We start from the raw sequence: 72,089 nt of genomic DNA, 5'->3' as shown, positions 1-72,089 counted from the left end.
TTTAACATTTCAACAGCTATTTCATTCGCTTATGTGTTCCTTTAAGCTAGCTGTAGGTCTCAATTGTTTATTACCCCTTTTAACTGGTACAGTCAAATCCTTTCACACCCTGCCTTTTGCCTTTTGTCTTTCTATTCACACTGGACTCTGACTGTTTACAAAGATAAGAATTGTGCCATTTAGCTTTACCAGGATCACATACTGAAAGTAGAAGACTAGAAAAGACAGTCAGTCCCACTGACTCTATCAAAACCCTAAATTAGCTAAAATGATGTTTGTATAATTGCTGTAATGTTGAAATAATTAGTCAAAGTTGGCTTACTTTGCGAGCATGTTCATGTTAGCTCACGATTCAAACATCAGAGGTGGGGATGGAACATTTACATGGTTGACCCTTTTACATACTGTCATGCCACATGAAGCAGTGAAAGACAAATTCATAGTGTTGCATTGTGAAAAGAAGACACTGACAGCACACAGACAGACAGACAGACAGCTCACCCTCTCCGCTTACAGGGAGGGGGTGACACTGAAACTTTACCTTCAGGCTTTTGCAATGAAATAGTTTTTAAATCTCAACCCTATTCCCCCACAAAAAAAGTTTGTACTAAAAACAGAGTACAATTATTTTCAAATGTCATAAACCATTTTTTTATGTACAATAGAAATAGAAAGAAAATGTAAACGTTGAAAATGAGCCATTTTACTATTTCATTAAAAATACGAGCTCATCTTGAAATATATGGCAGCAACACATTTTTATAAAGTTCAAATTTTTTAAAGAAGTAAGTAGTACTTTAGTACTAAAGTAGCACCTTCGAGAGGCTGTGTCTTTCAGAGGGAAAGATTGCTTCCCATTGGCTGTGCCAGCCACAAATAGAGGTCAAAGCTTCATAATGCAAAGAGGACACGGTATGTGAACATGGTCCAGAGACAAAACTGTCTTCTGTGGGCCAAAGCTCATCCAAAATGGAGTCAAAGTGTAAAACTGTGGTAAAACAATCATTCTAATCAATAATCTAATTGTTAGACTGTGGAGATGGCCTTGTGAGCACTGAGAACAGCATCCCCCAGGTTTCATCATTTTTTAACTCAGATTATCCAAATGATCTACGACCTCGAAACAGCCCTGTAGCCTCCATCCTACAATCAACTTTAGCTATAAAGTGTATCATTATACTGACCCACTATTAAAGGTTTTTTCTTCCAAACGGTTCTATGATGTAATATTCAGAAAATGTTTACAATGTTAAAGGTGGGGTAGGGGTTCTTTTTCTGGAGCATTTTTTTACATATTGCTTGAAATACTCTTCACACCCCCATTGCAACCAATTAATTAAAAGTTTTGAGACAAGTATGAAAAGATTTAGTGGCCTCTAGAACGTACAATCTAGGAAAAACACTATCCAATCATACTGAACGGACCGTTAACGATGATTGGATTCTGATGCCGTCTATCAAACTGCAATCTGCTCCTCCCTCCCCCTCCTTCCCCCTGTGCGCGTACTCTGCTCCGTGAACGAATTACGTGTCCAGAAGCTTGGCAGGAAGCTAAACTAGAGCCAGCTTGGCTAGCACCTAGCATTATTAAATGTATAGTTAGCATATACTAAATACGGCAACGATCGATGCTTGCTGTCAGAACAGCGCTCGTGCACCTTCGTGCTCGTGAGTGTTCATGTACTCTAGAGGCGTGGCTTCGGGGGGAAAGTGAAGAAAAGGGTTGGGACTTTTGACCTGTGTATTTTCAAAATGCAGCTTTGCTGGACTCAAAATCCAGGATCTCCTACCCTACCTTTAATTAAAGATCAAAATGATAGGAATTTGCAATGGATTTTTATTTTTATCCAAAACAAATTAGTTTAAGAATTTTTCTAATCAAATAACAATTTTTTTTTTCAAATGAATGTCCTCCACAATCATTCAATATGCCCCACTGGGAGCTGATAGAAATACCCCCTGTGGTACGTGTTCCCCTGGTTGTAAGTCATTAATCCATCCACCGACTGAGCAAACTGAGGGTGAGTAACCTCACCCTCTGGGAATACTGGCGAAGAGAAAATGACATCAAATCGTTTCATGCCACATGTTCCATGAACTCGACACCGCCAACTGGTTTATTAGACACGGCCATCTTTAATACTTTAATATGGGAGTGGTGTAGTGATACTGTAAGCTGCCACAGGGTAGTGATCACTGTGTGTCAACATAAACAGTAAATCAGCTGTCTGTTCTTTATCTCTGCAACGCCTCAGCAGTGAAAAAGATTGGAGTGAGAGTGACAAACTTCCTGTTGGAATCATATCAGTCTGATTCCGAATTATGCTAATTCAATTAAAAAAAATTGTTCATTTATGATTGCATTTGACTCGCGGTTTTGTGGTCGCAAGTAATGACAAAATGATTCAGATTGTGATGATAAAGCTGTCTAAATTGAACTAAAACTCCTCTTTGGACGGGTTTCAGCTCAAAATGCCACAAGTATTTTACAACCAGAATGGAATAATCTCAAACTCATGGTCATAAATATTTTTTTTTAGCAGGTAGCTAAATTGCTTTCCCAGAGTGACCTTGCCCTGCTTCAGCAAGCAGCTGTTCAGCCTGTCAGGCTTTTTTTCTGCGTGTGCCACAGCAGCAGCTGAGGAGCCATTTTGGGGCCCTGATGCATTCAACAGCTGGTGGTGCCAAGCCCAGGGTGGGCGTAAGAGGGAGACGAGAGAGGCGGGTGGGGGCGTGAGGTCGTCTGTCTACCAAGCCGTGGAAACATGGGACGCAGAGCATGTCGGACGGCAGGCATGCGGCCAAATGGCAAAACAACATTAGTGGGAGGAGGAGCAGCACTTCGCTCGCATCGCTCTTCCCAGATCATGCATAACCCGAAATCACGTTTAAACTGACTCTTTAAGCTGTCCCATCACTCAGACATCTGCGTTATACATTCCATGAGAGCACTCTGCATCTTGCCCGTGTTTTAGGAACAGAACCCCAGAGATGGTTTTGGTTCGCGGGCTCTGTTCCCATTCTGAGCCAACTATGCGTGTACATGTCAACGCAGTGAGACAATGCACCACTTATGGATTTTGCCCACGTGAGCTTCCCTTTGTAAAGAAAAGTAAAAAAAGTGGACGGTATCCCACTTTAGTTACAATCCCAGGGTGCGTTACCATAAAATGAGCCTTCACGTGTCAGGTAATGGAAAACTCTCTGTCGGTTTGAATGTGCACAGACACTGGAGGACATCAGAGAGGGAGCCATTTAGCAGATGACCTTTGTCTTGAAATATCTCAGACCTCTAGATGCACACCACTGCAACTCTCTCACTGTGTAATGGTGATACTCTGCACAGCCAGATGTTCAAAGCACTTTTTTCTTTTGTCCTCTCCTCTTTTGGTGCTGTTTGGAGCGTTGCGGTCTGAACAGAGCGTCAGTTTTATTTAGATAAAGTGGAGAGTGCCACGTGAAGGTGGGGTTTCCTGTCGAACTGCGTCTCTCAAATGTAAATCAGCCAACATCCCTGAACTGACACTCTGGGAAGAATCTTTATGTTTCGCTCAATCACACATCCTGCTGTGTGTGTTAAGAGTGCTCTCGGTCTTTACAAATGAAGCTTCACGTGTACTCTTTGAGTCTTGTGTGTGTGTGTTTTAAGAAGCGTCTGCAGTGATGACATGACAGCTGAACAAATGAAGTAAGAGATAAACAATGTTGGAGTTCGAAACACCAGATGGATGGTGAGTAGTACCCAGACTGTAGCGTGATGAATCAGACAGTGATACAGTATTATGTTTCTTTGCTTTTTTTTTTTCCTTATTTAAAATCCTTATTTAGGAACATGTCAAAGTCTGGAAAAACTGTTTTACAAACTGTGTATCCTGTCTAGAACCAGGCCTCCCAATATAGCCTGTGTTGTCATGATACAAAGAAACGTTTGAAAAATGTCTACACTCCAGACGCACTTACACAGTAATGAAGGGCATGATTTGTCTTTGTTACTGAGGATATTTTGACTTTGTTGCGGGACGTGCACAAATTTTACTGTTAACGATCTTGTTCTTACATATTCCTGTATGCCGCGATACAACGTGCATTTTCCAAAAGTCCATGAAGATTCTTATTCTCGGTGGCTGTGGTGGAGACATTCTGATTCATTCAACTCATTCCCATTGAGCAAAATACTGCCATTTTGTCAAACCTGGTGTAACGAGCAGGCTTGGAGACTCAAGTGCAGAGATCCAACAAAATTTAATAAAGGTCATTCACAGGGAGGCAATCCGCGGGGCAAAAGTACAGGCAGGGGTGGGCAAAGGCAGAGTCAAAGAACAGTCCAAGTCAAATAACCACTGTCAAAGGTATCAAACTGGGCAAGGCAAGAGCAGGGTCAAAAAACACAGGAAAAAGATCAAACACGGGTATACATACACTTTGAGAACCCTAGAGAGCTTGGAACAAAGGAACCTAGACAAATCTGGCAAGGTAGGTCTGGAAAGCAAGGAGTATAAATAGTACTGAGACAATTGCTGTGTTTGAAACCGCATACTACATACTACATACTTGCATACTTGCATACTCATCAATCAGACAGTATGCAGAGCGTTTACCCACAATGCATTTCGCTCCTACCCTGCGCCAAAATCAGCCAGCCTGAAGCTGATTTCGCTTAAGCTCTAAACTCTGTAAACTTTAGCAACATTTGAAACATTTTCAGGCGAGAAAGTAGTCGTTTAGATCCCCAACGTGTTGAAAACCTGCCAAAATACCGGCTATTTACAATTTTGTTCCGACGAATTCGGCGCTACTAAAGCTAGCCGCAGTGAGCAACGCATTTCCGGTTATTTTCACGAAATAAAATACCCGTTGCCTTTTATCATAGGGAAAGCCATTACGATACAAAGGTGCTTTTGTTTTGAAAACAGGAAGTGAACCTACCCTTGTTGTAGCTAGCTTGAAACTGCCGTTTTGACAGGAAATGACGGTCGGCGACGTCAAGTTACGTTGCATCTTGGGTAGTTTGAGTATGAGTAGTAACCTCACGATGCATACCCAACATTTTGTAGTATGCGGTTTCGAACACACCCCATTGATTAGTGATGGCCACCAGGTGTGTCTGAGACTGGTGGGGAAACTTAACAGGAAGTGAAATAAGGATGACACAGAGGTTAACAAAATAAAACAGGAAATGAATTGAGTCCAAAAAATGTCTATAATCTGTGAGCATGACACCTGGTAGTGTGTCTTGACGTTGCCACTGCCCCTAGAAACATCGGAGTCACTGGGAGTAAATGCTAACATGTGAATGAGCAACAAAAGCCACATAAGCAGGTTGGTACTAAACAGGCTGATTGTTACCGAACATAATTCCACTTCTGTGTTTTTTTTGTAGGCCTCAGTGCACTAAAGGTAAATAAATCAAATCAAAATCAAATCAAATTTATTTGTATAGCACATTTCATGTACAAACAGTTCAAAGTGCTTTACATAAAATAAAAGCATTGCAGCAGGGAGTGCAAGAAGCATTAAAAATACATAAAATAATATAAAGAGAAACAAATAAAATCATTTAAATGAATTTAAAATCAGGCAACAGTCTAGATAAGTTAAAAGATATTTCATGCATAGACACATGAGAAAAGAAATGTTTTTAACCTGGATTTAAAAATGTCTACATTTGGTGAAAGTTTAATCTCCACTGGCAGTTTGTTCCACTTATTTGCAGCATAACAGCTAAATGCTGCTTCTCCATGTTTAGTCTGGACTCTGGACTGGACCAGCTGACCTGAGTCCTTGGATCTAAGAGCTCTGCTGGGTTTATATTCTCTGAACATATCACAGATGTATTTTGGGCCTAAACCGTTCTGGGATTTGTAAACCATCAGCAGGCTTTTAAAATCTATTCTATGACTGACTGGAAGCCAGTGTAAAGATTTCAAATCTGGTGTGATGTGTTCAGATCTCTTAGTCCGGGTTAAAACTCTAGCAGCAGCGTTCTGGATGAGCTGCAGATGTTTAATGCTCTTTTTGGGAAGTCCAGTTAAAAGAGCATTACAGTAATCGAGTCTACTGGAGATGAATGCATGGATGAGTTTCTCCTGGTCTTTTTGGGAGAGGAAACCTTTAATTCTGTTGATATTTCTGAGGTGGTAAAAAGCTGCCTTGGTGACAGCTTTGATGTGGCTGCTGAAAGTCAGATCTGAGTCTATCAACACTCCGAGGTTACGAACTTGGTCAGTGATTATAAGGTCCCAAGTCTCAAGATATGTACCAACGCTGACCCTCTTCTCTTTGCTACCAAACAGAATGATCTCAGTTTTGTCTTCATTTAATTGTAGAAAATTCTCTCTCATCCAGGTGTTTACTTCCTCCAGACACTGACACAGTACGTCTGCTGGGCTGCAGTCGTCCGGTGACAGAGACACATAAAGTTGTGTATCGTCTGCATAACTGTTATAATTGATGTTAAAATTCTGCAATATCTGACCCAAAGGGAGCATATACAAGTTAAACAGAAGAGGTCCAAGAATTGACCCCTGGGGGACTCCACAAGTCATGGCCACTCGCTCAGATTCATAGCTGCCAATAGTAACAAAATAACTCCGGCCTTCTAAGTAGGACCTGAACCAGTTAAGGACCGCTCCAGAAAGTCCAACCCAGTTTTCCAGCCTGTGCAACAGGATTCTGTGATCTACAGTATCAAACGCAGCGCTGAGGTCCAACAGAACCAGGACTGAAACATTACCAGAATCAGTATTCAACCTAATGTCGTTTAACACTTTGACCAGAGCTGTTTCAGTGCTGTGATGACGTCTGAAGCCTGATTGAAACTTATCAAGACTTCCACTTTCATTCAGAAAGTCGTTGAGCTGGTTAAATACAACTTTCTCAATAATCTTGGATATAAAAGAGAGATTAGAGACAGGTCTGTAGTTGTTCATCATAGAGGCATCTAGAGTTCTCTTCTTTAGGAGTGGCTTAATGGCAGCTGTCTTTAGTGACTTGGGAAAAATGGCTGATGCCAGTGAGCTGTTAACTATTCGTAGGAGATCACTTTCTACTGAGGTAAAAACAGTTTTTAAAAAGTCGGATGGTATTATGTCCAGAGAACAAGTTGTTGATTTCAGCTGCCGAACTGTTTCCTCTAGGATTTTTAAATCAACATTATTAAATTGTGACATAACGTCAGAGTTATTTCTAGGTTTTAGACACAGATTAGTTTTCTTGTTTGTCTGTGTTGCGTGAATGTTTTGTCTAATTGTTTTGATTTTTTGGCTAAAAAAGTGGGCAAATTCGTTGCATTTCTCAGTGGAGAGGAGGTCTGGGTTTGACTGTTTAGGAGGATTTGTGAGTTTTTCAACCATAGCAAACAGAGTTCGAGAATTGTTGACATTCTTATTAATCATTTCAGATATATGCAGCTGTCTGGCCAATAAGCCAATACTGGAGGTGGGAAAAGATTGAATCACCTTGTCTTAACAGGTGTACCCATGTTTATTAAAATATTGTGGTTATGTCAGGTTTAGGCATCGAAACTTGTGAACTTTAGAGTTTGGAAGACTAGTATGTTTTCAAATACTCAAATGAACTGAGACGCTCTACTCAAAAACCCTTACAGATTGTGATGGGTTCTGACCAAAGCTGCACTCTAATAAGTTTCCGGTCTGACGGCAAGGATTCCTGACATAGCAGCAGCGTGTGAAAAAATTTGAATTGTAACTGGGCTAGAGGGATTTATTAAAACAAAATCAAAAACATTCAGTGGGGCATGAGCCAATTTTTGCTACCAATGGATGAGAGGTAGTATTCCCCCCTGGATAGGTCGTCAATCGCTCATAGGTCACAACTGAAAAAGCAAATAGATAATGACTAGAGTAAAACATGCTGCTTAGGCTTTATTTTGTGGCTAGAGTGACCTTAGCGTGAATGTCCTGATACATTATCACTGCATGCTAATGCCCCGCCTGTAGAATCAGCATGACAACCAATCACGGCAACCATTTTTTCATTCCAGTCAATTACATGAAACCACTTAACTGAAGCACTTTGTCACTTCACTGAGGAGAGATAAAAATCAAAACTATTTTGTTAGGGTTCAAAGGAAGAAAAAAAAGGGGGATTTGGACAAAAATACATACTTTGTACCACACATCAAAACCACCTCAATAGACACAATCTTGACATTTCAAAACATACGTTACATTCAAACGTAATTAAAGGTCTTTACTGTGGGCTTAAACAAATGACTCATGGGGGTGTTTTTGGGTGAAGGACAACCTCCTATAGCTATATACTGTTCCTTATTACAAATCTGCTAGACCAAATATATAATCTGCAACATCTAATCTGATGCCTTCCCTCTTTTCTGCACTGCTTTAATCTCAACGAATGAGAAGGTTTTTGAATGTTTTATTAGCTCCAACGTTTTGCTACAAACACATATTTGTCATAAAGCTGAAAATGGCTTCCAGAAACTTCTGTTTATAGTTGCGTCTGTTTAAGGTGAATGTAGCTCCGGTTTTGGTGCTGTCGCCTCTGTGTTGATCTGACGAGGAAGCAAAAATCCAAGTCTATGTTAAGCTCAACAGCTGTTTTTATATGCCCCCAACATTTACTCCTCAGTTAAAGGGTATTTATTTGAAATTTCTCCAAACAACATTCTGGAAACGAAGTAAGAGTTTGCTATTTGATGGAGCCTTAGCCAGCTTGTGATGTCTTGGACATGTGTTTGGCCGACCAAACACATGTCAGGGAGCCTGTGGTCTCTGCCCCTTTCATAAAATATCGATTCTTCTTCCTGGAACTCAGCAGTGGACTAGGTCAGTGTGACAGCATTATTGCAGACAAGCATTATGGCAAGCACGACAAAAAAGGGATGACCTTTCCCTCAAAGAAAAATAATCTGTGCCATATCAAGACACCCTTGCTCTGATTGTTCAGATTCTCTTCAAGGATTAACTACAATCTTTTGAAAATTGCTCTGTTTTGTTACATATATCTAAATTAAAAAGAAGGAGAGGTCACAAAAACTAAAAAGGGTAGATAAGGAGCCAGTGGATGCTAATCTTTCAGCACACATAATCACCTCTTTCGTCTGTTATATAAAAAGGAAACTACTAAACCTTAAACGATTCACTGTGATTAGCCTGCATTTTCAAGGGGATAAGACGAGCACTGGTGCCGTATCCTTATCTCACACACTATGCAGCTCATCTGGTGCACCCAAGGTGCACCAATGAATATTTCAGCAAGTCAAAATGGGCATTACTCCTGAGTCTGCTGGCACAGACTGCAGCTCTACAGGTGGGGCATTAGTGCCAGGCACATTCAGAGTGCAGGGATAATGTATCAGGACATGAAGCCTCAGGTCACTCTAGTTGTTTGTTCTCTTCTGTGAGGAGAGGCTTATATGTTGATGATATATCTGCAGTTTCAGAGGTCCGAAAAAATATAACGACTCGCCACTGCGAGCAACTTTATCTCTGATAAATGGATGGTGCGGGTGGAGTTTCATCATTTAGAATTTAGACGTGCCGTTAATCGTAGCTTTACGTGTTCATATACTGTGTGTATGTTCCTTCATTTGCCTAAGTAATCACCATGCCATCCGTTCATCCGGCTGCTTAAGTATGATGGAAATATGGCACGGTGAGTTCACTGGCCCTGAGGCTAGATTTCAGGGTATGATTCTAAAGTCAGCTGCTTGTGTGTCATCCCGGCAATAGAGTTCTCACATGGCTCATCAAAAGATAAGCTCCCCTTCCAATTGTTGTGTTGCAGCTAAGACCATTCTTCTCAGTGTTATAAAGCTGAGCACAGGAATAGCCTTTAACCAGTCACTGTATAAATACTCTGATGTAAAGCACACATGAAAGAACTCCCTTCTTCCACCAGCAGCATTTAATGAAAGAGAATGTGCAAAAGGGGAAACGTGACATTTCTCCTTTGTAGAAACCCCTGAAATGTAGGCAAGGTTGACAAGTGGTAACATTGGACTTGGTAAAGTCTGTTGCCAGAATCTTATGAGGATGTGCAACGCACAGCAGCCATTATTTGGACATAAGAGGTGCATTATACCCGGCTACTGGCTCTGATTTTGCGAGAGGCACTTTGACTGCAGCTACAAAGAGGCTATGAGCCCTATTCAGGGTTTCACTCATCCCTTTCACTCTCATCCATGACAATACATCTTATCATTGAGTATCCATCTCCCTTCGTGCCTCTCCTCGGGGACAAAAAGCAGCATCATAAGTGATATACCATGATTCAAGTGTGCTTCTCCCAATTTATTTTCCATAAGACTATGTCAGTCAGGCTCGAAAGTAATAAGCCAGCGCCGCTGGTAAAGACATTTGCAAAGTAAATAAGGTCTCCTTTCTGACACCACAAATGTGTGCCTGCGACTGCCGTCACCATGGTGCTGCCTGTCAGCATCGCTGTCAACGGTGCCGCCACGGCTATGTGGGCTGATGTTAATCACTTCTGTGGGCGTAACAGTTTGTGGCCGGCCAGAGTGGGAACTCCAGAAGCAGGGGTGTGTTAAGCGTGTTGCTCGGCTACTGTACAGGTTACCGAACAGGACAAAGGTGGGGGAGAAAAGGTTGCGTTGGCAAAGTAGAAAAGTTTCTCCCTCGTTTATTTTTGCATCCATTTCTATGTCTTTAGCCATGCTAATAGGTCAGTTCAACACTTTTGTCCAGACTTAAAAATCTGGATGAACTACAAAGACATTTCTAACGGTCATGGTTCCCGATGTATACGACTCCATCTCAAAATAGTTGAGACGCAAGAGGTAAGTGATGTAAAATGCCAATAAATGCATGTATGTATGACAAGTGTGTGAGTGCGCACCCGGAGTGTACATTAGGTGCACGTGTGCATGTGCGTTCTGGCAGGTGCTTTTGGCTTCTTCAGACATGCAGAAACATTCATGGTTCTCAGAGGTTAATCGTTTCCGATTGACTCTGTGTGACTGTGTGGCACACGTGCTCAACTCGAAACATTGTTGGACACATTTTTTTTTTTCAACAAATATTGAGAGGTTTCCCTTTAAAATCAGTCTAGTCACTTTTGCACGTCCAATACTTTGTTTAATGACCAAAAGCCAGCCGGTCTGAGAGTGTTCTCATCAGTTTTAGCTTTTCATCTAGTTCTAATTAATGTAAGAGTGCAAACTTGCTCTCCTCTATTATTCTTGCCAAACAGCGGCACTTTGGCATTTCCGTTCCTCAAAGGACAGCACAGCCATAGAGAGCTCTACAGAGCTGTTAACATGACTGTTGATGGAAAATGGAAGCGTGGCTCGCTTAATGAAAGGGGAGCCTTGAACTAATTCTATTCATCTGAGGAGGTGACAAGGTAGTAGAAGACAAGAGTCCCTTGTATACCACTGAGTGTGGTCTGTTTGTGCTCTGGAGGAATATGAAAGACATTTTTCTTTTCTAAAGCTTTCTGTTTGCTCAGTTTGTTCTGTTTCTTCCACTTGGGGGGAAACAGGCCGGCGCTTGGAAAACATCTGGGGGCTCCACTAGCCAAGATGTGTGTGTGTGTGTACGTGTCAGATGGGGGGTACCTACTGTAGAGTGGGTGCTGGAGAGAATCACCACTGTTTTCTTTCTCAGTAGCATGCCCTGTCCAGGTTTACCTTGTAGCCGTGCCATATCCCCTACCCAGGAAATGGACTTTATTAATACACTTAAGAGCACATCATTGGTGACATATGGTCTGTGTGAGCCGATGTGAAGGTGCATTGTCTGCAACTTTTTTTAATAAGGCTGGAGTGAAAAGGGGAACAAAGACAGAAAGAAAAAATCATTCTCTGGGGGGGTTTCAGCAGAACGGGGGACGACTGGTTTCAGCCCTGTCACAGGGGAGCGGGCTGTTTCAGCTGAGCCTCTGTGGTCCAGGTGTTGCTTTTTAATTGGCAATTCCGCGAGCAATAAAGCATTTCACTTTCTTTCGCTTGTAAAGTGCTTTCATTCCATCTCCAAATGATGTAATTACCCCCGCCGTCCCAGGCGAGCGGTCGGCGTTTGTTGCTCTCCGCGCTGCTCGCTTTCTCAGCAAGAAGCCTGGCGCAAGGATTTCTGAGAGAATGTTTTCATTCAGGAATCCAAACACCATAAAGTGAGGTGGTCGTTTGCATAGTAAACACGCACGCTTTAATTTAATTTCAAGTTCGCCCCACTCTGTGTGTGTCTAACACTAGTGAAAGCAAAAAAAAAAAGATACATTATCGTGTGTGTGTACATAGGTTTGGGGTTCTGTTTGATGTATGAAGGGCGGTGGGGGACATTTGCTCTTTGCTCCTGGATACAAATGGGAACGGATTTTTTTGTTTGTCCAGCATGAATCTTATAGTTTGAAGTCAAAAAACGACAACAGCGTATTTTGGTTTTGATCCCAGCTAAAGATTAAAATCTGACCGACTGATGCAAACGAGTTTGAAAACTTCTTTCTCAGGGCGATTTCTTTTAGGAAAAGTTGCACAGCCCCCCCCCCCATCACAAATATGCAAATGAAGTCATTTAACCCATGCTGTGATATTATCATTTTGAATCTTATGGGAAGGGGAGGGTTTTTAAAAACGTATTTTCCCGTTTAGCTAGTGTGGAATTCCTTTTGAGACACTGAAAGGTCAGAACCAAAGCCAAGTGTCTGCCGGCCAGGCATGCACAGACATGTAACACTAACCTAAAGTCATTGGACTAAAACTGATCTCGTGAGCTCCCTGAGGATTGTGAACCCTCACGAACAAGTTCAGGCTGTCAGCTTGTGGCACAGAGCACGCTCTGAAACATAAACTTCATTTGATCAACAAGGGTGAAAAACATGGAATTCCACTAAAGCCATGTGACCAAAAAGCCCGGCGAGGATGTAAAAACACACAGGAGAAAAATCAAAGTGAAAACATTCTTTTCACATAAGGCCTACCTGGCAGTGATTTTGCATATCAGACTACCCCAGTGCCTGTCAGAATTCCAACAGTGGCAACACTGCCAAAAAAACCCCACAAAAAACAAGCTGTTCGCTATCACTGCTGTTCCCATGGGAACGGGCCCACAGAGGGTGTGCCCGCTTCGACACTCATCTGCACAAACGGTATGCAAGCTAACTCCCTAGCATGCACAAATCAGGAGGGCAGGGGGGAGAGGCGCACAGCCTCTTTCTCCAGGAACCAGGCAGGACCCTGCTATCAGTGCGAGCGATTAGCTGGCCCCGCTTGTGAGAAGTGCCACAAGGGGAAAAAGGATCAAGACACCTGAGATGTTGGGCCTGCAGCGCTCACTTCCTCTTGTTAATAAAGACCACACATTCCCAGTGGCTGGAGCAGCAGGGGTTGGGTGAGGCTGGGGTAAGCGAAGGGTAGAGGAAGGAGAAAAACAAAAATAAAACGCCAGGCAACCTCAGCGAGCCATAGTTCATTTGTTACCCCGGAAAGTCGTTTTGACGATGACATCTGTAAAAGGATCACTTTGGTCTCTGCTTTTCTTTTCTTTTCTTTTTAGTTTTTTTTTTTCATAGCTGGCTTGATATGTCAAGTTATCCATCAGTGGGAATTAGCACCCCTCCTCACACCTCTGCTTCACTACAGGTGGCACAAACACCATATAATTAGCACAGAGTGTACCTGCATGGCTCCATGGAGGTGAATGCAAATGCACCATAGAACAGGTGTCAGTAACTGTTAACAGTTTAGCACTTCCATATGCAGTGGTGTACAAAGTGAGGTCATAACCTAGGAAATTCACATTTTTGCATTTTTTTGAGTTTTTACGTTACAGAAATGCAAAAATATATTCAAAAGTGTTAATGCAAACAATTAAGGCTACGCTAACTCATAGTGTGCATGTGCTCTTTGACTTCCCCGAAAAAATATTTCTGCGGTTTAAGTTGTGGTAAAGCGAACATTTACTGTACAGTATGGCCAAAATGCCATGAGGAATCATGATCATTCATTTGAAATTGAAAACAAACTGAAAGGTTCACCATGTGTCATTCTAACCCGAACAAGGAGTGACTTGAGCTCTTGCAGCGTATGTTTAAATGTCGGAGAACAGCTGGAAAAATAATGGTCCTCGGGCAAATGAAGTGGTCATTGCACTCAAATAACAAAGATGCGAAATATGGTTTGTTGAATAAGAAATGAGCAATTCTGAAAACTTTTCAACTCAGACCAAGCTTTAGCTTCACCATGCAATGATAATGATAAAGCTTAGAAGTAACTATCCCTTAAACCAAGGACTCTCAACACTGTCCTCTGGATGGGCTGCATATGTGAATGTAAAGGTCTGAAACATTGACTCAGACATTCAGACCTTCCAGCCAACTCCCTAGTTAAAGCCTATATCTAGATAGAAGATAAAACTGAGACAACGCATGAATGTAAGTTAATCTTAAGTGAATGTTTACAGTGAGCAAATGTACGTGCAAGTAAGAGTTGGTGCTTAAAAACTTTTTCTCTGCCGAGCTGTACGTCGCTTTCCACTTGGTAGACATTCCACCAATCCAGATGACGAGCTGTAATTAAAACATAGCAACTGCCAGAACGTACTTCGTAATATTCCAAAAACTAACACAAATGGGCTCTGAATCGCTCTTAAAGTTGGCTAAATTCCATTGTGCAATAGTATCAGTTTCAATAAAGCTCTGACCTGTAGAGATGCACGGTCTGAACAAACACTAACGTTAGCTACATTAGCAGTGCCGTGCTAATATGCACCACCATTGACAGGATAATACTCTTAAAAAAAAAAGGGATTGGACAGGGTCTACAGTTCAGATGCTAGGGTGACATGACAGTATAGCAATGAAAATATTCTTAAAGTAGCATCTTTTGTGGCTTTTCTAAAAAAGTGTTGCTGTCTTTTTCTTTTCTATACTGTCTACTTTTTCGAAACTGAAGAGGGCAGATATTTTAATACTGTTTGTAATACATTGAGTACCTCACTCAACCCCTCTTGTATTTACTTAGCCAGCAACAGAACATTTTGAGGATTTTACTAGAAGCAGAATCATTTAAAATTTGGCAGGCAACATGGCAGCACTCTACTTTTTTCTGGCGGCTCACCCTGGAAGATTGTGGCTGATCATGGGGTGAGACTGTACAAATTCTTAGCCTGAAGACTATTGATTATCCGGATCCAACACAGAAACTAGATACATTACTTAGTAGCTTGTAAAGATGGGAGACAGTTTAATTTAAAAATGCTGAACAAATGGCGGTCGACAATAAGTTTTAAAAGCAAATATTTTACACCTCCAGAAAACACTATCAAAATCATCCAGTCGTTGAAATGTTTTATGATAATGTTTTAAATATGTAATATCAGTGGCTTAAGATTAAGATTATAGGTGCTTACCTGTCACGTCTTCTATAGTTACATTGCCACATATATATATATATATATCCAACATTTTTCAATCTTTCAACATTTGTCAGCATCCACCACATTTCTATATCAGACATATTAAAAACAACATTTTTAGAAGATTTTTTCAAATCAAACTTACTATATTTCCTCAAATAGAGGCCAAAGCCTTTATTTACCTAGAATTAACAATACTTTATTTCAATGCCTCAAAAGAAAAATGTGGAACAGCTTACATAAATACTTGAGATTTGCTTCGAGCTCACTGAAAATGTTTACCTTCTGGACCGTGGAAAGAGACTGTGCTGTGTGTCAGAAAGTTAAATAAACAAAGTAGCAAACAGGCTAACAAACTATTAGCTTGGCTAGCTATTACAACACATGGAACACTTTCAGCACCATATCAAAAACAGAATTCCCTCTTGAGTTTAATTGGACAGAAACACTCCTATTCTTTATTGTGAAACACAAGCAAAGATACTGTGCAACAAGTTATTTTATTGAATTGATAAGATAAAAGTGGTCTATTTTTCTTTGTTATGCACATTGCACTTCATGAAAAATGAGTTTTCGTTTTGCTGTGTTGGTCGTTTTGTTCAGACTGTGGAGCGTTTTCAATGTATAATGACCACTAAGAAATATCACCTGATGTTTTTGTTTACTTTGCTGATTTTCTTGACACATACTTTATGTATTAGCTCATCAGGCTATTTCTTTCAATAATAAAGGCAGGCTATGCAGTTGTTTTAGTTATATCACTGTTTTATATTGACCAAATCAATCAATGAGTCAATCGATCAGAATTTCTTTTAATACCTGTAATACTTGTAAGATAAAGGTGTAGCTAAGTCCAGTAGTCTAGTAAATGAAAAAATAATATGACAGATACAAAATTGTCACTGATTTAGAAGAGGCAGGATTTTATTTTGTAAAAAAATATTTGAAACAATTTGACAAAGCTATTTTTTTCTAAGCCAAAATAAGCTAGAAAACTCAATTCCTTTTTTTTTTTAAAAAGGTGATTTTTTACCAATTTTTTTGCCTCACGATTTAAAAGCCTCAATGGAGCAAGGTGGATCACCAAAAGTCTTCAAAGTACTGTGTTGAGACAGCATCTGGGTATTTAAGGGCTCACGCTGGAAACACAGGTTCATAAGTGCGGTTCTGTAGTCTAAGCCGAAGGAATCAGAAGCTTTAAAAATCAATCAAAGGACTTAAACCTTTCTTTTTTCTTTTTTTAACTTTGGGGAGCCAAATCAGCTGCCAATGGCTACTGCCATTAGCATGTTAGAGTTCACATTGCAACTTTTTTCCAAACAAGAAGAGCAGTGGTCCAAGTGTGCTTTGTGCAACGCCTGAAGAAAATGAGTTGGATAACTGATACGAGCAGCGGTATAAGAACCAAACTAGCTTTGGAAAAATCCCTGAGAGTTCAGCCAAGCCATTGAGATCTTACTTATGATGCGTTTGTGACTTAGAAATGCTTAGAAATAATGTGTCTGGGGACATTTTACGACCTCAGGATCTCCTAAAGGCAGAGTTTGAAATACTGTTAAAAATAATTGGGGGGGAGCGAGACCAGTTTGATCCATCAGGGAAGAGTTTGCGGGTATAGAGTTTGGGGTAACATTTCAGAATTCACTGGGTTTTCCTTCACATTTGGTCAAGACAACCAAGGGCAGGGATAGCGCTCATGCTGCACGTTCTGTCTGACTCCATTTTTATGTTATAATAGCTTTTTTATAAATGCTATACAGTATCTGGGTCTACATAACTTTCCTTAAGCTATTCAAGTTTTTTAAGCTCATTAACCCAGAGTCATCTATTACCTTTCTTACTCTTAGTCTTGAGTATTATACTTGTTCTAGGGCATTACCCTAATTACCATTCAATATAATATCACAAATACATACTACAGTTGCCTTATGCAAATGAAACTATTATAATTCCCGTGGCTATGGTGACACTCTTTAATTATTTAATCCAAGTGGAGAATTCTTATCCCTGATCCAAGTCTACTAAAACTGCGGAAACGGCAGCTCAACAAAAGGAAAAAAAGGCTTCTCTCCCTGAGGAATACACCCCACTCTTTAAGTGAGCGGTAAATCTGGCACTTGGGGGTGGTTGTCCGTGTTTGTGTGTGTATTTGAGCGTGTAAATGTAAGTGTCCTCTAGTCCATAGCCTCCAGAGCTGTCAAATGTTGCCTGGCCCTGCAACATCCGTAACCCGTGACCCCTGTAACTCCTGTTTTGTTCTCGGCACTCCAGGCCCCTCAGATATCCCTCCACTTGTACTCCCCCAGATGACAGATACCCCTGTCGTCTCCGTCTCCTCCAAACTGCCCCGGTAGCCTTTGACCCCCTCAGCACCTCTGCCTCTGTGAGCGGCTGCCCTCGCATTCCAGCAAAGGAGCTGAAACCTGAGCCTGCGGTGAGCTCATCGCCTGGGCCGCGGAATCAAGAGTTAAATGATACCAAAAAACAGAGAAAAGTGAGAGAGAAGGGGGAGAGGCAGCCGCTGGAGTAAGACAGGTCTGGAACTGGTTCTGTGCGTCTGCCTCGCTGGGGCTCCTCCGGGGGTTAAGTTACACCGAAGAAAGCCAGGAGTAAGAGGAAGAAGAAACTGCTGGCGTTTTTGAAACTCTCTCTGCTTTTTTTTTTTTCGGTCTGCCTCGTTTTCCCTACTCTGGCTGTTTCTCCACGGCCTAAGCGACTGGTGCCTGCAGCTTCCTCTTGACACGGGACAGCAAGCCCGCCGCCCTCCATCCGCGCTTTCAAGTTAACGAGCCCCGTCGGTCTCGTCCTTGCGTCTGGGAGCCAGGCTGCGATGTGAGCGTAACGCCGTGAGGTCGTGCTCTTCGCTCTCTCAGCGCCTCTGTTCCTCTCTGACCCTGCGGCGACCACCAAGTGTCTTAAGATGGTAAGTGTTCCTCTTCAGATTGAGTGTGTGTGCGCACGGGGGTTTGGAGAGTTTGTGCGTCTTTGTCTCCGTTGAGGAGTAGAATGTATCTGCTCCAAAATGTCACAACTTCCAAAATGTCACAACTTCCAAAATGTCACAACTTGGAATCATTGTGATTCATGTCTCATATTGTGATGAGTAACCATTAAGATAAGTAATCACGGCAAACATAATTACTCCAATCAGCGTCTCTCTCACGCTGAGTTTGGAGGATGACTGGCTGTAAGTTGGGGAAAAAAAGAGGCTTTTTAGCCGAGAGCATCTTTAGCTGAAAGATGAACTTTTAAAACTTTTAAGAGTACCATTAGATAAACCCTTCATGCATGCATTATTCATCTCTGCCGTGTTTCTTTCTAGTTCACTGCCATTTGTTCGGCGTTTTCTCTCCCCGACCTTGTGCTTGTCTTGTCTTGTCAGCCTTTCGGGTGACAAAATCCTTCCGAGGCAGTTTTTTAAAACAGGGATGATGATTGTAAAAGGTGGCCCGCAGGAGACAATAAATAAAAGGTTGCGCACACATTATGATTATTACAATGCTTTTAATAGCACAATAAAAGTGAGCACTTTGAGAACCCCTCTCTCTGGGGTTGTTTGAAAAATTCTGTGTAAATACCAGTTTACGGTCTGAGCTATATGCCACTGGCTCTTCCTTTTCAGGCAAAAAGCCGCTAACAGCAGCTGTGAGTTACAGCTGTACCTTTCATTAATCTGAGGAAAAACAGAAATGTTTGTCTCTGTTTTTTTTTTTTGTTTTTTTTAAGGTTGTGCCATTACTTTAATAGGTGTGAAGTCCTCCGCTGCCTCTCACAGGTAAACACACCAAGCTCCTTGGAAATAATGACATCTCCATGATCAAAAGCTTTGTGGCCAGGAAAAGGTGCCCCCGAACGCACTCAATTTGCAAAGTTGTTTTATTTACGGGTTTCACCAAATCCTGGACCGTCGCTGCCGATGGATGTGATTAATGGGCAACATTACAGCATACAGAGAACAGCTACGCACACCTCTCCATCAATGTATGGCCTCCAACATTTCATTTTCTGAATACATTCACAGTGAATGTTCAGCAATAGTCTGGATTTTGCTGTAGCTTTTTTTTTCCCACCCACACTATTCATTTCAAGAATGTTACTCGACTGATTTCATCGCAGCCACTGAAGAGCAGACGGGTCAAAGGTCAGATCTATACTGAGCTAAGAGAAAATACACAAAGTTCCCAAACACTTCTATCAAAGACCTCGTTTAACACAGTCCCCATCAGATCAGATGAGCTCATCTTCAGGGACTTACAGGGAACTCATTATGGTCCACATAAAGGCAATTTAATTAGTTTCGAAGTAACACGAATTTGTTTTAGCGTATAAAGTATGCCTTCTTTACACATAATAAAAAAAAGGTGAAGGATAAATCATTTTGGTTAGGGTTGAGGTTAACTTCTAAAACATTAAGTGTTGTTTCAGTCATGCATTCCTTGCTTTTTCAGCTGTTTAACACAACTTTCTTGCTGTTTTAAAAGCCCTTTAATCCCTTTTTTTCAAGCTATTTAAAGTGTTAAAATAGTTGTAAATTCAGCTTACTTGAAGCATACTTTCAAGATTTAAGCTAGTACTCTTAGCATTTTTCTTTCACACTTTTAGTAAGTTTCTTATTTAGCAAACTATATTAATAGTTTAACTGATCATTTTTAGGCCATCGATTTTTTTTCTTATCTATTTCAACAGTTTTCCGTTAACCTACATTACCTTAATTATTTCTACAAATTATTTCATAGCCTTCTTCTTGTTAACTTAATAGCATTTAGCTAACTTTTTCTTTTTACTTCATTTCCCCTGATTACTAGGTTTTAGGTGAAATGTTTGGAAATATTAGTTTTTTTCTCACTAAATTTACATTGTTAAGAGTTTTATCAAAATGTAATCTGAAACTTTACTTCTTTGAAAAAAAAGGGCAGTTTTAATGAAGGGTACTTTCTTTGATAAATGGCTCATTTGAAAATGCTCATTGAAAAGTGCCTGAACATTTTAAGGAAAATTACAAAAATTTAATATATTTGCAATAAATAAAAAAAACAACAATTGTAACAAATGTAAAGATCACAACCTACTTTGAATGATATCTTTATCCAAATTGTAGTCACTGCTTTGAAAATAAATAGAGCACTTTGTTTTACAAAGACAGGGGAGCACTTTCAAACCAAAGTAACATCATTTTTAAGCCTACAAATTCCGTGCATCATCGTTTTCGTGTGTGAGTTCGACCAAATATGTAACACATGTGTCAGAGTGAGTGACAGCCCAACAGGCACCCTTTTGAGGCATAGGGTTTTTTTACTTTGCAAAAGTGAGCTGTGTCACCTATAACTGCTTTAGGGGACAGGCAGGTAGTACGAAACTGTTTCATACATTACGACACGAGTGACCACATTCGACAGCTGGAATGTGTTTTTTACGCGACAGAGGGGAAAGAAAAAGGCACAGAATCAAGCCTCTGTTTCAACACTAACCAAACCAAAGAAATCATTTGACATCATTTTGACACAGAGGAAACTCTCGCTGTGTTCCGAGAGTGTCGGAAATGGGTGGGAAATGTTAGGATTGCAAAAACCATTTTTGATATTTTTTCTTTTTTTTTGAAAGAGAATCCCTTTATTTTATTTTTTCTCATACAGACTAGAATTCCTTGAACCCCCCCCCCCCCCAAGCCCGAACCTGTTTTACTGTAGATTCAGGTGACGACAGCAGCCAGCTGAGGGCATGAATCAGGCGTTGTCTGGAGCTGGACGTAGCCCGAGGGCAAAACTCAGATATGCGGGCAAGGGAGCAGAGTGAGAGGGCTAAAGGGAGAGCCTGGGGGGGGGGGCAAAGGGAGATATCTGAGTGTGAGGAAATAAAAAAACTACAAAGAGAGGACACCACAGTATACTTCTGGGGCGAACTGGGAGATCCAGCACACACAAGGAGAAGCTTGTTCTTGCACTGTCTCACTGCTCTCTGGGCATGTAGCAGTAGGACACGACAACAAAGTCGAATACCACAGGCTAATGTGATTACAGGCAAATAGGAGAATGAGGGTTAATTGGAGTTAAGTGTCTGTAAAAAATCCCCCCCAATATATACTTCGGCACGTTGCCCCCATCCTGCCAACGGGGCTCAAATTCCTCCTGCCTCCTTTAAAATAAACAGAACCTTAATCGTTCAGAAGGAATGTTGTGATTGTATATTTTCTGATGATAATACCTGGATACTTGGGAGCAGAGTCATTAGATTAGAGTCAGTTGCTGAGGCATTAGAATAACACGGAGACCAAAGTTAAAAAAAAAAAAAAAAACATTAAGTGGAAATAATGACCTCACATGCGTCTTGGAGGTCGAACCCAGCAAGTGAACATCGGCCATAACAAATCCCACCAAGAGCCATTTTCATCAAACGCTCATCATCTCCCACTTGTGACCGCCGGGGCCCCGTTTATGTGGGACCTGTCATTCAGAGTGACAGACGAGCCTGGCAAAGATATAAACAATGTTTTAAAGAAAAACCTCACTTCTGAATCCAACCTTGACCTTTGAAAGATGACCAGAGCTGAATAAATGTGGAAAGAAACACACAAGTGGCTCCGCTATATTTCATCTTACAGTCGACTCTAAATCAAGTTTTCTTTTTTCTTTTTTTTTGCCAAGTGCTCTGACTTTCACCATGTTACAGTGGATGTGTGTACGCATCAGAGACTCAGATTATGGATAAGGACCTCATAGAACCAAACAAACAAAGCAACCCCACTCTGCAATTTCCTATTGAATATTTTACGTTCTAATTGTGCCCTGATAAGGAACAAAGTTGCTCTTTCTGCGTATTTGTTGTAATCCAAGCTCCTCTGCTCTGAGGCGGTCGAGCGGACCACGGCTCATATTTGTCCATGCTGTGCAGTCTCGAGCCGGCGAACTTCCAGAGTTTCCAACACCAGTTGAACCGTATTCTTCAGCGAAACGGTCTCCCACAATGAGGGGGTAAAGATTTCCAACCTCCTGGAGATGGAGAGCCCAACAAGCTGCTGCGTTGTCCGCCATTTGGTGTGGTTGTGATGTCATTTGATCTTTGCAAGATCTGGGCTTGTCTCATGCTGGATAAACCTTTTGTTTCTACATTGATTTAGAAATTATAACATAAAATAAAACTACAGCAAATGTGCTTCTAATGTACGAATCCCAACTATTCACTATGCCTGCTGAAGTGACTTGAAGTGGCAAGGAAAGGTGTTTTAAATACACAATGCAAACCAATACAATGGACAATATATATATGTATAGATATAGATATATGTTAGGGCTGGGCAACGATTAAAATTTTTAAGCTGATTAATCACAATTAATCGCATTTGTACGCAAAATCTAAAAATTAATTCAAAAGTAGCGTATAGCCTTTAGCATTTAGTTTTATTTTAAATGTGCTGCCATATGAATGAAAGTGCCATAACATTTGTTGTGCAAACACACTTTTAACATCAGCATTTTTATGTAGAAGCCTCGCTCCACTGTCCGTATCGTTGAATGACTTGCTGGAATCAATTGGGTGTTTTGCCTTTAAGTGATATTTTAGACTGGAACTACTACGGGGATAAGACAATTCAACTCGGCAGTGATTACAGATGACAGCAGACAGCAACAGACTTTTACAAAATAAAAGCCTGTGAGCAACAGACTTTTACAATAATAAAAGAAATAATAAAACCTGCGCTAATGCGCGATAAAATATTTATCAACGTTAAATAATCGACGAGTTAACGTGATAATAACGAGTTAACTCGCCCAGCCCTAATTTATATATACATATATATATATTTGTATGTATATGCATATATAGTTCTTCACCTTTCTGTTATTCATTTTTCTTGAAATATTAAATGAAGTTTTTTAAACCTGGTCTAGCCTGATCAGAGTTGTTTGCATTGGAGCAACCAGTATATTTAATTTGCAACTGCATTGCTTCTGGTGCCGCACAGACTTTTGAAGTGATTTATACCTGTTATTGTAGCCGTCAAAGATGCTATAATGGTAATCGGGTCATTTAAACACACCAGAGGTACCATTTCTTGATTTAAAAAGGAAGCGCTCAAATTTTTAATAGGGGCTTTTACAAAAACGGCTAATTCCTCAACGAAAATTCCAAATCCTTATTTTCATAATCGGTTTGAGATGAAAGTTAATTACCCTTTCTGGCTATTTTGCCAGCGCGGTGCTGTCTGTTGACCGAATGGGCTGACACACATGTTTTAAGGTCTGTATGCAGAAGCCTTACTGTTTGCTTTGGAGCCATCTGAAAGTGGCCAAAAAAAGCATTTGTGAATCTCAGCCAGAAGGGCTGCCAGCAGGCATATAGCACACAACACAAAACCCCACTCCTCGATTTTCTGCTCCAACCACACTGAACTTGAAACAGGCTTCGTGCCGCTGAAGCGTCCTCCGCCCCCGTCATTGCCCCTTATCTGACTTTTTTTTATGTTCACACCTGATAAGAAAAAAAACCTCCAGCTTGTCTCTCAAAGTTGATCTTTTGGAGGGGCAAATCTTTCACGATTCGTGTGATTTTCAGGCATTGCAAAGACGTCTGCATTAGCTTCTGTGGCAGTGGCAAACACACCGTGACTCACGGAGCATTTTCCATTCCTGAATCGGAGTGAAAGAGCTGCACATTACATGATGAATCCCCTCGATGCTTTCACGCCAAAGCAGTAGTGGGGGTGCGGGCAGTTATCAGGGAAAGCCAGCGTTTGTATGCTTCTCCTCGGCCGCACTGTTAGAGGGCACTTCTTAGGTATTTGAGAGTTTCTATTTCCTGCTGCATTCTACTCAAATCCAGTATATTCTGAAGGGAATGTGATATTTTTATTTTTTTACTCTTTTACGCTTAATTTATCGACTTGTTATGCCGTTAAAAAAAAGAGTGCTTAGCTGGGGCTCCCTGTCATTTTCTATGATTAGGGCAAACAGAAAATAATAAAAAAAAGAAATAAAAAGGGGACGTTTCTCGTTTCGCTAAAAGGCTGCGAAGTGGGCTCACCTTGCACTGCGCGGGCAAAGTATCGCTCATTTCTCAACTGGTTTCAGTTGCTTTCAGACTGACTTCAGTCTGCTCGAGACGGAGGAATGTTATGCTTGTCAAATGCAGCATTACTCTTAAGAAAACACAATTACATTTATCTCCGGAGAGGGAGAGAGAGAGAGTGCTGTTACATTTTGCGGAAACCGGTCATATAAACGAGGAATTTCTACTTGAAAATTTAGTAGATTCCCTGATAGCGAAGAAAAACTGGGCCGGGGTCAGAAACGAACCTATAACATCTGGCACAAGCATATCTGCCCCGTGTCACAAGGCAGAATGGGACAGTAATGGAAGGAGTCCATATCGCAGATCCACATGCGGCACACTAGCCTTAAACCAAATGTGGTTTTCAAAGTGATTCAGCAATAGGACGTATTCTGGAAACAATATTTGTATTTTTCACCGAAAATACAAGAATGCGGGCTTTTCTGCCATCACAGGCAGTTTGAACCCGCCATCATGTGTTCTGCGTTACACTCTGAGTTCTAAATTTGATTTGAGGACCTATAGGCTAAGTCATTCAAATTTGATTTGAATCAGATTTCCAACCACCTACTACAGTATGGCTTCTCCATAATAATTTCTGCCCTCCACGCTTTGTGAAGTCGCAGCTGCCTCACACGACTAAGTGCCGTGTCTTCGTGTCTTCATCCCTCTTTGTCCTGCGTGCTTTCGGTCTTCCTTTTAACAGTCGACGTGACAACCTTTTGGTTTCTTGTTGCAACACTTGTGACTCAGTGATAAAGGTTATGCAACTCCCTGCCGTGGCTCTTTGTCATTCTGTTTATATATATTGCTTTAAAAGCAGCTGAGGCATTGTCAGTAAAAGAGTCTTGAAGCAGCTTTTTCCAGGCTGAGGCACCTCTTTTTGCTCTGCTTTCACTCAGACGGGCATGTTCACCTCTCCTTAGATATGTGTCTCTTTGTTTGCCTACGCTCCTTTCGCCTGTCTTCGTAAATTGGCTTTTCCTGTCCGTGCGCTTCTTTCACCCTCTTGTTTATCATGTGTCTCAGTGTAGTTCGGACGCTCCTCACTTCTGTCACTCTGCACCATTATTTCCCTACTTTGCATGTTGCTTGCTGGGGTAGCTAACTCGGCTGCCTTCTGAGTAATGCATTCCCCTGTATCTCAAAAAGTACAACAGTAATTGCCCGGGAATTGTTGGTTCCAGGTCCACGTGAAAGCTCAGCCTTCTCATTATGTCACTTGAAGTGTGTTGTAACGTTACACTGTCATATAATAAAATAAATAAATACATTTTGTCCTGTGGCAAGATAGCATTACATGCTCCAGAAATCCAATTATTCAAATAACCTGGTTGTTATTGAAACAATGAGAAATAATCTCTCCCAAGTGGCATCCAGTTTTCAGTTTGTTTTAACAAAATAAGCATTTCTTGACTGAACACAGCCCCTGGCAGGCATCCAGCTCAGGCACATTCCACTTTCACATGACCTTCTCAACAAACCTGGCCTGGAGCAAGAGCAAGAGCTGTCCCGTCCGTCTTTGACCACACTTCACTTTTAAGTGGCCTTGATAATTCCAGGACTGCTCGCCTCTTATCTTGTGTTATATGGACTGATATCCCGATCCAGTTGAACCCCTTTGAATTCAGGTGGTTTTCAGCTTGTCGACAGTAGGTGTGAATAGAGAGTTTTCATGTTTGGAATGTGTCAAATAGTAAGATTTTACAGCATTCTAACTTTTGTTCTCAAAAAGGTGAGATACTCTGTAAATACAGAATGTAATTATTTAGAAACTTCACATATTAATTGGGAAAAGTACAGTCATAGAAATGTTGCAACAATTTAAATTGAAATATTGCCATTTGGGAATCTGAAATCAGTGACACGTGATAGAAATTGCGACCGAGGCAGCAAAGGCATCAACTTTATTTATGTAGCATTTTTCAAGCAGAGATACAACCCACAGTGCTTTGCTATGGGGGGTATGAAGAATTAAAAAAGAGTTGAAAAGAGATTAAAAAAAAGACACTGGCTGTGTACCAAACCGCATACTACATACTATACTTGCAAACTGCATACTTCCATTCTGCATACTGCATACTCATCGATCAGACAGTATGAAGAGTGTTTACCCACAATGCATCTCGCTCCTGCCCGAGCCGAAATCAGCCAGCCTGAAGCTGATTTCGCTTAAGCTCTAAACTTTGTAAACTTTAGCAACATTTGAAACATTTTCAGGTGAGAATGTAGTCGTTTAGATCCACAACGTGTTGAAAATCTGACAAAATACCGGCTATTTACAATTTTGTTCCGACGAATTCTGCGCAACTAAAGCTAGCCGCAGTGAGCAACGCACTTCCGGTTAATTTCACAAAATAAAATACCTGTTGCCTTTTATCATAGGGAAAGCCATTACGATACAATTGGTGCTTTTGTTTTGAAAACAAGAAGTGAACCTACCTTCGTTGTAGCTAGCTCCAAACTGTCGGCAGAGAGTTTCTATTGTATGAGTAGAGAGAAAGCTGGCGGCTTTTTCCGGGTGGTACTGCACTCCAGGGTGGCGCCAACGAAGCAGTGCAGAGCAGTCAGAATGAATGTGGTACTATGTGATCCACCTTAGATGCAGCCATTGCTTTGGATAGAATTTTTTATATATTATATTATATATATTTTATATCTTTTCATTTTAATTTTCCTAAAGGCAGGATAAATTATCCTTTCAAACGGCACTTGGTTTGATTTTTTTAGACTCACTAGATTTTTTTAAAATACACATTTATTGTCATTATTGCATCACGAGTGACGTCACGCATGTGGCATCACTTTACGGCATGGTCAGTCCTAGCGCTGAGCTAGCAGAGAGGTGTTAGCTCAAATAGTTACAGATTTCAGCTCGTGTCAGCTGTACACGTTGGTTTGGCAGTAGTGCTAGCTGTCAGCTGGAGATGGTATTGGGAGATCTCAGATCACATCGGCTGTACACGTTTAAAGGGTGTCATATTTTTTTTTTCAACCCTTATTATTTGGAAATGGCATATTTCAATGTTAGTTGTTGTTGACAGAACTTACAAAATAGTGTCTTGTTAACTGTTGGGGTAAAGACGCCAACCGTTCACAGCATGTTATAAGTTAACGATGGTAACTACCAACGAGTAAAAAACCGTGTATGAAATATACTACACAATATAAAATAATGTGTTTGAATGCTGTTTAGTCATAGCCTGACAGGCCAGACCATTCATTTTTAATTACTTCTTAATTAATTCATTTGGTCTGGTAAAACCTGGCTAGTTTAGTCGTCCGTCCAGAGTTCAAAAAGTGACAACAGAAACAAAGAAATGGAAAATACAACATATTAACTGATCAAACTCCGAAAAATAGTGCTTTATGGGACATAGTATGAATTTGATAATTGCAACATGTATCACTGATCCAAGTAGTTGGATCAGTGAAATATAATACACAATATACAAATATAATACACATCCAAATAACATAACAAAGAACATAAGGAAGAACATTTCAAGAACAAGAACAAACAAAGCCATGGGAATGGTTCTCGTGTAAAGAAAATGCAGTTTGTAGAAAAATTGTTAAAAAGGCATGGGCAAATGATGCTAAATAAAAATAGAAATAAAGAACAGCAGTTGGCAGTTGTAGATTGGTCGGTTGCACGGGAAGCTAATGTTCATTCAGGATCAGTGGACGAGTGCCGTAAAGCAGCCGGTTGTAATCAGCCGTGCGTTCTTCAGATTCCGTTAGCTAGATGCTAGCGGAGACTGACTCGCAAATGCCAGACCTGTAAGGAAACAGAAAGATATAACTCCCAGGTTATTGTACTTTTGATATAAATCCACATCCCAATATTACATCACAGTAATATTTTAAGGTTTCAGCCGCTAGCGGGGACATTTTTTGAGTTATTAGCGCCAACCCTATGGCAAAATCTCATTCTGCACTCGCTCGCTAGCGCCCCCAGACAAAATCAACTGAACTGCAGCCAAATTTTGTATAATGGGGCGAATAGGAAGCGAAACGGCTGTATGTAAAAGGGCTGTGCTGTCGGTTTGACAGGAAATGACGATCGGCGAGATCACGTTACGTTGCATCTTGGGTAGTTTGAGTATGAGTAGTAACCTCATGATGCATACCCAACATTTCGGCAAATCTAGTATGCATCCGGGAACTTCTCGCTTACTCAAACTGGCATACTTACTCAAAAAGTTAGTAGGAGTAGTAGGAGTAGTAGGAGAAGTATGCGGTTTCGAACACAGCCAATGATGCCACAAACAAATGGTTAGGCTTCTACAACTGTATACCATTAGCTTTCCGTTAGCAACACTAGCATTAGCTAGGCAAACAGCCAACCTTACTAGGGGTGTTTTTTGTTCTTTGTTCTTTGTAGAAATACAAGAAAAAAAGCCTTGTAGGAAAACTTATGCGAACTGTGTTTGTACAGATTTAAAAATGACAAAAACTAGGACTCTTGGGGAAAATTTAATGGGACAGCTGTTTCTGGTCTTTGTGCTAAGCTGCGGTATCTGCCATTCCAGCTAACTCTAAAAAACTAGCTGAACAATTTGTTTTATCTAATTTTCAGACAATTCAGTTAGACGTTCAGATTTATTATTTTACAAGAGCAATATGCTAACCTTTTGTGCAGCAATTAAAAATCAACATGTTCATTTAGAGCTTCAGTGGTACCCGCAGGCTGACTTTGTTACCTTCTAACATAACAAGCTTGCCATTTTGATAGTTATGCCTTTTCATCTAACGCAAAGCAAATGATCATATTTACAAAAATATTAAAACTAATTGCATGAAATATTTGAAGAAGGGTTGTATTCTGAAGAATAATTTTTGTACTCTATGATAAAAATCATTATTTTCACCCCCCCCTAAACAGAGCTGACTGCACCAGCTGTCCTTCATATACTCTAAAAGCTCCTGAGTTGAGGTCTTATTGATTTTCTGAATAACAGAGGAAAGCTGCGAAGCTTGTTTTTAGGGCAGGAAATGGAATTGGCTTTTGCAAATGATGCTGTGTGTGTTTGTATTTACGGAGTGAGAGAGAGACACAGCCACCCAGCACTTTAATATCCCCGATAACGCCGGAGAGACGGGGCATCTGTTTGAGAATCCCACATCAAACGAGACGGCGTGTCAGCGGTGGGTTATGCATATATTTCCCTTGTTTTTCCCATCCAGCAGAAACAGGCTGGCGAACAAGAGGAGCTGATGAGTGGAAGGAAATATTGTTTCGATCAAGACTTGAAGGCGAGGACTAAAGACAGAAAACAAAAGCACATACATGTGCAAGTATGCAGATACAGCCATAATGCAAGTTGCTTATTGATTGCGTTCTCAAGGCTCTTTTCTTGTCTTGGGGTTGTGTAGGAGAGGTTGTTGTTATCCTGCGGGGGCATCTGGAGGAGATTAGGGTTCAAACCTGACATTGCAGCCACACTGAAACATGACTCAGGGATGAATGAAAGCTTTTAGACCAGTGTCTGTCTTCCCACACGTTGCTCTGCTATTCTTTATTTGTCTGTCACCCAATAAAACACTCTCAGTTATTTGATACCCACACACTTGACAAAAAAAAGCAAGGTTCTGCCAATCTTATCGTCTGCCTTTTTTTTTTTGTTTGTTTTACGGAACCTTTATTAATGCTTTCATTTGTGGAAGAGAGAGAGAAAATAATATCCCCAGTCTGATGATATTGTTCACTTCAAATCGGCTGTCCACGCAGGCGACGCATCATTGACAGAGAATGCAATTTGTAAGGTTAGCAAATGCCCGTTTTCTTCTTGCAGAAAACCCCCCCCCCCCCCCAACAAATTAGAGTTAGACAGAGCGCAGGACAGAGAGCGTGAGGGAATGTAACAGAATAACACGAGTTCAGGCCCAGCCGAGACCAAATTACCTGCATAAAGAGGTCCATATTCTGAGGCCTTGTTTTGATACGGTCTACATGACTGTGGGTTGAGCTCTTATTAGACTCGGCCTGCGTTTCCACTTGTGGCTCAGACGAGCCCCCCACCCACCCACCCACCCCGACAGCCTTCATACGGTTACATCGGGGGGCCCCTCAGAGCTCCGGGACGCTCGCATGTGCTCAGTCTCTAGTGGGGGCCGCGTGGGACTTGTGCGTGTCACCGATGCCACCTGCAGTCAGAGCTGACCGCCGCCCAGCTGGGTGCAAAAAACGAAAAGAAAAAGAGCAACCGTGTCAGCTAACAAAAAGGAATATACGCCGTGCATGGGTGTATATTCATAAATATTTCATGGTAAGGACCTCCGATGGATGTTTTTTCGCAGCAGTCTCATTTCCATATATCTGACTGAAAGCTGTTTCGTTGCCTTCCATAATTGTCGGACTAGATGATGCAGCTGCCACTGCTGCTGTCAACTGTTTTTCATTTTTGCAAGAAAAACAAAAAAATTCCCCGAGCCAAGGTAGCAACCTCACACATAAATGTAGATGCGCATCCGCTGGCCCGAGCGCTCAGCCTAACAAACATCTTTTTTTTTTCGTGGCCAAGAGAAAAAGCTGGCATTGGTAATAGGGAGGCTTGGGATATTGTTTCCATGTCTTCTGCAAGTCAAAGCCAAACACTGCGCTGCGCTGTTCCCTTTGAGAGCGTGCCTCTGTCCCCGCGTGAGTGTCGATTTCAACTCCCTCAGCACATCGGCGTCGCATTGGCTTCCTGCTGCAATTTATTACACTTAAATTGAAAGATTCCAAGGTGTGAGTGTGTGTGTGTTGGCTCAGAATGTGCAGGTTGGTCGCTTACACGCCTTCTCGCTATCTCTTTACACGGCCAGAGCTCTGGCCCGTCCCCCATGTGGGATTGTGAAAGCCGTGGTTATTGTTGCAAGTCTTCTGGAGAGAGAAAGAGAGAGAGAGAGGGGGGGGGATTTGCCGCTTTTCCAAAGTAGGGAGGATGGCAACGGCCCATTAGCTGACCCCCAGACGAGCTCTCCGGAGGCATATAAACTTACCACCGTGGAGGCATAAGAATATGCACAGGGCAGCACCAAAGTGCAGCATCGTGGCAGCTGATAGCCTGTGGTGACTCTTCCCCATCATTACTGTGGACCCCCCACATCATCTATTTCTAATCAATTTTCCATCCTGACTCCAATTCCCATATGGTGGCAAAGGGAGAACGATAGATGGGGGACAAAAAAAAGAAAAAAAGGTATATGACGGTGAAGCCGGGGGAAAGCCATCGGAGAAATTACACAACATGGACTCCTCACATAAATGGATCCAGACATGTTAAAGTAAGAGCGGTTTAGTGAGGCTATTTCTTTAAAAAGCAGAGCTCAAATGAGGGGGAAGAAAAAAAAAACACTCAGCTCCTTGTGGACCATGCATCAGAGCGGTCTCCTTTTTAAATTAGCCCGTAAACTGTGGAAGGCCGCATCGTTATTTGCAACAAAACGGCCTCATTTACAACCACAAATATCAACAGCAAGTGAGCATTGTTCTGCCGCCTCCATCCTCGGTGTATTTATCATCGGGGGGACGTTTTACACTCTGATTACTCCGGGTATCGCTTAAAACCTTCTTTTTTTTTCCTGTGTATTGAAAGAGCACTCAAGAGTGGCATTTGTTTTGCTTTCCTTAAATGTCAGAGGAGCCACACTGTGAAGGGATGACTGCTGCAAAGACGTGCACATGTTCATGTGCCCAGATGACACACACGCTGAAATGTAGCTGTGTGGGAGTAGGTGTCTGTGTGTGAGTTCACTCCCTTCCAGAGACAAGCTGCCTCATTCTTGATGGAGGTGACGAACCCACATTGTGATGACATTCCGTCTAAGTGTGTGTCTCTGCATGCCTGCGGCGTTCTATTTTGTCTGGGACACACTGATACGGCGAAGGAAGTGGAGGGATTCGGGCAGGGAAATATGTCCGAACACGGAGACAATAGGGGTCAAGTACTCTGCTTTTTCCTTCAAATCTACGACTCGTTCGGGGGGGGCGCCTCAGATCAAGTTTGCGGCGTTGTGGATGCCACGTCACGCCCCACCTCCTCAGCAGAAACACTAATAAGCCTGGAAGTGGACCCAGGTTGAGATCTGATGCAGCTTGAAAGAAACAAATGGTGGTTTTGACCTTTTCATTAATCTCTCTCTCATTTTTCTGCTGCCTCAGACCCATCATGTACAGTATATTGTCCAAAGTGGCATTTCCAAGCACCCCAAGGACTCTGTATTTATCCACAGATAAGATGAGCACCATGTGCTGAAGTCTCCCGAAGTAGACAACATGAATGACACAAGACGCTGATTTGTAGATATATAGTAGCAGTAATATTACATTGTTCTCCTGTTTTCAGCTGTTGTCTCTAAGCAGAGTCCGAAATGTCGTGGCTAAAGAGATAAAAGATGAAAATCAGTCCTGGGGGGGGGAGACAGAACCTCACACTGAAAGGACACAATGAAACTAATTATAGAACATACATAAACACCTTTATCCATAGTCAACAGTCGCTATTTATCTTAATTAAAGGAGTCTTTATCAGCAGAACTCCGAGCGATACTCAGTACCACTGCAGCCCACATTAATCTTCCTGCAATCCTATCCACTTTTTTTTTTTTCAAAATAATTGAAGCGATAATCCTTTATTAGTCCCGCTGAGGGGAATATAACACGTTAAGCCGCAAAGAGAACAGCAAACAGCCGTATAGACGAAGTCACATACAAGCAGAAAAGATGCAAACAAATAGAGATGGAAGTCGTCACCATCGTGTAGAAAACGTGTATTTGGTTTAACGGTGTTTGCACAGTCAACGGTGAAGGTAAGCCGATAAAAGACGTACTGCGAGCCTGTTGATGATGTTTATGAGCTCAGTTGGGAGCAGTGCTGCTTATGGAGTTCGACAGCAGCAGGGTGGACGACCTGCGATACTGCTCCTGTACATTTGCACGTGCAGCAGCCTGTGGCTGAAGGAGCTTTACATTGTTGTTGTCAGGCAGGGTGGGTGCGAGGAAGGATGCGGATGCAGATTTTTTCAAAAAACAAAACTTGGTTTATTTTCAAAAAGTTTCAACAAAAAGCGCGGCTGAGCCGGATACCAAAAACTAAACTGTGACAAAAACAAAACATGACTATGGCTTGAAATACTACAAAAAAGGTACTTAACTTAGTTGTGCCGGGAAACGAGAGACAAGTGACAAGTGAGGATCTGGCTATGAGCATGGACAAACCGGGAGACTAAATACTGTGGAGGGTGATTGAGTAGAACTGATGGGGAAAACACAGGTGAAGGAAGTGAAACTGATGGCAGGGCAGGAGAACGACTGAGGAAAAAGGTGGCATGGCAAGGCAAAACTAAAAACAAGACCTGAACCTAGAACTTAACAAAATTAAGACGTGAAAAACTAAAAATGGTAAAACTAAGAACTTAAACAGAAACTAAAAACGTGGCAAAAAAACCCACAGACATGACAGTTGTAACAGTGTCATAGTTGCAGTGAGAGACATTGTTCAGGAGTGATGGCAGGTTGGTTACCATCCTCCTGCTTCCCACTACCTGCACCAGGTGGAAGAGGCATCCCGGGACAGGACTTATTAGTTTAGCAAGCGTTTTCCTGGTGCCGCCCCAGCGGACCACACAATCAAAAAAGCAGAATCTGTAAAAGTGGTGCAACTTGCTGAAACTCTATTCTAAAAAGAATCCAGCTGCCATAAGCTCAGCCCAACCAGAACTGAGCAAAAACCGGTAGAAGCACATGTTTAGCGCGATCCATCACCACATCGTGTTTCTGTTTACGGAGTCGTGGTGCTATACAGTAAACGTTCCTGTGCAAAACAATGTCAGCAGGTTGTGCTTTTTCACCCGGCTGCATTAATGTTGCACGTTCTTGGTTCTTCTATCCGTTGCTTCCAGTGTTGGCTCAGGCAAATTGTTTAATGGCTGCATTGATGCACAGCTGGAACCCCTTTGCTGCATTTGGTTTTCTCAGAAAGTTACAGTAAGAAAGGTTATTCTTGAGAGTTTAAGATTACATAATATTTGAGTTGTACTTACCCATGTTTTTGGCTCACTTTTCATTGTTTTGTCAAATAGCTCACATTGAAAAGTGTATTCATCTTTTTTGGGAATAACTAAGACATTATTACAACAAACTGCCAAATTTAGGGATTTGATCATTTTCTGCCAGGTTTCACAGGTCTGCTTTTCCTAAGTAGTTACACTGTAATATAAGTATTACATTATTTATAAAACATATCCGTACAGACTAACAGCAGGTTTGCATGACGGGTTGCAGGGCTTTAAAATATTTCTGACTGTTTGGTACGGCCGGAAATGAAAGAAATAATAAAAGTGCTTTTTTTTTTTCTTTTTATGTACAAAAGAATTTTTTTTTTAACTTATTTTATTTTAAAATAAATACATATAAGCATATTTCTGTTGTACTTTAACTTGGGCTCAGAGGAGGTTCGCCGTGAGCTAAAGCGCATTTCTTGATGACTGATTATGAGCCAACATGAATCAGCAAATCCGTTTATTTTCGATTTGAAGTTTGGCTTCTGAATACGGCATCGAATGCAACACACACACAGATCGGTTAAACACGTGAAAACTTAACATTTAGGAACTCTCGTTTCTGTCTTTTTTTGCATTGCTCTTTCTCTCATAGGAACATTCAACTGCAGCAAAAACTTTTGGCATTTTCTGTGTTTTCTGCCCACTCTGCTGCAGTGAGACAGATCTCACCAGCTGGTGTGCAGATATATTTATATTAATAATCTGGGACATTTGCTGTAGATTTTTGCCATTTTTGTGGCATTTGTTGATGACAAATCACGTTAATCATTATAAAGCTGTAAAGAAAGATTAATGGAACATATATCCTTCTAAAATAATCAATAAAATATTGCAAATGATAATTAATCATCCTATTTTAGAATTATAAAATTTTCTTAAAGTTCTGCTCTTCTGTTTGGTTCATTTACTCTGAAAACAATCAGCAGATTCTCATCAATGGTTAAAGTCCTGCGAATGTTACACAGAAATTCTAACCACCGAAACGAGCTGAAGTTAAAGTTCCGGTGTATAGTTACACAGTGAAAGAAGTTACAGCATCACTTTAAGTGAAACCGGGGCGCAACACTCGAGTAGCCCTCGAAGTAAAAAGTTCTATGAGGGATTTACTAAATACTCAAGCCTTGAATTCATCAAAGCGTGGTAGTAAACAGAGCCGGAGGATGGCACTTTATATGCTCACAGTCAATCATTTCAGCTAACGACCAACAAGAGTAAACTGAATGAGATCTGTGATGGTTGGTTCAATAAGACGCCGAAAGGATTTGAGCACAGGAAACTGATGCAATGAAAGCTAAAAACATAAAAACTATCACCATATTTAAGAAATGAATAATTATACGGCTGTGTTCCAATTTAGAAAAAAAAAAAAAAAAAGCCTTCAAAGCTAAATTGGACATTATCTTTTTGTCTCATTGTAAAAAAGCATATAAAAAAGCCCAACAACACAAAGAGGATTTAGGTTTTTTTTTTTTAAATGTATGGGAACATCCCTCATTATCAGTCATGTTTTAAGACAGGCAGTAGTGTTAATGCGATGGCACGGTCAACAATTTAGAGCCGATAAGCTAATATAATAGGATAATTTTTCTGACCTGCACCAAATTCAATGAAAGTACATTTTGAATTGAACCTTTGCCGGCAGTTTGTAAAACATCTGTTGAAAATGTAGGTTCGTTTGAATCAAAAGGGAAAGAAAGTTCAACATTAACGCAGTTAAAGTAGCCCCCGCTGGGGATAACCACCTGTGCAAACATCTTTTGTAATCTTTTACGAAATGTTTATGAGCCACGCAGGCAGCCTGTAGTTTTGCAACGGCATAATTAAAACACCCACCGTTCTTTACCTCTCTGAGAAACAATTAGAAAGCTTTGAGGTGACTTAATACCGCGGGACAGATCCACTGCTGCTCGGTTATGGCGGATCATTAATATCCCTAACGGGGCTCCTCATTATTCATGGTTTCACATTTGCATTAACAAGGTAAAAAAAAAAACTGGTAGATTGAAAGAAAGGGCATTTTTTTTTCTTTTCAAGCTTCCCCCGGGGACATTGTAGATGTTAGTTCAAAATGTTTAAAAGAAATATTGGAACATCATTATGAAAAAAGAAAAAAAAACAGAAAAGTGAGACTTTTCAGAGAGGTGAGGGGAAAAAAAAGCCTCTGATCAGCACGACTCCATCTGCTAACACTCGTCGCGGCCGAGCTTCCTGGACTCAGAGGCCTCCCGCGTTCTTCCTCCACTTCAGAGTTATGGGACTGGTTGATGAGTAGTTATGTCGAGACAGAAGGTCCTTGGCTGGGGGCCTTGGGCACCACTGGAAGACTATCAGAGTGCAGAGTCATTAGAAATCCCTCATTCTCACTCCTGCGTGTAAACGGCCCCGCGGCCTCCAACTGAACAAGCCCAGAGAAAGGATCACCTCCGTCGGGCTGAAATTGGATCACGCACAGAGGAGGGAGCCGAGAGGGGAGAGGGGGAAAAAAAAAAATGGAAGTTATGTGCTGCTATTTATTGACTCGGCTGTGGACAACACAAAACTGTTTCAAGTTCAGGGAGTTTTTCCCATAAGCACTGCAGGCATTAGAGGAATGACAAGTTGCCTTCATAAAAGCCCTAAATGACTATTCAGAGGAGAAAAGTACGGAGCCCCCTCACAGGTGGGCAATTTACTTACTGTTAGTTTTCTTTTCCTCTTGCATGGTAGTATTTAATCCAGCACGGTATGACCACTCCATCCACACAGTTGGCTCAGTGTTTAAAAAGTAACCGTGCCTAATATGGCTTGTATGGCTCATTATCTTTACATTGGCATTGGCTACATGGATATGATATTTAAAGACTCAAGATGTCTTTGTCTGTCTTTGTTTGTGTTACCCCCCCCACTACCACTAACCGAGGCAGCTGGCCACCCACTTTTTTTATACCTCTTAAAAGGCTTTCGCTGCTTTTACCCGCAGCTCTAAGCATGCTTAGGATTGGAATGGTGGCGAGGATGCGATGTGATCCATTTGGTTTTTTTCTTAGCTTGTCGACTTTTTCACACTGAATTGTATTGAGCAGAATTTGAATGATTTAACTGGACATGAATAAACTTGGTAAATGTGTATAAAGTGCTCTGAGGTTGCTTTAGTTGTGAATTGGCACTATTTAGATAAACTGAGTTGAATCGAATCATCTGAGAAAAAAAATCCCTTTCGCTTGCAGGCCATGGTTATTGTTTATGGAGCGATTCATTCTGGGTACGATGCCAAATTGCTGGGAGCACCCCGGTCTCTGGACCCTCCAGTGAGATAAACACAACTTTAGTTACGGCCTTTTCATTTTGAACTCGAACACAACTCAAATGGTGAATGCAAAATTGAAAATGTTACCATTAGAATATACCTAAATGAGGAAGATAACAGGGTGGGAGGAGTAAAAGTATCTGTGCAGCCGTCATCAGCTGTTAAGAATAAGAATTTTGTTACAGTTTCACTGAAGATGCTTTGAGGGCTGCCTTCTTCAGCCTCAATTACAGAAGATCCCTCTTGTCTCCTGCATTTTGTAGGCAGATTTGGCCAAAGTGTGGGAGTTGTGGGAGAAGACTATGGTTCCAACGAGCAGCACCTTTCAGCTTGTTTTGTCGAATGAATGTATTTAACCTATTCAACTTTGTCTTTGCCCACAAGCTGCAAAGTGTTACACAAGATAATTTGTGCCTTTTGGCTGGCAACTATCACCAAAACTAGCACAAACTATTTTTTTCTTTAGTGCTGCTCCTCTTAAGCTTATAATATTATTGAAAAGGTAACTGTGGAGTGCAACAATCTCACATCATCAACGTAGAATGCAACATGCTTGTATAGTTAGCATTGTGTATTTTAATAAGAAATGTAGCATCTTAAGCCTTATACACCTTTTTAAATTTTTTTTTTACCTATATTACCTAAAAACTAAGCCAGGCCAAGGTGGCGGGCTTAGTCAACCAACTAAACGTAGCCAGTAGAGACTGTTGGTAAAGGAGCTGAAAGTACTCCAGCTAATCGATAGCGGAAACTAAAACGGTTTCAGGGGTTATCGTTAGCAGGTCAGCAAAATGTGACCAGAGTTTGACATGAGCATGTGGGGCTGATAGTAGGAGCTTTGGTACTGGCCAGGCTCGGACTGGCAATCTGTGCGACCGGGTGGACCCGGTTGGCCGGTCCACATCTGGGCCGGTGGCCTCCGATTTATTTATTTATTTTTTTAAATATACAATTTTTAAATGTATTTATCTAGTCTGCATTTGCCAGCAGCCCGTTAATGGCCATGTGGCTCGTAATGTATTGTATACATTTTTGGGGGGGTTGCACAGACCTTGCCTCTTCAGAACAAGTTCAGAAGCAGGTGCGTGTTACGATTGCGCCGCCCCCTGCCCCCCTCCCTCAAGTGGATCTGTCCATACCGCCATTAGGCATCATCTATGTTTCACTTAAAGATCAGAGTAGGCTAAATTATTATGGAGGACGACAGAGGCTCCAAGAAGAAGAAAGGGGGAGCGGACAAGATCCGCGACAAAAAGCAACAATTATTGTAATTATTAGCTTTTTATTTTACTGATGCAATACGGTACTTTTTTTTTATTTTGACTGTAGAGAATTCATTAAGCGTTATTGTAGTTAATTATTTGGGCTGTTTTTCAGGTGCTGCAACAACACAACTCTCATTGAGCTTAATAATGTGTGTTTGTCATCTATGGGGGAAACAGGAATTTTGGTAGTTTTTTTTTGGGGGGGGGGGGCTGGTCCCGGGGAAAAATTTTCCCAGTCCGACCCTGGTACTGGCATTCTCCAAATCTCCACTCGGTGATTACTGAGCTTTTTGGATGAGGCCCCAGTGGCATTAAGGTACTGGTGTCACATGCTAGAGGTCCTCACAGGTTCACCAGCCGGCCTCGCTCCGTCTGCGTCACACTACTATTTCGTCAGGAGCTCTTAATCAATCAACAGGGAAGCCCTTAGTATCAGCTTTTAATGTGCTGAGCTGGTGTTTTTCTGTCAATATCCAGTGTGCCAGATTAACATTGTGAAGCTGTGTATTTCATAACAAAACATTATAATGAGCTAAATTGAACAATATAACTAGTTCTGAAAAAATAAACCGAGATAGCTACTTTCTATTTAGGACATTTTGTTTCCTAAACCTAATCGAATTTGTATAAGCTTAAAAGTGAGTGAAAAATAGCTTAACATCTATTTCAGCACTGCACAAAAAGAGGTATTTTCCCTACGAAAAACAAATGATCTTGTTGCCATGGCAGCAATCATCACATGCCATAAATATAAACAATAAAGGAAGTGACTGTTTGGTCACCTGTCATATGACTTTGAGACCATAGAGTGTTTGGGAGTGTATAGTAAATATGATCTACTGTTGGAGAGCGAAATATGCGAGCATGGGCTGGACATATATGTAATATGGTGTCAAGCTTCCAAGCACGTACTTGATTTATTATATTTAAGCAGTAAAACAAAAGCATGCAATGATATTTAACACTGTAACAAAAAACAAAAGAAATAAATTTGGATTTTTGCTTTCAGCACCTCCCAGAAACTAGACATGTTTTCAAGACCTGATTTTTTTGGTAATAAAAGTTTAATTTAAAACATTATTCCCTGTCACATCTATTTATTGCTCTCCCAGCTTTTTAATACCACAACTTCTGCATTTGGCTTTCGCTTCACAACCACGTCCACGCCTCAACAATAGAGCCGCAACTCGAGACAGCAGAAGCACTGACCCTGTAAGTATGACAAAGGCGTTGGGCGGTGGAAGAAGTGAAATTGCTGCTGATTTAGCACGAGAAAGAGCAACGTGAGGAAGAGAGCACATACGGACAGTAAAAAAAAGGAAGCTGTGTGTGAGGGAAGGCAGCTTAAGGCCACCATGTGCTTTGTGTTCTGCAAGCTGTTTCTATTGGATCTCTAAAATCAACAGGTACATGTGACTTTTGGAATGCGAGTCAAAAAGTAGCCCAGAAAGAAGAGGCGTCTGGCTGCAGCGATACACTTTAGACCTTTCAAGCAATAACATATATATTGAAGGAAAACATACAAATATTTTGCCCTCACACTGACTTGTACTTTTTTATTCACTCAAGAGACAAAACGCGTGAGTAATGCAGCGTTTGGCCTTGGTATTACTTTAGAGTGGGAGCTGTGTTTTGAACTGTACACTTTATGTGTGTTTTTTTTTTTTTTTGTTTGGGATGTGGGCAGCAGTTCGAGCTATCAAAAAGAAAAATGAAGGCTTTTTGTTGACATGAGTAAAGGGGTCTGAACAGGACGTGTGGGAGGTTTACAGAGAGGAGACAATGGTAGTGAAAAGCAGACGGGGAAAGAGATCAACTGCTATTTGTAATTAAACTCTGTGGAAAAAAAAAAACGCCTTGGAAGAACAGGAGGCGGCAGGGAAACTGCTCTGGGTTTGCTCTGCATCACCTCAGAGTCGGTGGCAGAAAAAAAGACAAAGAGGAGACAGAGCTCAGAGCTCCTCATGCGTTTTCTCCAAACAACCGTTACGATCTCGCCCCTCTCGCGTTTTTCTTCCTCTTTTTCCAGCATTTTTCATCTCTCTTCTTCCTTTCAAAGAGGGGTAACACGAGGGACTGTCTTTCTTTTTTAAAGTTACCATTAACAATTGAAGTATTTCTCTTAACGATAGATGTTTTACATTGCTTGAAGTGGTTGCAGTGCAATGGGAATATAGGTAGCTTTAACATATATAGGAGGTGAGGTAAGCCAACCAAAGTTGGTTTTGGTTAAAAAAAAAAAAGTCAACTGAAACTGACTACCTGATCACCATCTTCTTAGATTGTTTTGTACTTTTATATGTAAACTGAATTTCAGAACCTGCACTTTTCACTTTTACTTCAGTAAATTAGTTGATTCAGTACTTCTACTTTTAGTTAAAAAAAAAATCAACCAAAGTGTATATGCTTGTATTTGAGTGTATTTTTGCAAGCACTAGTTTTTTTGTGAAAAAACAAACAAAACAAAACCACAGCTATAGACCTCACATTACTCAAGAAGCCTGCCTGAGTCTGCTCTGATTGGTCAGCCCCACGGGCCTGAGCAGGAAACGCCTATTATTCTAAATCATCCACTGATTGGTTTTCTGACAGTTTAACTAAAGCTTAATGCTAGAAGAACACAATTTACACCGTCTAAAACACTTTGAACCTTAAAAAAAATTGTATGGGGGTGTAGAGCAAATGCGAATCAAACATGGTCCATGTTGCATCTCGGACTGTTTTTGAAATGGACGGTGTTACCCCGGAGGTGTTCTGAGGTTGAGAAAGTAAATGGAAAAAGTAAATAACTCTCAGAAGGAGAAATAAAAAATTCCACACTATAGTTCTCAATCGAACCATGATGAAAATCTGAGGTTTGAGTTTTTTCTGGTCTCCTTCTGGGTAGCTTTTAGCTTTCGTTCTCCAAACTGAGAGCACTCTGACTGCGATCTACTGCAGGCAAGACACCGACCACTCATATATACCCCACAACCCGACAAGAAATATCCCTTCACAAGAAAATAAGTTTTTCTTCTTTTAACTCCCTGAAATTATTTGCAAAGTTAGTTGCCAGATAGGTGTTCTAAGACTATCAAACGTTTACAGGGATCACTACGGTTTGTATCGAGCAAAGTAGAAATCACTGCCCAATGCTGGAAATGCTCAAAAAGAAACCTGAAACTTACAGCATTAAAGCTGCTCTGCAGACAGTGTTTGCTTTCCAGTCTGATCCAAAGTAAACACAGAAGTTAGCCACCTGGAAAAGACGTTTCCCTTATTGCATTAAGGATCCATTCAGGGCTACTTGCCTTTTGACCTTATCACCCCGCGTATTCCTCCCAACACCGCGCGACTGCATCATTAAGGGGAAACGCAGCGGTCTGAACTAAGCTACAACGATCCTGTTGTCACTGAATTGAATCCATCAGCTCGGTTTTTTTTTTTTTTTGCTTTTCGAGCCTTTCAACTTTACTTTTTATATGTTTTGGATTTGCTCTTTCACCTCTCGCCGGCGCTTTGAGGAGTTGTTTATCGGTGCCACTCAGACCTCTTCTCTCTGCAGGTTGCTTAAAATTCTGCTTTTTTTTTAGTCCGGTCGTCCTCGGTGTTATCGTCTGTGTAAAGCATCCGATGGATGGATCGATACGACCAAAGTCTCCCTTTGGTGTTGACAGCAGCATTAAGGTAAAGAGCAGAAAATGGACCCATCTCATGCGGTTTTTTTAGCACTAATACAGTGCTGTTGCCACATACATTCGTCTCCTATTAATGAATTCATTTTTTTTTTTAGTCGGTGTACCCACTACCCCAGACACCACAAGCAAATATTCATACCTACATACCTACTACCCCGCCCCTTCTGTCTCGGCCTGAAATATCCGGTTTCTTCTCGCCAACAATAAAAACAAGTGTGCAATGTTTGTATGAGGTGCTGCGACCAGGATGTTGATAAGCGTTTCTGATGGCAGCGCTGTCTCTGCACCAGCAGGCTATGTGTGTCTGGGTCTTTTGTGTCCATCTGTGTGTATTTAATGGTCTCCGAGACATGTTCATGCGCTCGCCTCTCTGTTTGTCTGCGAGTCTATCGGTCAACTGCGTGTGTTTGTTGTGTGTATGTGTGTGAGTTTATTGGAATGTTTGATGTTTGCATTTCTGTGTCTGTTGATCAGTGTGCGTGAGTGTGTGTGTGTGTGTGTGTGTGTGTGTGTGTGGCCGTGTAAGTGTGTGCGTACAGCAGGAATAAAGCACCCCATTGATAAGAACAAGTTCTTCTTGTTAACATATCAGGAGAGCTGGACCTGAGCCAGTGCTCAAGTCCCAGGGGCGTATTCCTACACAACCCCCGCTATGACATGGCAGTTACTACTCTGCAACTTTAGTCTCTCACACACACACACACACACACTCACACACGCAGACAGCCCAGGAACAAAACATGTGTTAACGCTCTCTTTCTAAGAGATACTTCGAAGAGGACATTGAGCAATGTTTCGTCTTACATCTCTCTCGCGGGTGCCGGCTCGCCAGTCATCTAAAATGTTTCCATGTGCAGCATCTGCATTCCGACCACCTTTCTGAAGCACTGTGTGGCTCTCCCTGAAGACACCAGATACCCAGGGGAAAACAGATAGTCATGAGAAATACCTGCTAGCTCTTAGCAGCTTTAAATAACAGCAGGGGGAATTTTTGTCATTCCCCTTGGTATTTCTTTTTGTTTTGTACTTGTGCCGCCGATTGTTTCCCTCTTTTTATGCACCCCGGAGATGGAGACGAGGCTTTTATTTTTATGTTTTATGATGGTTAAAACCCCCACCCTTGGCGGCAGCTTCGGGACATCAGCTCCAATTGGCCGTGGTGGGGCACACCTTGTTGTCAAATAAAAATGCCCGGGATGAAGGTCGTGGCTGGCAGAACAAAGAAGTTCAGTGTGCGGAAGGCCCACTGTCGCAGCTCTGGGCTTTTCGCCTCTTGTTTCTGTAGAACGGACGTCGCAGAGCGTGTCTGCACACATTCTTTGACAGCAGGGGCTATCGCTGTAAATTTGCGCCCAGCCACCACAGTTAATCACAATGGTGGGCTGAACGAGCGGCTCGGCATGACAAATGCATGTGGGCAGCGCACGCTGGGATCTGAACCGTGCCATTTAGTGCACCAATTACATACATTAATGTCGTATTTAATGAAAAACAGATACTGTCTAATGTGAGGCCGCTGAACATTAAAAAGTACTCAAAGCACTGTGTTGTTAACATCTGTTTTTGTATATAGATCAGGAAATGTGAGGGCGTCTAGGGATGTACGCAACCACAATGACAGGCAAGTGTTTAGTTTGCTGCATCTAAATTTAACGTATCATCATCATCATCGTCCTCAAAGTGTTTGAAGTGCAGTTCGCAAAAGAACATTTGCATGAGCTGATTTACTAACTTGACCCCTTCAGCGCAGGATGTAATGTGAAAATTCCAAAAAAAAACGGCATTTCAAGAGCACAAAACTTGCGTTTAAAGACGAGCAGTGAACTTTTACTTTCCAGATGGCTTTGATATAGATCACAGCCGTGTCACCAGCAAGGCATGCTTCCCGTTATAGAGAGTGTTTAAAAGCTTTACTTCTGAGAGCAAATGCAAAGTGACAAATCCAAAAGGGTTCCGACAAAGAAAGGGGGTAGGTTTTACAAATGGAATTGTCCCCATGGGCAAACCGCATAATGTTCATATCAAACCTGATACGTCTACTACTTGAATTTCTAACCATGCAATCAGGGGCTTCGCCAAAGTTAGCAAAAGCACCCTGATGAGGCTAATGATAAGAGGGGACCAATGTGGTTTTCTGAAAGGCTCTCCTGTCATTAGCTATCAGACATAGTGAGTCATTACTTAATATTAGCTTATAGGCTGTATTTCAGAGTTTTCAAATCAAATTTCACAGGAGAAAACTAATCCCACAAATGGTAAAAAGTCCATCCTTCTCTCCTTTTTTTGTAGTTTTCTTTAAGAGGGCCTTTTAAGTTGTGAGTTCATTCTTCCCTCTCCCGCTAGTGCCCAAAAAAGTGCATTGGAGAAAAAAAGAAGTGGACTCCTTATCTTATAATTATGACTTTGAGCCAGAAACTACCTCATAATTACCAGAAAATGAACAATAGCCTCATGGGACAGGAATTGCAACAATTCGGAACTTGCCTGAGAACCCTGCGTTCGGCATTTTCTGGCCTATCAGAGTGAATTAGTATCAGCACATCCAATGGTGCGTAGTGGAAAGAAACTCCTAAAAGATAATTAGGTGCAATTCCTTTTCCAAAATGTAAATAAACTAACAACACAGACAGGTTAAAAATAAAAAATAAAAAGATTCTGTCTACCACTGTGGCCATGGCAAATATACTTAAAAGGTAAATCCAAAACCTTAAAATATGTGACTAAACTTTCTTAGTTTTACTAAACCGTTTATTTTCAAATCACAATAACCAGTAACCACAATTATATGATGATGTTTTATTTCTTTTATAAAGCAACATAATTCTGCTACTTATTGGCTATGTGTGGAGAACAGATTATCATACTAAACTACGTTGGAGAACATTGGCTTCGTTGCTGTAAAATGTTAGCATGCTAACATTAGCTTATTTGATGGCCTCACAGAGCTGCAGCTGTAGACTCTTGGTCTTGTTTTAACTTTATTTTTAAACCACCTGCCAAACATAGTAAAGTGAATGAAATGCCTGAACGAGTGTTATGGCTCTTTTGTGTATCTTAAACTTGAACAATACTAAAAGTTGTTAACCGCTAATAGTAGCATTGCTGAGAGTTCTCCAGCAAAACAGAATGTAGAAAACAACACCTTCTGGTCAGAATCGTTTGTGAATTATTTTAAATTACTTCAAATTGTAACATTCTGTACATTTTACATTAATGAGACAGATATGGTGCCAATATGTTAACAATGGTGAACTCAAGCACGGTAACAGCTACCAATTTGAAATGACTCCTTCCCAAAGTGTGTGTCAAAAATAATTTATACGTATGTTCTGAGATTGCACCATTATTGTAACAGGACACGAGAAAAAAATACGATAATAATAGTAAAACAGTGCCAAAAGAAACAAAACATGCCAAGAACATTTTTCCTGAGTTACATCAACTTGTGCCAAGCCTTATTAAAACAAACAAATCGCTGCTGTGCCTGATATTTACGTGACAACCGCGCTGCGTTAACATGGCAATCAGATTGAGCCGTTCAGCAGCATACTGTTGTTAATGTCACTTTGGTCAACACTTTCATATGACTTCCCAGTGAGAGTTGCCAAAGTCCACCGTAAGCGCCCCGTTCACTCTGCCCCAGTCTTTTAGTGCTGTTATTCTGGGCAGTGGCTCCTTATAAATAACTAATAAAGACCATAGCTGTGACGCATTCATCTTAATGCACGGTGGCATCAGGGACAGGTGCACTGGCTTATTCCTACCTTTGGTACGACAGCGCAATTAATCTGCTTTGTGCCAGGTTAAAAGCAAAGAGTGGATGGCAGAGAGAGACAAATGAAAAACCAAAAGGGAAAGTCATGAATTTTACAGTGAACTCCAACCAGCGAGAACCTGAACTTGGTTATCTTTACACTGTGCCCTTTTTTTTTTCCCGCCTTACGTAGAACTTCCTTCGATGAAAGGGATAAACGAGTCAAGAGAGAAGTCGTCTGTTTCTGAAAAGGACAACAGATGATAGGTGATGCTCATATCGTGTTCGGAGAGGGTAGATTGGGGGGGATATTAGCCATATGTGATTAATTTACAACAGCATGCTCCAATTAATCTGGGCAGGGTGGCAGGCGCCAGGATTGGGCCCAGTGCCACCTGAGTGAGAGAGGAGGAACAATCTGCCCCTCTGTACGGGATGAGCCATGAAAACAGATCCCTTTGAATTGATTGCTCGCATCATGCTCTCCTCTTCCTCTCCCTGGGCCTCTTCGCCGCGTCCCCTCTCGGGATGAGAAGGCGAGTCCGAACATTTGATTCATCGGGCACCCCTGAAGCGCCCTGAGAAGGAGTTGTGGTTCTCATCTATGCCAGGAGTTGCCCTCGGGATGTTTTGGGAGATTGTTCTCAAACTGGGCGGCGGGCTGCAGCAGTAAGTGAAAGCAACTGGGGAGGAGGGAGGTGACCTGGCGAGGGGGCAAAAACCACAGTGACCAGATGGAACGGCAGATTGTTTTAAAGGGGCTACTGCCTCAGCAAAACCAGATGGAGCAAAAATGCCATTTCGCAAAAGAAACTCATTCATGTTCTTCTCGACACGGTGAGCGGCACCGGAGGATCTTGTAAACAACCAGATGAACTATAACGCCAGGCAACACGTGAGCAGGAGAAAAGCAAAAGCCTGCATGTGTGCAGCTGCAGGGCATGTTGTTGTGGGGAGTTTTCAACTTGTGTGCAATATCCCAGAATGAGAGCAAAATGAACACTTGCCAGGCTTCAATACCATAACGCATTGAATTACAGACGAGCTCGCCAAGGCCAATGCCGTGATTGTTTCCAGAATAAGAAACCTCAAAACCCTCTGATGATGATGAACTGACCAGAAGAATAAGATGCATATTAAAAAACGTGGGATAAAAATGGTAGATTATGGCACTCGATGGGAGATGACAAGCAATGGCATTGGCATGGCAGAAGATTAAAGAGTGCGGCTTTGCAGCGTCTGACAGCGTAATTATATTTTTTACCTCTTTTTTTAGCTGGTTCACCTGCCTTCTGATGTAATCTGGATTTATCCAAATTCCTGCCTTACGCACCGGGGGGATTTTTCAGACTGAAAAGACGATGGGAGGGCTAAAACAGATAATAGGGGCCTTTCACACATCCGCCACAGTGCCTGCTTTCGGCTGTACAGCGAGCTAAAGTGTCTCTTTGCTTCCCAGGCAATTAAACATTTCCAGGAGGAATAAAGATTGGCACAGCGTTTCATCTGAAAGCAAAGACGCATGAGTGTAGAAGTAGCTTGAAAGCGAAGAACGGCCTCATCCCCAGTGTGCGCACGCGTGTCTGTGTGTGCATTCATTTTGATAACCTGACCTGCCACAGTAAATTAAAAAAAAAAAAAACGTTGATAAAAAATAATCACACCAATGATTACTTCTTTATTTCACACGCACATAAGCAACACTGACGATTAAAACTACGTCATATACTAAAGATATCGTAATTATCTTTAATTAATACATAGCAGGTAATAAGCGTTTCAGGCCACACAAGTGCAAATTGTTGTGAGACATCCTCCACTCTGCACTCATTTGAAATGGTGCAATAATACATCAGCTGTCAGAGAGGGGAAAGGTTCAGGGGACTGTGTGTTTTGGTGTTCCGGGGTTTAGTTAATTAGTTGGAGAGGAAAGCCAAAGATAAACACAGATTGTCATTCAAGCGCAGGCAGAGCTTTTAAACAGCTGGAAGGACCTGATCAAATCAAAGGGTGGCGGTCAGACGGAGCTTAACAGTGCACCACTGCAACAAGCTTTTATCATTTACTTCCTCTTTATGCGGTTTTAATTCATTGCTTAGTTTTTTGGGGGTTTTTTTTTCAATGCAGTGAATGTTTCCTATATGGCCTGCCTCATTTCTGTTCACTCTTGGTTATTTCATTTAAATGAAAATAATTGGAATTTCATTTCAAATCCTGTAGGAAATCCCCAGAAATGGGACGTGACGTTTAACATAAGTACACAATCAGTACATTCACGATGTGTTAAGTTAACCAAAATCAACTATTAATTTGCTAAAATAAGAAGAATTTCTTCTTAAAACTTACAGATTCCCAAACTTCTTCACGATTCACATCTTCTACTCGTGTTTTGCAGTTGTAAGTACTCTACTACCACCGCTTTCATTAGATTGGACTAAATAGTTTCCGAAACCATTTTCATTTTGAGCCCTAATTGAAGTTAATCGGTCAATTTATTGATGCCCCTCAACTACTTTATTAGACTCACAAGACCTGCGTTGAAGGAGAATGAGAATGAGCTCTGGGATACGGTCGCGTGGTGAAAAAGGGTCTGAGCTCGTTCGTCAAAAAAAAAAAATTCTCATGAACTAGATGGAAAAAGAGTTCCCGGAATGCCAGGAAATGGATATCAGTATTTTGATCGGCACAAACCTGTTTCAAAGAGAATCACTCTGCACTCACATCCGACTGTGATGCCGGTCTGTGTTCATATTTAGCTACATCCAACTCTATGAGTACGACCGAATGGAAATAACCGTGGTGCTTTGAACGTTGCTGCAGTGAGGAACTGTGGAACAGGATGATCTGCTCTCCTTTAAGGGGAGGATGGGTCTGTGTTTCTTATGCTGTATGGTGATCAGTGTTGCCATAGTTACTTTGAAACAGTAATCCGACTACTGACTACTGATTACTTCTTTAAAAGTAAATTAGTTAAGTTACTGACTACTTGCTTTCAAAAGTAACTAAGTTAGATTACTTTTAGTTACTTTCAGCCGAGGCTGATCCCCCGCCCCTATAACATGAAAATGACTACCAGTTCTGCCAATACTCACTTTATTGACATACATTTTAACCGGAACATCAAAAATGGCATTTGCAAACTTTTTCTTGAAATAGGCTTACATGTTTTTTTAAATTAAAAAAAATAATAAGACAGTCTTTCTTGACTTTACTTAAAATATAAAAAAACCTCTTATGTAAAAAAGTAATACATATTGAACATCCCTTGAACCTGTAGTTGTCTAACATTAGAGCAGCAAGAAGTGGTTTTATGAAACAAAAACAGTATAAATAAATCTAAATACTCTTTCTTCACTTCATTTAACTGAAATACTTATTACAAATTAAATGCTTTTTTGACTTCATTAAATCTAACTTAAATACTTCTTATAAGAAATAAAGTAGCGTTTCTCAATTTAACATAAACACTTCTTTAAAAAAAAAAAAATACAATAGACATTCTTGACTCCATGCATTTAACTCTGATTGCATCTATCTATGAATTACGGTAACACTTAAGTTACATTGAACATGTAGTTGTCCCGCATTAGAGCACTGAGCAGCAAGGAGTGGTTTAACAAAACATCAGTCATTCACTCGCAGCGATGCAGACAAACGGACGGTTATATCACGTAACCTGCTGATAATTATGGGCCCAAGCCAGTATGACAGTCAAATTTTTGAACGAAAAATGTCACGTTTATCCACCCGTTGACCAATAAAAGTTTAAAGAAACCTGATTGATCGTCAGACCCGTCGCTTTGCAGAAATGTTTGTATGCTAGTCGCCTACAACTGCAGCTGTTACTGGATTACCCAAAGCTAAACCTGACGAAGTATACATAGATAAACACCCGTACACTCATTCAGATATCATAGAGGATGTAATACAGTACAAAGACGTTAACAAGTCATCTTTGAGTCATCAATTGCAACCAGGTAACTAGCTAGCCCTCTCCATAGCACTGCCTGAAACGTAGGCTATATGTTATAAAGTTAGCACGAATAGCTAAACCCATCAACTATCTGTGACAGGCACTGATGAAAACTGTGGTTTAGACTGGTGTATTTATTGAAAATGATTAGGGAAAGTGAGTAAAATGTAACAAATGATATCGCTGGTGTTTAACATTTTAGTGGGACAGATCCCTTTTACTGGGTAGGTAGATGTAAAATAACGAGTGACTTCCCGTCGCGGACACTGATATAACTCATAAGAAAACGAAATTATCCCAAATTATTTCAATACAAATGTATGGTTGTAATAATCGTGACTATATGTTGACAAAAGCCAAATATATGTTCCCCTGAAATGCAGAAATAGTAACGCACGATGTTTTAGATAAGTAACTTCAATCTGACTACTAGTTTTGAAATAGTAGTTGCGTTAGACTACTCGTTACTGAAAAAAGTAGTCCGACTACAGTAACGCGTTACTAATTAACGCGTTACCGGCATCACTGATGGTGATAACAAAGGAACTGCACAGTCAGTATGTTTACATGCACAGTTAAGTCGAGTTATGGTTAAAGCTTGATGAGGAATGTAATTCCACCCATTATACAAGCTTGGGAGAGGAAATTATTCACTTACCAAACTATATCCCCCTTTCAACTTGTCAATATTAAGCTTTTTTCTGGTTGAACTATTATCTCATAGACTAAATCTATGTTCTGCTCCTGCCGGCAGAGTGGCAGTGTGACAGGGATCGGAAGCTTTCAGACCCAGATACAGCTGAAAAAGGCGCACGTGAAAAGGTTTGACCACCATTTTCTTTCTTGCGTCATTGGGGATAAACCGATTTAATCCTTCCTTTTGCATGATGCGGCTCTGTAAAATGATTAATTCCCGTGACCAATAACTTCAGATACCATGTCTTGTTTGGTTTGGGCTACAAATTGGGTTTATTTGTAACTCAAGTTACCCGTTTAAATGAAAAAAAGAAATGTTTCGGGACCAAGGCTGGACAGCCACCATCATTATCGGGAACATAAACAGATTTATTTTCTTTTTCTAACTCAAGAAAGCTCTCTCAGAACCACTGAAAACATTACTCACATGGTCTTAATAATGAGTGAATGGATCTTTGTGCCTGAAATCATTGGAGTCCCCCCGCAGTCTTCCAGTATAAAGGCTTACGGCGCTCCTGCTGTCCTACATTCTTACTAAACATACAGTTTTTCACATTGTTATAGTAGCCTATATAATAGTAATTGCTTTAGTGCGGCCGTATCCTTTTCCCTTCTTTCCTGTTTGATCATGTTGCGACCTGGTGTGGAGGCTCCCACAGAACTAAAAGCCAATTCAGGAGTCCGTGTAAATATTTTCCCCACCCGGTCAACAGAAAAATGTGTATTTAAGACTCCCTCTTCACAGGATGTAAGATTATCATGACCTCTGTGATGAAACAAGTCAGTGTTTGCCTTTATCTGAGGTGGTGTGATAACTTTAGTCATCTAAGCCCCATCTGAAGCTGCTTGGATAGATTCAAGTTATCTTCCCAGAGTCAAAACACACCTTTGCTCGGATATGTCACCGAATGACTTATCTGCAACATTCCAGTAGTCATCATATATCCCCCGAGATGAGCCCAGAATCAGGGTCTGCATCTAGATTTTTTCAGCGTCTGGTTTAGTGACTCACGGATCTACAGTATTTAGAGCAGTTTAGCCTGGCAGGCAGGAGCAGCCTTGAGCTCCCTTCCTCCCACCCAGAAGACTTCCTCTTTGCTCAACTCGAAAAAGGGAAATTTAGCCCAGATGTGGCTTCAAACAAAAGAAAAGCTTCAGGGATTGGAGGTGGGATCAGGCCCATCTTTCGCGTGACCCCAGGACCTGCTCCTTCCTGGCATCTGTCTATTTTTCTCCTCTACTGTTCTTTCTTTGCTGATCTCTTGGAAGTTGCTTTCTTGCGAGTTCTTTTTATTCTCCTCAACAACACGGCTGTTTCTAACAAGCGGCTGCCATTCCCACTATGGCTGTGTAGTTGCCCAACATCGTGTATAGAATGATAAGGAAACTGTCTGATGCTGCAGTTTCTTGAGGACCTTTGTTCTCCTTTGAACAATCAGCCATGACTTACATTGTTCTCTCGTTTTCCTTCCTCCTTAACTTTCTCAACTCCTATCAACTGACAGTACAAAGGGACTTTTCCCCCAGAGACTGTCAAAAGTCATCCTACTAAATTGAGAACATTATCATTATGTTTGATTTGCAGAGCTCAGCATGAGGTGTTGCAAAAACAAAAAAAGTATACATATATTTATGGGGAATTTTCATTGAGAGTAAAAGCTTTGATATCAGCATTGTGTGGGTGTACTTAGACACAAAATGGTAAAATCAACATGTTAAAATGAGCACAGCCACATTCCACTTTTTCATGGTTCTTCTAACTATTGCTGAAAGTACCCCCTCTTTTAAACACATTCTTATTTCCAACCCATCATGTATGTCAAGACCCCCTCGTGTCAGTTTTCAGCGAACAGGGTACCCCCCTTTAAAGTCACTGTGTTGATGCATGGTGCACTGCTCTACACTTGTATTTTGCCAGCTGTCCTTCTGCAGCGGTAAAGCTGTGGCAATATTTAACATGGACAAGAACAGCATGAGGAAATCGGAGGAGAGGGATTAGACATCCTACTCCCAAGGTTGTGACTCATGTTTGCGTCCAACCCTGAAACGGCTGTTTTTCCCTGCCTTTTTTGCCTATATTTTTGCTCTTCTTTGATGTGTTCGTTTGCTCTACTTCTGTAGTCCACGACTTGGTTAGGCATTAAAAGTACTAAGTTAAGGTTAGCTAATTCAAGAACTTGGTAAAGGGGAGGAAAACGTCATGGTTAGGCATTAAGATATCTCTTAAAATGCATATTTTTTTGTGAAAAGCTTTGTTGACATTTTCCACATTGCCATGGCGATGTGTCCCATGATTCTGACAGTTAGTCCCCAATTAGGGAACCCTGGATGTTAAAAAGTTGCAATTTAAGGGTAATCTCTGCACTCAAAATGGACGCTGCAGGCTCCTTTCCAAGTGGCACGGTGTGACAAATATCGGGTTTAGAAGGGTTTACTCTTTTTTTTGTGTTCTCCCTGAAGAAATTAAGGAGGATTGGAGTTCCATTGGTAGGATCTTTTTTTCAGCTCTTACTGGGCAATTTTCCAATATGTTGGCAACCATCTGTGATCTAACTGTATGGAGATTAGTCCAAATGATGTAATTACCATGCAGTGTATGAAGCATTGTCACGTGCTTTAAAGAAAGCAAACAAACAAAAAAAAAAACCTTGTAAACAGTAGAGAACCCTGGGTCACTTTCAACTGCAGTTCTTAAAACTCACCTGGATTTAAACCAAACACAGAGGAATCTACTGGCAGTGAAGCGCAGCCTATCATCATCAGAGGAATTACAACATGATTTTGTCTGCTGTCTGGCTGTCTGTATTAATGTCTGCTCTGAGAATGAACCCAGGGAAAAAGCTCTTGAAGGTTTGTAGCCAGTCGAGAAGCTCTCCAGTCCCTATGACCCGTAGAAAGTTCCTGGACCCGTTTGGTCCAAAACCCACCGTTATTGAAGTTTAGGAAGTATTTGGCACTTTAAGAAGGGAAGAACGTAGTCATTGTCTATATAACTACTGGACGAAGTAAAACTTATTTTACATTAAGTACCCAGCACATGAGGAACCATCAGTTGTGTAATTATTAAAAGCAGAGAGTAATAGACTGAGGGCAAAGCACAAGCTTTATTGAGCATTCGCGAGATGTAAGAAATACTACTTGTCTGCCGACCCCTGGTCAGCTAGTATCTCACTTTAGGTTTAGTGCTGGCCGTATGAATGCAAAAGGAGAAAACTCTCCCGTCACCCTACCAAGAACCGTTTGGTCCAATAGTGCCTGAAGCGTATCTTATGTTCGCAAATTGATGTTTGCCACCTAATTAAGAAGCAGTTTAGAGTTTTTCAGGTGTTTTGTCAGAAACAGAAGTTCCAGAAGCAAATGAAAGCCTGCCCACACAGAGGCATGTCGCTAACATCGTTGAAAACACTCACCACCCTGCCAAAAACAAAATCCTCTAATTTTGCAGCTCCCAAAATATGAAATATAGAGATGACTATCACTGGCGAGTTGTGTTAAACTGAGACATTCCTGCGGTGGATCCTATCTGTAAGACATTTTCATTGCATGGCTCATGTTTGAACAACACAAGCCGCCACTTAACTAATGACAATTAGACACGGTGTGACAGTCGAGATGCTAAATGTAAGGATGATAAGAATGACATGGAAGTTCTCTTTGAGGAATTTCAACCCCCCTGTTTTCTTCTTCCCTTCTCTAAGTGTCCGACTCCCCCTGCTCCACCCTCCCCATCCCTCCCTCAGCAGAACTACAGGGGCTTGCTTGTTGTCAAGTCAGTGTTTTTACAGCCTGGCATTAGCACAGGGTAGCATTCAGTCAGGACCCTGCATTCACTCTGCCACCCCCACCACTCCCTCACACACACACACACACACACACACACACACACACACACACACACACACACCACCGTATAATTCAGATGCCCATGAAATGACCCTGATTGACTGTTGCCAGGCATTTGACAGGTCCACCAGCCATTCTGTTCTTCATACTAAAGGGACTTTATGCCTTGCTGATAAATCTTTTTACATTTTATTTGCCACCTGTAACATCCCACATGACATCTCGGACGGGATCAATACTCCATTCTTAGAGGAGAGACGCCTGTCGATCTCATCCACTTTAACAATCAAGGAAGGCGGAGGTGCAATATTGTTTACACGCTTCTATCAGAGCGTGATGAATTTTATACTTTGGCGGATATGCACACTTATAGGCCCCGTATGCACGGTTTATCGTATGAGTGTTTGTAAATCCACATTACGCTTGATTAAAAAAAAATAAAAAATTCAAAGCAGGGGAAAATGTGGCAGTTAATGCTGAGCGGCTTTAGAGTTGTTGCATTGCTCTCATTCCCTCCTCTCAGCTCTTCTGCGTTAGTAAAATATACAGTACGACTGTCGACTGGACTCGTCTCCCCGGCTGTTAAAATGTGCTGCTGCTCTTAGGAGCCATGCTGCGACATGAGATGCATGTAGATTGATAATCGACGGGGGTAAACCCAATTACATCGCCTTGGAAATTAATGAATGCATTGATCGCCCGCTCTGAACATAATCAGCATTTTTTCCTTTAAGCAACTGAAATCTCGAGCGGCGGGCCTTGTTACATCACAATTTGCAATATTATTGTGGTTTCCCACTCTTGGCTCTCGCAAAGATCTTGCCAGTACTAGCGGGGAGAGTTTTAAACACTCGTGTTGTTGGCACCTTTGAAGTGCCTCACAGTGTCCAGATAGAAATTCATGCAGGGAGGAATGTGATAAGCTAATGATGTCTCCAGGGAAAGGAGTGAATGTAACCAGGGGAAAAACATATCTGCATATCTAAGTGGAGTTTTTTTTTACCCCGTCTACCCTCCTTTAAACAGTGTTTGGGGCCAGAAGAGGGGCAGATGGACAGAGCAGGCTTTGATGTTTTCTGGGGTCATGCGTATCTGCAGTTTTATCACGGTACACAAGTGTACAGAGTAAATATGCCACACCAAAGCTCTGGGCAAGGCAAGGGGAATTTCCACTATGGGATGCCGAAGGGAGTGTAGACTGTTATTGCATACACACAGTATATATATATCTATATATATATAGATATATATATATATACTGTGTGTATGTGTATATATCTCCATATATGTATAGATATATATCTATACATAGATATTCTTTTATCTATCTTTATCTATATTTCTTTTAGTAGTATTCAGGAGTAGTTCCAAAGCTCTTCTTTGGATGTCGGCTGCCTTTTATTCCGTTCTCTGTCAACATGATCCCACACTGCTTCAATGATGTTGAGGCTCTGGGGAGGATTCATCCCTCCATAAGATTTTCAGTCTACTTCTTGGGTCATTCGGCATACCTCAGCCTTTTTCTCCCCGTTTCCCTTACTTAACAACGGCTTCTTGACAGCCATCCTTCCATGGAGACCATTTCTGATGAGGCTTGGGCCAACGGTAGATGGATCGACTGAGGGTCTAGATGCATTTCTCAGGTCTCTCCTGGATCGTGTCCTATTTCTCTAGGACATCACTTTCAGATACTGTTCATCTGCTGTGGATGTTTTTTTTTTTCTTGTGCTGTTTCCTCACACTTTACAAGGACACTTTGCACAAAATGCTGCGATTTTACCAGGTTTTCAGCTTAGACCTCATTGGGAATCTATCAACTAAATAAATTGTAACAAATGATATCTGTGCAATAGGTTGCCAGTAACCAAGTGACTAACGACATTATTGTAAACTATTATTTTGCTAGGTTCTCTGTTATGTGTAAACACAACACTGACCAGTCCCTTGACATAGTCGTCTTATTTAATGCATTGGTCAGTTTTAAATGGCTTAAGAAAGAAACGAAAAAAACAAATTCCTCTCAAAATGGTCAGGTAAAAGGATTGGAGTGAAAAAACTACAAAGAAAAACTTTAAAGGGGACTTTCAGAAGGCCCGGAGTGCTATTGATGAGGTCCAATTTAAAAGATTATAAGAAAGTCTGTTTCCTTGGAAGCAAAATATAAAGAAATAAGGGGCTGGCTTAACACTTTTGCACAGTACTGTACAGCATACCCCCATCAAACTCAAGAAGATGGCACCAAACGGAGCAATTTGATTCAATTAATGTTTCTTTTTTTCTGATCGAATGCAAACCTTTTTTTTTTTTCAGGCTCTTTCACATCGAACTCGGTTATTTTGCTTGACAGCAATGAACAAAATTAAATTAACAGGCCGTATAATGGCTTCGACGTATTAGCCCATATAGGGCCCTCAAGTGTCTGTCATTTTTATTCTCATTTGCGTGCTCGAAAGAGACATTCCAGAATGGAGAAGCGGTCAGGAAGAGAGTGCACCACTGCAAAACATGTCCATCAAGAGAAAATAAAAATAGGCTGTTTCCTCTAAATTCACTCAATCAATAATTCATGCCATGCAGAGAAGCTTGATTTATGAAGGAATTAAATGTTGTGGACTGGGCCTCGCAACAGCCGTCTGTCTCAGGGACACAGCAGATGAAATTAAACATGAAAGGCGAGCGCTGAGAACAACCAAATCAACTCATGACAGAGTTGACGCATTTGAGGACCTCTGTGGCACGTGCGCCGGCAGGTCTTATAGGACAAAATAACAAGCGTGAATTTAAACGGTAGCCTCATAATGTGTCGGAAAAATGGCTCATGACATATATTTGTTGAAGTGGGTCACCTGAAGTCAAACATTAATACCATTTGAGAACCGGAGGCAGAGATCAAAGGCAGGCGTGCACCTGCTGACCTTTGGGGATCTCGTGACTCCTGAGTGCCTTTTATGACCTCAAGTAGCTGATGGAAAACACAAAACATGACAGCTTTAGTGTTTTCAAGTAAAACTTGAGGTTGAATCGCTTCTTCTCATGTTAGTAATTTATATTTCCTCTCTTCCGTCTGTGCAGAAATGATAAATCAGACTGACACCAGGATAGGATTAAAGTCTTTTAGCACGTGTGAGTGGAAGAAGTATTGAAGTTGATCTGGGTATATAACTTAGATAACGCCTTACCTGCACTACCCCTTTCCACTTCATAGCCTACAGACACCAATATAATATGTATGTAGATTACACTTTCTGCTTTCAGCTGTTAGGTTTGTATTTAACTCAGAATGAAGAAGCTCGGCGACAACATAGATCCTCTAATCCACCCCAAAAAAATCCACCCAATTTCATACCGTTAGCATACATCAATGTTGTTGGTGTATGCTAACGGTGTGAAATTGGATGGATTTTTGGTACGTTAAGCAGGCACAGATTAAGTGTAGAAAACATAGTGTGGATGGATGAAAGTACATTTTGATGTGCATTGTATGATTTTATCAGTATTAGTAAGTAGGCTAATGAGGACATTTAACTATATAACCACATTTAACCACATATAACTACGTTTTAGTAGGGTGATATATTTAGCTTTAGCTTCACTAAGACACAGTCTTGAAGGAGTGGGTTGCTAAGACAAAGACAAACCTTGAAAGAAAGTAAATTTTCTCTCCATTTGCATGTCTTAACATATCTAGTTAGCCTAACGATGTATAGGAGATGTGTCACTTGTGAGGAATGGTTTGACATATAGCCAAATGCCATTTTGTAAATAAACCTTGGCGTCACAACTCGATGAGTTCAAAGATGAAAGCCTCTAGTGTTCCGTTTTAACACAGCAGGCAAAATTAGCAAAAGTGTGCATTTTTGCATCATTATCTAATACTAGATTTACATAATGATGCAATGTTCTCGTAAGCCTAACCTGGTACTTTTGGTTCATAAACCTAACCAAAAAGAAACAGCCATTAAATGAAAAATAATGGCGTGAATGGACAATGTTTAAGCGTTAAGGTGGTCTTCAGTGCATGTGTAATGTTTTGGAATTGTGTGAATTTCCTCCACCTCTCCTACAGCATTAGGACTTCTGCCTCTTTCATGTGTAAATACATCTATTACAGAGATACCAGAGGCTTTGACAGAAATGCAGCATACATGACACTCGGTGGTTATTATAGTAGTGTTGACATGTAATATATTCTGGTTGCTAACCCTAAAATAATAATAATAATTTAAAAGAAAAAGCTAATTATGTGATAAAAGTAGCCCAGGTGAGGATGTCGTTATCAAATTGTGTTAGCCGTATCAAAAATTAGCTCATATTAGCCAGTTCAAGCTAGCCTCGTATTCAGACAAGGAGGCTGCCTCAGCAAAACTCCTGAGTGCAGAACAGAACCGTGTGACTTATTACTTTGGTGTTTTACATAATGTTTCATCTTCTCCGAGTTATTCTCAACCGTCTCACTTTTTGCTTCAGTTTGACTCTCAAAGCTCATCTGGTGTACACGTGTGAGAGCCAGAGAAGACGAAAGAGGAACCGCACAGTTGCACAACTTCGGCAGTTTAAGGGAGCTACTATGCAACCTACAAGTGCACGCGCGTCAATTAATAAAGCAGACGGTAGCAAAAACCGGAAGACGCAGATAAGCATGTCGGCGCGCGCGCGCGCACGGGCGCTAAGTGAGTGGACGGAGCTGCAGTGCACAACTGAATGACTTCAGGAGCAATGTGGTCAGTTGAAATTAAGTTTGGCTGTCAGCGTGTGTCTAAGTGTTTTAGATCACTGCGAGAAAGTAAGGGGAGTAAAGATGACACTTTGGTCCAATCATCCAGCTCGTTAACAAACTGTAAAAACAAGTCATAAAATAGGAGCCCAAATGTCAGTTTGGTTGCCTATACAAGTCTACCGTAGTAGGCCATCTGACACTGTTATCCTATAATCCAATAATCTAAATAAAGGAAAAAATAAAGGACTCTGCGCCTTTGTGATTTTTCATTGAGAGTGTGTCTCAAAGCCGAATGCCTGGATTTTGTGAATAAAGCGCAAATGAGAGCTCAGACATCGCTGCGGGGTAAGGTAGGCTGGGCAAATAGCATGTAGGGATAAAGTCTGTTGAGAGACAAACTATTTTCTGCAGTGTGAGGGCAGCGGGGTGGATCTGTGGCTTAAAGCCATCACGGAGCTGCTGGAGGAGATGCATTCTTTATTCTGAGGAGGGGAGGAGTGACAGAGTGGAGGGAGAGAGGGAGAGGTGAGCAGAGCATGCACGTCGCACTATCAACTGAATCCATCTTAGAAAACAACTCGCGGGGAGTCCGGCTGTGAGCTGCGCAGCCACTGAAGGCAAGTTTGAGCATCGGACGGACGCGGCTGGCCGTCATGACCCGCGGCGGATCGGTCGGCGGACAGTTCGGCGAGTGCGTCCTCACCGTGCGGGCAGAGCGTGGAACGGGAGAAGTGCCCGGTGCCGCTTTCTTCGGTCACTACGCGCCGCAGACCGTGTTGAGTTAAAGCGGAGGAGCTCCCGCTGAAGCCGCGGGGAGCTGGGAAAAGCCACAGACTCACGCAAAAAAAAAAAGTACCAACGGACCCGCAGCCACAACCTGGGGAGAGAATCTTAAAAGGCAAACATGCTGTTCCATAGACTCGACGGTTTTACGCTGCTGACCGGAGCCGACTCGCACCAGCGTTGCCGAAGAGCCCTTTACGCACGGTCATACAGCAGGACCGCATGAAGGACGGAGAAAGGGAAAAGAGGCAGAAGTTGAATGCGGTAGCTGGGTTTGCGATGGATACAAGCTCACCAAAGGTACAGTGGATGTTTCTTATTAAAGCTGGAGAGAAGCGGGGGGGAAATAAAGCAGGGGCATAAACCGAAATTGCATTTAGATTTATTACTTTTCTAGATTGAATCCCAATCCGCATGTGGAAGAACCGTCTCTAACACAGAGGCATCTAAAGCAAATCAATTTAAGCAACTTAAAGCCACAAACATCCAGCACGCAAAGTGACTTTTATGGATGCATTGGATTCAATTGTGGCTGTTGGTTTAATTTGATATTTGATCGAGTTGGGGATTAATAAAATGCACATTTTTCACCCGAGAGAAACCACCCCCCCCAACTTCTTTTTTTCTTTTTTTTCTAAGAGACTTTCACCGTCGATGCGCTGCACGGTTTTCAATGCCCCCTTTGAAATAATTCTGACAAATGAACACCGCTCACTGGGCAGCCTTTGAAGTATACCTGATCGCCTCTTGAATACCCGATCCATTTTACACTTTTAATTGCGTTTCTGGCTCTAAATCCAGTCCTAATCGGATTGTCGCCACCACATATCGCAGCCTTCATCTGGTGGCGTGAAAGTGTGCTCCCTCGACTGGAAATTAAATTAAAGAAAGGAGGAGGAGGAGGAGGGGGGGCAGAATATAGCTTGAAATCACACTCTCACGCACTGGTCCGTGTCTGTTGTTGATCAGGTTCTTTTTTTGTCGAGTACAACTTGTGCCTCTTTTGAAGGTTGTAATTTGGATTCTTGGTGACATTTTACTCCTGCTGCCATAATAATCTTGATGCTGCTGCCTTCTGCTGTTGATTCTGCCGCTGTGTGTGCTGCACATTTCATCGCCTCATGTGGTTGCTTATCCCCACCCCTGAAGCTTATTTGATTAAATTTAGCTCTTTCAATTTGGAAAAGTAGATCACAGATGTGTGTCAAAGGATTGTTTCTGTCTCCACCGCAGAGAGCCCATGCAGGCTCCCCGTCTCCACAACAAGCAATGCAGAGAATGTAAAAGACGCACGGGGGCCGTGAAGGCAAAATGACGCGCATTGAACTCTGTTTTTGTTTGCCTTAAAGAATGTCGTTCCCTGCCTGTGCTACCAGATGCATTTAGGATTCTAAGAGTGCCTGTTTGACTCATTTTTCTGAGTCTGGTGGCTCAGGGGATACACCAAACCACGCAGGACGCCTTAATCTACACTCATGGACTCTCTAGTGTTTAACATTCCCATCATTGCGTGCGATGTGCCATCCAACATTGACTCTGGGAGGAGCTTCGGTTGAGCAGAAAAGCTGCAGATGACAACCACTATCTTTCAATCAGAGGAAAGGTGGTGGTGGTGGGGGGGGGGGGGGGGGGGGGGTTTCATTTCTGATGGGTCATAAAAGTTGGAATAATGGATCTGTGGAGGGGGGTCTACTGTAATCCAATGGGCTTGTGCTTTACTACAAACCCCTCCATGCTGAAAAATAGCCTGTATTGATCATTTATCGCAGGTGGAGAGGCTAAATTATTTTCCAATCCCATTTCGGTTGACAGCTCATGTATGTCACTCCATGGAGAAAAGGGGGGGGGGGGGGGGATATATGCAGCGTCTCTATTCCTCGATTGCCTGTCCTTTGTCTTCCAATCTCCTCGGGCCTTAAATCTCGAGTTTGACGACGGACGGCTCAGGCCTGCGCGTAATACAACAAGCTCCTCCTCGGGCCACCGGCAAAACAACCGCCTCTGTTTACTGTAAGCAGTTTTGTGTTTACTCGTCCGCCTCTGCCTACAACGTCTGCTCAAACAGCTGGAGAGAAAAAAAAAGAAAAAAGAAAGACAGTTGCAATGCTCATTTTCTGCTCTGTGTTTTCTATTTTTTTCTGCCCAGGAAATATCTCGTCCATCCGTGTTGGCACTCCGTAAGCTGATGTCTTTATTAGCGTTATCTCTTTTTAGCATGTTTTCCATTCAGCAACACTGATGTTGCAAAGAACCCCCGTGAATCTGTCAGTGTGTCCTTGCAGTGCTCTATTACCTCCTTTGATAGAGCACGGGGGAATAAAAGCCTTCTTTATGTCTGTGAAACCGGATGTGCAAGAGCTGTTCTGAATATTTATCAGACTCTTTTTTTTTTCCCCCGTTTTTTTTTTTTTTAATATAATGCAAAATTCCAAACAAGCAATGACCAGTATGTTTTGTGACTCCGTCTCTGTTTAGCAGAGCGGGAAAGAGTGCGACTAAAGGAGAGATGACTGATTTGTGTGTGTGTGTGTGTTAAATAAAGAGACAGTGAAAAAAGAGGCCCCCCTTTTTTTTTTTTCCTCACAAGAACGAACCACCCCCTGAAAATACTCATCTAGTTTTTTCTTTGTTTTCCCCCCAAGGTCTCAGGATCCAAATGTCACCCCTGCTGGACTCTGCCGTGGTCGTGGACCAGCAGTGTGTGACGGACAGGCGAGAGGAGCCCGTGGCTGCTCGCGACTGCGTGGCTTCAAATTGGCCCTGGCTGAGCTCTGCATGGAGCAGTGAGTGAAGGGTCCTGCTATGGTTTGATGTCTTTGCATGGATGGAGTCAGTCAGAGGACTGGCCACCACTAATGACAACATTGCTCTTCAGCTGAGGACTAGCATACACAGGATTACTCTCTCTGTATCCTGCCCCATCTAACTGCATCATTGCGAAACTTCTCTAGGTGGACCTTTTGTGGGTCTGTTTTTTTTGGTGGATACTTACATCATTACCTTTTTGATTTTTTAAATTTCTTTTTTTTTTTTTGTTGTTGTTGGCTTCCCTTTCCTGCTTTGTTTTCCACTATGGAGTTTCTGGTTGGACCCTGGAATAAAGATTGGGCTTCATTCTTGCAGTTTTGGTTGACTGTTATCCTAAGCCTCCAAATGCAATTCAGCCCAGGTGCCTCTTGCCCGGAAGAGTGTCGTTGTGCCAAAATGTTCGTATATTGCAATGAACGCAGCTTGACATCAGTGCCTCTTGGAATAGAGGAGGGCAACACGGTCCTCTACCTACACAATAACCAGATTAACAATGCTGGCTTTCCTTTGGAACTTCACAATCTGGCCTCTGTGGAGACGGTGTATCTGTACGGCAACCAGCTGGACGAATTCCCAATCAATCTTCCCAAAAACACCAAGATCCTGCATCTTCAGGAGAACAACATCCAAACGATCTCCAGAGCAGCCCTGGCCCAGCTTACTAAACTGGAGGAGCTTCACCTTGATGATAACTCCATCTCCACTGTTGGGGTGGAAGAAGGGGCTTTTAGGGAGGCGGTAAGCCTCAAACTCCTCTTCCTCACCAAGAACCACTTAAGCAGTGTTCCCATTGGCCTCCCGGAGGACCTGAAGGAGCTGCGGTTGGATGAGAACCGCATCGCTGTCATAGCAGAGGAGGCCTTTCAGAATGTGACACGACTGCAGCGCCTCATGCTGGACGGTAACCTACTGACAGATGAGGGCATTGCACCAGGGACCTTCCAAGACCTGGTCAACCTTCGCGAGTTGGCCCTGGCTCGCAATTCTCTCACCTTCCCCCCTCCCCTCTTACCAAGCCAGGCACTGGTCAAACTCAATCTGCAGGAGAACCAGATCAACCAGATCCCTGTGGCAGCTTTTGCTGAATTAAACAGGCTTGAAAAACTGGATATCTCCTATAACCAACTTCAGACTCTTACACAGGGCGTGTTCGATGGCCTGTCGAGCCTGAGGCACCTCATAGTGCGAAACAACCCCTGGCGCTGTGATTGTGCTGTGAAATGGGTGGTGGTGTGGCTCAAGTCTTTGCCTCCCTTTATCAATGCCAGAGGGTTCGTGTGTTCCAGTCCAGAGAAGGTGCGTGGCATGACAATCAGAGAGCTCACACTGGATATTATCGAGTGCCCCTTTTATCCCGATCAGACGCCCTGGCCCACCCTCCGCTCCACTCCCCCTCCCCCACCCACCACCACCCCTATCACCACCATGATCTCCACCCTCATCACTACATCTGTCCCTTACTACTTTGACTCCCCCTCCCCTCCTTTACCCCCGATCCATCATAACCCCGCAGGGCCCTTGCCCCCTTACGAGGACCCCCTTCAGATCTCCTTCCACGTGGTGAACTCCACCAACATCGAGGTGAGCTGGGCATCTTATTTCACTGTCACAGCCTACAAAGTCACTTGGGTCAAAAGAGGCCAAAGCCAAATAAATGATGGGATGCGGGAGAGGACGGTGAGTGGGGACCGGCGGCATATCAGCCTCACCAACCTGGAGCCGCGATCTGTGTATCGAATTTGTGTTCACGTTCTGGACACCCTCAATTCCTACAGGCCTGGAGAGGATACTATATGCTCTGAGGCCAGGACCAAGCCGCCCGCTTCTGCCAAGCCTCCTGGCACAGAGAAAGCTCCTCAGGACAGTATCAACTCTACGCTGCTCATGGCTGGAATCATTGGTGGGGCTGTTCTTATCATCCTGGTAACGTTGCTGGGTGTGTTCTGCTGGCACATGCACAGGAAGAGCCGGTCATCTTCGGCCAAGTGGAAATACAACCGCGGCAGGAGAAAAGACGACTACTGCGAGGCCGGAACCAAGAAGGACAACTCCATTCTGGAGATGACCGAGACCAGTTTCCAGATAGTGGCACTGAACAATGAGCAGCTGCTTAAGGGAGATTTCCGCATTCAGCCCATCTACACACCCAATGGGGGCATTGGATTTAGAGACTGTCACCTCAGTAACAACAGCATAGCCTATTGCAAGAGCAGCAATGTACCCAGTACAGAGTTCTGCCACACGTGATGCAGCAGCACTTACTGCAGTGCTGTTCAGACAGACACACGCAACAGAAACAATTGCTTAAATACATACACATACACCGTTTGTGTAGAAAACAAAAAATATAAGAATTCTAGTGAAATATAACTGTACTATATATATTTCCAAGTTCTGTCTACAATGTAATTTATACTGTGGATAATAATGTGGGATTCTCTGCTATCTTTTTTATTCTTAGAAAAAGATATACAAGTGTTTCTCTCTCTCTTTTTTTTTTTATAACCAGCAGGGTTTTGAAAGTTGTTTTAATGGTCAGTACTGTACATGAACATGGATTTGTACAATCATGGCACCCTGGGTGTAGCTTCTGATAAAGATATTGTCAACCTTGGAAAGGTTAGGGGCGCTTCAGAGGGCTGGGATCCTTTGCTAACCACAGAAAGAAAATACGGCCTTTTTTCTGGTTTTGCAATTCTGCATACCACCACCCCCACCCCACCCCACAACTGAACAGCAGTAAAAGACAGCACAGGGGAAATCCAAACACTGCTGATTAGACCATTGTGGAAATACAGCACTGGTTTTATGTAAAAGGAGTCAAAGTGCACTTTCTTATTAATGGTAGCCAGGCAGGAAATGAGCAAAGGTGGCGATGTAGGGGATTGTGGGCGGCTCTGCTGCGAGAATGTCATCAATGCCATTGAAAAGCCCGGTCTGAGATTTCCCAAAAGTGCTATAACACTAAAAGCATCTTTGTTCTTTTAGTTTACGTAGGAATAAGGGTGAGATTAGTGACGAGATGCTTTTGGAAAACTCTGGAAAAAAAACTATTAATGTGGGCTTAAAAGCAACAAAGGTTGATTGTCTTTTGTGAGGCGCATGCATGAGCTAAGGCTTGCAGATCACTTTGAAAAATATCCCGTCATTTGCTTTGCGTCCTGTTTTTAACACCACGTTTTGGCCACAAGAGGGCAGTTTTTCCCTCAGCGATGTGTGTGGGACAGAGAAAGAAAGGGCAGAGATATCACTTTACCTCCATCGTTCCCCTGCAGCCCATTACCCAGACGGCATTATTCATGCTCAAACAGTATTGTGTAGAGTGCTTGTGCTCATCGAGCTACTTAATGACATGGAAGCATTTAAAACTAACAGTGTTTGGTGGCTAAATTATATGGATTTTCAACACTGTCTTTTGAGGGATGAAGATTCCTCTGATGAATTTTGAGATGGCTCCCACGTATCACTAATTATACACCCACATATTTCAGTCTTCTCCCAGCTTTCATTAGACTCAATGATGAATTAGGAAATTAAAACAATGAGATCACACCCCGCCCATGATCATACACAGTACTATGATTGAGTGCCTCATCTCGCTTCTTGTCATTTATTCTTTTGTCCATGCTTATTAGATACCCTGTTTCATTTACCGTTTGCTCATCTTGAACGATTCACCTGGAGACTTCACAGCCTCAGTTGCTGCAAGAATGATTCGCACTCTGTCCACCCTCATTTACCCTCTTTCTATCCCTGCCTGTGTCAGTGTCTGACTCCACACTCTGATCTCTGCATGGGCTCAATTAAAACCGTTTCCCTGCCCTTCAGCTAGCAGGCTGAGGTGGCAGCTCTTCGCATGTGAGAGGTCTTCATTATACTTCTTAAGACTTTATTTAATCTGACAAGATTTTATTTCGAGGGACCAAGCTTAAAGAATCCCCCAGTTTCCCTCCCTCTTCTCATAATCCTCAACCAGAAAAGGAAGAAAAATATGCGGACCTTATTTTTCACTTAGCTGCATGAAGCTCACACTGAAATAAATAGTCCAACTCTTTATGAGCCAGACAGATCAGCTGCTCGAACAAACTGTGCAAACTTGGTAGAAGATTCAAAGTAGAATTGTTTTTCAAGGGCTCGTACTCCCGTTGTTCCAGAGTGTCGAATTCATTTCTCACTGCCTCAGCAGACTGAGTCTCTTTACTGTAATTCCAGCAATAGCTTAGCTCCTGTGCTTAAAATCTTTGCAAATATCAGTAAACACCTCGAAGGGATAACATTATTTGACTAAACATCAAATTTTGCGTTAAACTATTATTCTGTGTTCAGTTTCAACCTGTTTGTTGGAGTCCCATTTTGGTTGACGTGCGTGAGGATATTTACTTATACCAGTAAATAGCCAAGAGTTAGATAAGAAGATTGTGTGCTAAAAATGAAGCTAGCCTTGCATAGTTTTGAAACAGGTGAACAGTTAGACTTCAAAATCTTGGTGCAGATTTAAAAAGTTCATCAAACCTACTAACTTGCGTACAAAGTTAGTGCTGGTATATTTGAACAGAGCTAGCTTTGCTATGTCCCTACTTATTTCAAAGTGGGCTAACTAGCTCATTGTTGTAGCTTCATTTTTTTTACCATTCAGAAACAAGTCCCTTCTGGTAAACACCATACACCTCTGACGGAGAAACTAGATTTTTTAAAATCTGATATCTAAACTGTCTATAAACTTATCTGTTTGTTGTAATTCCATTTCTTCGTCGAAACAAATACAATATTCTGGAAAGAAAAAAAGCTCTTATTGATTATCTATTTAAAGCAGTAGATATCCAAGAGTTAGCTAAGACGACTGCTGTCTGTATTCTAAAAGTAAGCTAGCCTAACAGCTTGAAATAGGTAAAGAGATAAAAAATTTTGTTGCAAACCTGTTCATTTGTGAGCAAATGTGGTGCTGCTGTATGTGGACAGAGTTAGCTTTACTATTTTCCTGCTTAAGCTGCTTAAGCTGTGTTAACATCGCTGTAGCTTCATATTTACCATTCAGACACTAGTCCCCCTGTCAAATACTTGTGACAGAGACACATACATTTTTTTTTTCTTCCAATATCTAAATCTTCTGTGGTTATCAAAGCATCTGCACTTTTTGTTTCAACCTTTTTCTACTAATATCCACATATCAGCTTACCCGACACACTGTCCAGTGAAACACACAGGCTGAGCTGACCTACGCTTGGACCCGCCCTGCTGACAGCCTAACCAACAATTCTCCATGTTTGGTACTATACATGCTGCACCAGCTGAACATAATCCCACACAGCAAGACTTTGTGAACAACTGATACTGTTTGGACCATCATGTTGTTTTTCTTTTCTTCTTTTTTTGTTGGAAATAAAAGTCCCAGCTCAAGTCACATGCTGATCAAGGAAGTCAGGTCAAACCATTGCGACATATATAGTATCTCCCCTGTCTGTGAATGTGTAACGGAGACATATTTGCCTTACCTTTTATGCAGGACTAAATGATTAGCTAGGGAGAGTTAAGTAAGAGGAGGAAAAGATGAGACGTTAAGAGATGGCAGCAGAAAGCACATTTCTGGAATCAACTGCAGCGACAATAACAGCATTAACAGGCAGAAAGACACTGAGCATGACGCACTGTAGCTAAAGAGAGACTGTTCATCCATAGTGCCAGAAATTAAGCGGTGCATGGCTAATGATTAAACCAGACTGAGAAGAAGCTGTGGTGGTTGTTTTGAGTGTACATTACTCCTAACTTTGATGAAAGAATGTGGCTCCAGTGCCGTGACCAATTGGATCAGACAAAATGACTGCGAGCATTATTACTGTTTCAGGGTGCTGAGAAGCTCATTGGCTCACGTTGAGGTAATTCCGTCGAATCACCGAGGTCCGTTCAGACAGAACACATGTAAATGGGATCGGTTATGGTAACCTTTTCTTCCTTAAGGCTAAAACTTTCCTGAAAATATTATTAGCCAGTGATCTTCATTCAAGGAATTTTGCATGTAATGTATTTGTCTACCCCCCTCCACCACCACACACACACACACACACACACAGGTTTTGACTTTTTATTTTATTTTTCTCCAAGCAGTCACCCAGAGGTGATGCAGCGTGAGCAACCGTACACAAAGATTTTCCTGTGGTTTAGAAGAATCCGGCTGTAATTTTACAGCGCATGTATAATGGCTATGTTGGGATACTGGGTTCTCATTTAGACACTGCAGTGTTACATTAGCCATCCACACTGAGATGTTTTCTTAGGAACCAAAGTTAAAATTTCTTTTTCTCATGATGAAATGTTGATGTTGTTCCATGTATGTGCCTTGAGGTTGAACTTACAATGTAAAGTCCTTGAAACCTTTAAATGTTTTTGCACAAACTGTAAATACTTAAGTGAAGCTTTTTGAAAATAAAAGAGCCATTGGATTTGAGCGAGCACCTTTTTTCATTTTGGAAACAAAAAATAACTTTTTTTCCCAGTAATGCTCCCATGGGTGATCCGGCATTCTTTGTCCTTTCCACGCCGTACTGAAACACCGTTCTAGCTTAATTTATTTGGAGTCAAACACAAGTAATTCTGGGTCAAAGCTTTTTGCTTTACTCCACCATGCCAAGTAGTCCTCTTATTTCTGTATGGGAAGCTTAGTGTAGCCACTGCAGCTTAGTTTTCAGTTGGTGGAAATCCAGCATACTTTCATTCTACTTCCAGGCACAACTAAATCCCAGAATGGGCTATTTCTTCCAATTCCTGTGTTTTACCAAAGTCCCACTTTTTCCCCTCTGCCTGACCACATTCCAGAGTTGCCTCTGCAACCTCCATCCCTGCCTGGAAACCCACATTAGCCCGATCTTAACTCACGATGACAATTAACCACAGCTGAAACAAAAGGGTGTGCCTCTCTGGTATTTTGAGCGTGAATTTGGTATATTTCTCAAAAGCCCCAAATGTCAAAATGTGATTTGTTATTCCAGAATTAGAGGCTTTATAGAGAGGTCAACAGGGCAAAATGAACTGAGGCTTTGGCACTCAAGATCAGATACTTTGCTGTTCTTTTTTTCTGCTTCTGTGTTATGTAAGGAGCGCCATGAAAGTTTGACCGCGTGGGCTCACCCCTGTGCTTTCATCAGGATTGGGTTGTGAGCTTTTCTTTAAGCTTGTGCTAGATAATTAGAATCTATTCTCTCTATTCGTTTTGTCACCCAGTCTTACAATGGTAAACCATGGTCCAGTCCAACGCCATTGTTTGTCTTCAGTCTGCTTCTTATTCGAATTTTGTGGCTCACTGCTACTTTAGGGTTAGTAAATTAGTAAATTGCGTCGCCCATAAAGTAGAAACTTTCCCATCATGTGATTTAGCTGATATGACTTTTTATTTTCTGTGATAAATATGATAAATAAAGAAACTTGCTCCATTATTGTAGAAATTTAGCAAACCTTCTGTTCTGACCATACTCTGACATAACTACCAGTAAATTACAGTTTAGAGTGAAATTATATATAAAAAAAAAACAATTTTTTTATAGATTCAAGTATTTGTTTTTATTTTTTTTTTTGTGAAAAACAAACAACAAACAAATTATGCAACAATTAAAGAAATGCATTCCTCCCCTTCACACAGTTAAGAACAGGAATGGTATGGTTATGCTTACATAACGTAGCAACTGTTCATTTTGTTTAATAAAGGTTATTTTGTTTTAAGATTCATAAAACTCTTTAAGTGTCTCGTCAAATATGCCAGCCTCACTAATAATTAAACATGTCAAGGTACGTAATTAGCGATAATTAGGCAAGATAATTTTGCTAGCCTCCCAGCAGCTTTCTAACCAAGTACAGTACCAAAGCAGTGAAAAAAAGAAGGTATTTTGCAGTGTTCTTCAGTGCAATTTGAGCCTGACCATTTGTAAATGTTTTGATTGATGTAAAAGGAGGTGGGTTGTCATATTCCATATGGCAGCGTCTAGGTTTCTCCCTTTGAATTGTTCTGCGAACAGATGTTAGATTAGAGGGTTTTGGGGGGGGGGGGGGGGTTTATGCCAAAAGAACGTAAAAAAGCTTCGTACAAGCAGCCTAACAGCTTCACTTTGTGATCCACATTTAAGCAACTTCTCATCAGCCTCAATGTAGAGGAAAATTAATTAAAGGATATTATTTAAAGCAGTCTTAATCCAGGTATTACAAACATTGACATCTGTTAGTATTAACATTGAACTAGTTGGTCTAAAGTTGTGCTCCATAGTTGTCCCTGTCATCCATAGCCCCCAGTAGTCTCTGATTAAGCATACTGAAAGCAGGTGAGGCCCTGCCTCTTTCACAGTGCATCAGTTTAATTGCGTGTCATGGGTTCTGCCCATTTGCTATTAGTGCTATAAGTGTGAATGCCATGAACATTAAGTGAAAACGAGCCAAATCAATTCAGAATACTCTCCTGAAAATCTGCTGAGAAGGTAAATAAATGGAAACTGTCCGAACAAGCAGCACAGTTTATACTTCTTCCTGCATAAAAGTGAAAGAGAAAATGCCCGTGCAAGTTCTCATTAGTCTTTTCTTGAGCTCCACTGTTTCCTGAAGGTGCCTAATCTATTTGATAGTCATTAAACTTTGATGTTGGTAGATAAAATGGACAAAGACAGCACAGAGCGCACTGGAATTCCTCTGGCAGCATTTAAGCATTGAACAGAGGATATTTTTAAGCAGTCGTCAAACAGGGGACTGTCTAAACGAAATTAGTTCTTCCATTTCTGGGCAAAAGATTACAACGTGAGGGTGAAATGCAAACAGACTTCTTACCTGTTTTTCGGCAGAGTAAATGTGCTCAGTTCCTTAG

The 72,089-nt window shown here is 41.7% G+C and overlaps 1 protein-coding gene across 3 annotated transcripts; it reads left to right on the top strand.

Moving 5' to 3' along the window:
• Positions 1–17,777: 17,777 nt before the first annotated feature.
• flrt2 (fibronectin leucine rich transmembrane protein 2) lies at positions 17,778–69,690 on the top strand. Of its 3 annotated transcripts, none has more exons than XM_075458698.1 (2): positions 17,778–18,279; positions 63,088–69,690. In XM_075458698.1, exon 2 carries the CDS (start codon positions 63,518–63,520, stop codon positions 65,498–65,500), a length of 1,983 nt encoding a protein of 660 aa, XP_075314813.1. In that variant the 5' UTR covers positions 17,778–18,279; positions 63,088–63,517; the 3' UTR covers positions 65,501–69,690. The 3 variants fall into 3 exon arrangements, with proteins under 3 accessions (XP_075314813.1, XP_075314814.1, XP_075314812.1); XM_075458699.1 differs by lacking the exon at positions 17,778–18,279 and adding an exon at positions 51,205–51,228; XM_075458697.1 differs by lacking the exon at positions 17,778–18,279 and adding an exon at positions 60,148–60,745.
• Positions 69,691–72,089: the final 2,399 nt, after the last annotated feature.

This window comes from Odontesthes bonariensis, chromosome 24 (genome assembly GCF_027942865.1).
Source record: "Odontesthes bonariensis isolate fOdoBon6 chromosome 24, fOdoBon6.hap1, whole genome shotgun sequence".
NCBI lineage: Eukaryota > Metazoa > Chordata > Actinopteri > Atheriniformes > Atherinopsidae > Odontesthes > Odontesthes bonariensis.
This window is presented reverse-complemented; position numbering and strand designations above follow the sequence as displayed.

What these genes read in the sequence shown, in the direction of transcription:
- flrt2 (XM_075458698.1), top strand. Translation starts at nt 63,518, where the DNA reads ATGGAGTTTCTGGTTGGACCCTGGAATAAAGATTGGGCTTCATTCTTG.